The sequence below is a fragment of the Melospiza melodia genome, chromosome 5 (assembly GCF_035770615.1).
Source record: "Melospiza melodia melodia isolate bMelMel2 chromosome 5, bMelMel2.pri, whole genome shotgun sequence".
NCBI classification, from domain to species: Eukaryota; Metazoa; Chordata; class Aves; order Passeriformes; family Passerellidae; genus Melospiza; species Melospiza melodia.
The window spans coordinates 80,633,687-80,705,721 of record NC_086198.1 but is presented as its reverse complement, the minus strand read 5'-3'; the positions used below and the strand labels follow the sequence as shown (position 1 = coordinate 80,705,721).

At 40.5% G+C, this 72,035-nt stretch overlaps 1 protein-coding gene across 1 annotated transcript; it reads left to right on the top strand.

Moving 5' to 3' along the window:
• Nucleotides 1–45,400: 45,400 nt before the first annotated feature.
• Nucleotides 45,401–64,712, top strand: WDR1 (WD repeat domain 1). The gene is made up of 15 exons (XM_063157641.1): nucleotides 45,401–45,504; nucleotides 45,773–45,894; nucleotides 49,745–49,835; nucleotides 52,633–52,780; nucleotides 54,184–54,364; nucleotides 56,200–56,277; nucleotides 56,959–57,039; nucleotides 57,158–57,391; nucleotides 58,211–58,300; nucleotides 59,169–59,323; nucleotides 59,942–60,029; nucleotides 61,022–61,132; nucleotides 61,625–61,798; nucleotides 62,892–63,036; nucleotides 63,325–64,712. Exons 1-15 carry the CDS (start codon nucleotides 45,489–45,491, stop codon nucleotides 63,432–63,434), a joined length of 1,824 nt encoding a protein of 607 aa, XP_063013711.1. The 5' UTR covers nucleotides 45,401–45,488; the 3' UTR covers nucleotides 63,435–64,712.
• Nucleotides 64,713–72,035: the final 7,323 nt, after the last annotated feature.

Here is a 72,035-nt window from a genome sequence, read left to right as displayed (position 1 = left end):
TACAAGATAGGGTCTGCTGATTTTAACAACTGAGTGCTTGGATGCAAAATGAGCAGACTCACTGAAGCAGATGAATAAGCCTCTACAGAACACCCACAACATTACAATATTTTCCTCCATGCTACTGCAAGAATACAAAGAAGAAAAACAAATTCAAATAGAATATTTGACAGTATTAAACAATATTCATTCTCTTGGGATTGTCTGAATCAGAATTCTAAGTAGCCTGAAACCCTGAAAACAGTTAAATGGAAAAAATATACTCGTTTAATAGTGCTGTGCACCTCCACTGGAGTACTGCAAGTAGAGGAATTATATATGGTCATAAAAAATTAAATCAGTTCAAAAGCCTTTTTGCTACCTCTTTAGCATATAATTTCACAGACAATATGAATCAGGTATAATATTGTTTCAGTCTGTTGACTCTTATCCACAACCTCAGGACAGGAAATATCTGCTTTTTTCTTCTCTTCTCCCTGTTGAAATACCATGTGTTGTGCCTTCAAAATTGTTGATAGCCCTTTTCCCCAGAGCAGTTTCTTTAATGAATGTTTAGTTCTATCACTAAGCAGTTAATGGTGAATTTTTGGTCAGAACAGAAGGTGCTCTTCATGGAAGAAGACAGGGCAAAAAGGGAAAAAGCCTTTGTTGCAGTTTCCAGCTCTGTGGCACTGAGAGAAGAGTCTTTGCACATCCATATGCTTAAGGCATTAATGCACAAGATAGGCAATGACAGCAGAATTAGTGTCAATATAGCATATTATACAGGTCTGTGAACCCTGCATTGCCCCAGATTCCTGAATCTAAAAAAAATATTGCAGCATGACCAAGTGCAGGTTGTCAAATGACAATGTAAGTTTTGTAAAAAGCAAGAATCTAGAAAATATGGACATGTCCTACCTAGTAGATTCCACATGGAATATGCATGCTACTGAAGGAAAAGTAGACAGTTATGAAGCATTTTCAATCACAAAAGCAAAGTGGAAACAGAATAAATTATGATAGACCTAAATTTACAAAAAAAAAAAAAAAAAAAAGATACTGATGGAAATCTCTTTAAGGGAAAAAGTATAGGACATTTTATTTTTTAAAAATAACTACATATCGTCTAAGGTAGAAATCTTAGGACTGTCTTGTGTGATGAAAACTTGGTTGAATTAAAATATGTCCCTGCATAAAAAGAGGGGATATTAACCTTTCCTATTCAAATTAGGCATGCCTTTGAAAGAGAATTTAAATTGAGTAGTAGCCTGGAAGCTTTGATTTACATCAAATAATTGGATATATATTTCTAACATGTAAAGCAGGCAGCAACTGAAAATTATCTGAATCAAAACAAGATTTTCAAAATCATCACTGAATTATTTGGAACAAAGGCCATGAGTATTGGGAACAAAACCAAGAGTGAGAAAAATATTAAAGCACAGATGATTCACGTAGGAAAATCTTCTATGTAAAATAATAGCCTCTCTGACTGCTACTGGAATTGAAAATTATATTGCAATATCAACTAGACAGTCAAGTGCTCAGGTCAGAAAAACAAATCAAATGCTAGAAATGACAAAGGAAGGAACAGAGGACACAATAGGAAACTTTTGTATTTTTCCCCATGTGAACCCTATGTGCCTGCACCTTGGCTATTCTGGGATGTAACTCAGAAACTAGAATGGGTTCAGAGAAGGACAGCAGGGATGATAAAAGTCTGGACCAGCTCTGTGAGGAGCAAGTGCCAGCACGAGAAAGAAACTGCTGAGGAGGGAATACAGTGGAGGCCTCTGCAGCCATTAGCAACAGAGAGAATAAAGGGAGACCAATTGTGTTTTACAGTTCAAGAGACAGCAGTATTACTCTCAAATAAAGCAAGCAGGCAGCAGGTGCAGAAAAAATAACAGGAGGTGACCTTCCACACAATGAGTGAATAAGATATAAAAACTCTTGAGATAGTGTTGTTCAATGCAAAAGAGTATTTGGATTCAATAAGTGGTTGGGCAAATGCAAGAAGAAATATCCACAGGTAACTAAGTTAAGGGGCATCACTCTCTGAAAACACCACTACGTGATCACTGGGCTTTGTATTGTGCACCAGACATCTGCTGGTTTTTGCTAGATTTGTGGGTTAGAAGGACCACTGGCTTAATGTGTCATTTTTATACTCTTAGGTTGCTGCAGTTTTGTGCTTCTGTCTTAATAGATTTTATTTGTATTGTGCATTAGGTTGATACACAATGCAAATTATCTTTTACCTCTCAAAAAAGACAGGAGCATCAGAGAGCTGTTGCTAGGGATCTGTAAACTAGAATTAAATAGTAAGTTAGTGATAGTGATTTTACCATCAAAAACAGCAATAAGCATTTCTTACATAAAGCCAAGTTTGTTGCCACACAAGCAGAAGGAATATTAAAAAGTGATATAACAAGATTGCTACTTAGAAATCTAAAGGCATTTGCGGTGCTTTAGCATATGGGAATTTAAGTTACCCATTGATACTTGGCTCAGATTTCAGAAAACAGCATAACTACTTTTTAAATGTTACATAATATGAATATTTAGCATATCTTTTTTCATATTATCCCTTTTAAGAAAAATTATAATCCATGAGAACTGATCAAAACCTTGGAACACTTTCGATGTAAGATAAGGTAGAAGCTTAGAGACGAGTTCATTAACTAAGCACAGAAAGGAGCAGCAGTGTAAGTACCCTAGGAAAGAAAGCTATGAATAAGGTGAGAAAAGCTCAGTGAGGTCTGTCCAAAACCATCTTTCAGCAGTAGCAGCAGAATGACCAATGACTGAAAACAGTTAATCCAAACCTCTCTGTCCTTTAAAGGTGCTTCAAGAACCCCTACAAAACTGTTGTGAAACTGCAGCATGACCAGCCCAGAAAACTCACTCCTTTGGTTTTACTGGGATTAAAGTGTGTCCTTCAAGTATTAGTGTTTCTCTGTATCTTCAATAATTGCATTCAATTTCTTGGCTAAACTAGGGGAGAATTTACTGCCATAGAGCCTGTCAGTGCTGCTCAGCAATCCTGCAGTGATTGCTCCTCAGGACACTTACACTGCCTGTGCAGGGCGGTGGAGGCAGTAGCTGGGGGATGATGGATGTGGGCTGCATGTTCAAAGGCTGATATTACCTACTGAGACTCAACATCTTGGGCTTCTTCTAATATTAACAGTCAGAGCTGGGGTCCTTCAGAAAGAGATTCAGGATGAAATTCTGATTTCACCACTTTGAATTTCTCTCTGGAGTGCTTATCTCTCTGCACTGATGTGCAGGGAGCTAGGGCACTGGGCTTGCTATGCTAATATTGAGCTTTGGGACACTCTTGCCCTTTGAAGATCTGTCACTGCATGCCAGAAGCCTGTTGGATTTTGCAGTAACATCACAAAGCCCCTGAGGGTGCCAGGGAGGCCGAGAGCAGAGGCTCCAGCTTGGCTGGAAACACAAACCACAGAAGGTCAATGACTGACGGGTGCAGGAATGCAGCCTTGGGAGCTGGGAAGAGCTGGTTTGGGGAGCTGGGCATGGCTGTCTGGGGAGCAGGGAATTGCAAAGAGAGCAGAGATGTCATTTATGTATGTAAATCATCCTGCACATAGTGAAAACACAAGATAACAGGCAAGCGTAGATAACAGACACAGTCCCTACTAGGGGACGAAGGAAGAGCAGAAATTGCTCCAGCACCATCTCTTCCAGTCACAGAAGAGTAATGTCTGAGCAATGTCACTGCTCCATCATTGCTACCACCTCCCTCACTTTCTGTAATGAGGGAACACTTTCTGATTTGCCACCCCCTTCCTTTTGCTCCCATGATCCAGCAGTTCAATGTAAAGATTTTTCCTTTATCAAATCCTCAGGTTAAGTAAATAAGTACATTGAAGAGCAGCTTGAAAATCTCTGTTTTCTGCTTCTACTTTCCCACAGGACAGTGTGATTTATTACCCCAGTGATTTATTATCAAACCAATGTGAAATTGGGTTCAGGAGTTGTGATAATGTGCATGCATTGGAAATGTTTAACAGTTTAGAAGTGAAATTAAAATTATGAGATGGCAAAGTGAACTGTGAAGATAGCTGTTATATGAGAGAGACTAAGAACCAATGGCTCAATGAATGTCACTAGTTTTTCCATAATGTTTAAAAATGACACTTGAATACACACAAAAAGTTATTTCCAGAGTAGATAACTGAATCCTACCTATTTAATTTACAACACTTAGCAATGACTGCTGACCTGAAGAACTGTCTCTTTATTCCTTCATAGATGGAATAAGACATCCCATCACTAAGTGGACTAGGTTTGATTTGTCTCCCTAAAAGGCTTTATATGTTTCAGGAAAAGTCCTCCAGATGAAGTAAAGTAAATCTTATTTCCTCCTGTGTGACTATTCTGACATTAGAGCAAAATAGTCACTAGAACAATGACACACTTCAAGAGCTTTAGTAGCTAAAGTCACAGAAATTCATGCACTACCTCCTTTGTAGCTGCCATCATAATTTCTCTAGTTACCTTCTTCATCAGGCACTCTGCCCGATTTACACCTTGGAGCTTGGTGCATTTGAAATTGCATTGTTATTGCCACACCTTTGAAAGATAGAATCTGGAGTTCAGTCACCACAATGCAAATATCACCCCCAAGTAGGAGCCTCCCACACTGTTTGTTCTCAGCCAGGTGCCAGTGATGCAGTGCCTGTGTGAATCTCATTTGCATCTTTGTATTAAGGATGCCTGTCAAACACACAAATTTCATAGCTCTCCAGGTACAGACTGGGGAATGTTTACTTTTTATTAATAATCAACATAATAGAACAATAAAGTGCAGGATGAATAAATGGGCTCTGTTGAAAGGGGTGAGAAAGTCCTTAGTTTAGGGGAGAAGTGTCACACCAATCTCCAAGGATGTCAGAGATGGAGAACTTCCAGAAAGGGACCAATAAGGATTTTTTTTTTCTGATAAATGTAATCTCTGACATAAAACCTGGGTGAAGAGAGGGGTTCCTGATTGTATGGGCCAGCTTAGAGACTTTATGGGGGTTTTTTGTTTTTACTTTTTGGTATGAAAATATAAAAGAACAATTTTTAAAATTTTTTTCACTGATGTCATTTATGAGACTACTCTTAACTGTGTAGCTGTCCTGGGTGTTTGTGAAGTTGTAAACAAATACTTTCCACACCATCTATCTTAATCTAAATCAAGTGAAACAGGATATCAGCCTTTGGATAGTATTACACAACTTTTGGCGTTAAAAGTAGGAAACTGAAATTTTCAATGAGGACATTTTGTCCCAGCAAGCTGTTTTGGGATATTCAGCTGGTAATATGTTTTTCCACAAAGGCTGCTCAAATCAGTTTGAGATGTAGAATCATATGAGTCAAGAAAGATGTAACACACTGAGGGCTGTGCCTCACACCCAGCAGTCCCCAGGGTATATTAAGCAATTGTCACTTCTTCATACAGCTTAGCACACTTTTTTCATTAATTGTTAGAAAGCATTAGGAATTCCTCTCATGCCTTCTATCCAGTAATCATTATTACAGTCATTACCAAATTAATTGCACTAAGCAGTCATGATTTTAATACTTTTCTTGTCACCTGTTTAAAAGGAGTGTATATAAGCATTATATAATGCAGCTACTTAGTGACGGCATTGGAAATGGAATTCAGACATCCAATGGAATTATACTACTCTCTAAGCTCACAATGTTAAAACAACAAAAACCAAAATAGGAAATTGGAATGAAGGCAAAAAACTTGTTCTGTTTTAATTAAGGAACAGTTCTTACAACTTAAGTTAGACTAAAGGCATGCAAAAATATAAACCAAGATAAAACTTCCCATTACATCTTATTTTAGCTGGAACTGCAAACTGAACTAAGAATATGAACAAAAGATCAGAACATGTGCCTCAAAGAGGGGTATATAAAAGAAAGATAATGGGCCAAAGAGAAAAGAACTGTGTTAAATTGAACTGGCAGTTGTTTTACATTTCTTAATGTTGAATGAACTACCTCAGAACAGAAACAAAATCTAAGAAACATTACTGTTCAGGTGCTTTTATCATGTTTAACCCTTTTTGCATAGATGAGAGAAATGGCTTCTTGAAAAGAGACAGTTAAATAGTACAAAATCCTTCATATGCTTTATATTGAAGAAAAATCACCAAAGTTCCAATAGTTCATAAGAAGAATACAGTAATACATTATAAACTGCATACTAATCATAGGAAAAATATTTGAAAGTATGAAGGTCATATCCAGTCAATCCACAGCCCAATCCCCCTGGGCTTTACCTTGTATTTATATAATAAAGTTACGCAAATATTTTCATTTGAAAAACAGCAGGAGAAATGGTGCAGAGTGGTAGTGGGCCAGGAGGACGCTCCGTGCCTGCACCTCTACCTGTGTCCTCCTTCCACTCCAGGCTGTTTGGAGGACAGTGGCACTCTGAACCCATACCTTTTGTTCTCTGTCTTCTCCTGTTTGCCTGGTTCTCCTGATGCTCTGATGATGCTGCCCAGCCCTACTCCATCAGCTCCAAGTGCAGGGCTGAACATTGTGGGGTGAGATGCATTGCACAGTGTTAACAGAGTCACTGAACCATGGAGTTCAGTGAGATGCAGTGCACTGAGTGTTAACAGAGCCACTGAACCATTGAATTCAGTGAGATGCATTGCACAGTGTTAACAGAGTCACTGAACCATGGAGTTCAGTGAGATGCAGTGCACTGAGTGTTAACAGAGCCACTGAACCATGGAGTTCAGTGAGATGCAGTGCACAGTGTTAACAGAGTCACTGAACCATGGAGTTCAGTGAGATGCAGTGCACTGAGTGTTAACAGAGTCACTGAACCATGGAGTTCAGTGAGATGCAGTGCACTGAGTGTTAACAGAGTCACTGAACCATGGAGTTCAGTGAGATGCAGTGCACTGAGTGTTAACAGAGTCACTGAACCATTGAATTCAGTGAGATGCAGTGCACAGTGTTAACAGAGTCACTGAACCATGGAGTTCAGTGAGATGCAGTGCACAGAGTGTTAACAGAGTCACTGAACCATGGAGTTCAGTGAGATGCATTGCACAGTGTTAACAGAGTCACTGAACCATGGAATTCAGTGAGATGCAGGGCACAGAGTGTTAACAGAACCACTGAACCATTGAGTTCAGTGAGATGCAGTGCACTGAGTGTTAACAGAGTCACTGAACCATTGAGTTCAGTGAGATGCAGTGCACTGAGTGTTAACAGAGCCACTGAACCATTGAATTCTGTGAGATGCAGTGCACAGAGTGTTAATAGAACCACTGAACCATTTTGTTATGGCTCCAGCTGTAGTCCTTGCTGAGAGTTTCCTGCCAGCAATACACTGCAATAGTGAAGGCTACAAATGTATTGCAGCTGTCAGCCAGCTGTAAATAACAACCAGTTGCATTCAACGTGTCAGACCAATGCAAGAATAGAGCCTGAGGAATCTATTTTGTTTGTAAGAGAACCAAACCTTAGCCATAGTTCTGTCCAAATGATTAAACTGAAGCTGCAATGCATTGAAAAAGAATTTAGGATTGCTATTAAATAAAGATGGAGTACTGAAAATCTTCTTGATGAGGACAAAATGTCAAATTAATGTACTTTTGCAGTCAGGACACAGCTGTGGAAAGTTACCTCAATTTAAGTCACTGATTGAGGTGTGGGAAGTAAAACAGTGATTTCAGTTACTTCCTCAAAGAGGAAACTGGAATGAGAAGTCAGTATAACAAGTCATTTGTTTACTCCCCAGCTCCACCAAACATGGCTCAAGCATGAGGCAAAATTTGCAGTTAATTACAGATGATTGAAACAGTGAAAAACAAATCTAGAAGTAATGCCAAATGAAGCAGAAACAGAACACAGCATTTGGGGAGGTGGCCAAGAAGATCCAGTTAAGCATCACAGCTCAAGTGAGTGGCAGCTGTAGCAGAGATCAGTAGGTCTGTGGAGGCCACAGATGTCACACTGAAGGGAGGTTGTTCCTTTGCCCAGAGACCTGCAGGTACTTCATATTGGTAACAGTTCCTGACAAAGCAACACAACTTTTAAGACACTGAATGATGTTTATAGTGATTATAAAATGTAAATTGTATAGGATGATATTAGATTATTCTAACATTTATAAGATTTATATCATGCCTGAGCTACTTCTCTGTTACTTCTGGCACGAAATGGCCTTGTCCTGGCAGCAGCAGGATGTGATGCATTAACAGCTGTACTGGAGCCTGCTAAAATAACAGCAAAGATTTTCAGATGCAATAGCTGTCCTTCAGTTACTCTAATAATGCTTTATTAAAATGTCAGCTGGAGATAGCAACCATCTCTTCTGTTGCCAAATAATTACCAGCTTTAATAACGATGGCAAGTTAAAAACTTGAATGGGCATTTCTGGCTAATGTCTATACCTAAATATCAATTTCTTCTATCAAAAGAGGACAAAGTCAAGGCAGAAGTTAGAGTAACATGGCCGTCATGTTTTATAGATGAAGTTCTTCATGAATTTGTCTACACTATAGTTTAATTTTTCATTTGATAAATACTGAATTCCTTCTCTTGCTGGCACATTTGAACTTTGATGAAATGCAGATTTTGTGTAGAAATAACTAAATTACTTAGCAGAGGTGCCATTTTAATCTTAGTGGAAAACAGAAAGTTAAATGGGGTCCATTTTACTGGGTTCTGAGTTTTGACAAGTATTAAAATAAATGTTCTTTCTTTCTGTAAAACTTGCTTGGAGAAGTGCCATCAAATCAAATCTTTCTACATCATTCTTTTATCAAGAAATAAACATTTTCAGCATTTAATGCAGTTGACAAACAAGACCAGTTCCTCCAAACTGGGATTCTTTTAAGGTGTGTTTTATTTTCCCACACCAGCTACTCCCAGCCCATCTGGAACCCATTCTGGTTCTGTCTTCAGGGAGTTAATACAGCTATTGATTAGCCATTTCTTCAAACAGCATCATTTACAAGACAGTAATGAGCATCATTTCACATAAGGTTAAATGTTTACATGAACTGATTTTTCAGAGTTATCCAGGATAAATTTATCCTTATTTTCTTGGGTATGGCTGTTAGCTTAATTTTTTTCTATAATGCCCCAATTCTTCTACAATCAACAACACTCAGAGGACTTGTTACACCGCAATACTCAGCAAAAATGCTGTAAAATTGTCCAGGATTTCAATTTCTTCAAGGACAGTATTTTAGTTCACAGTTATGCCTATGAATCTGACATTCACTAAACACAAATGGTGAGATTAAGTCAAAGATAATCTCTGTCTGACCTAAATCACTTCAGAATAGTAGAAGTTATTAGTACAATGTGAGTCTTTCCTTCTACATGACTTACATCCCGTTTTAAAGTCCAGACTAGTCAGGGTGTCTCTATAGCTTTGAAATCTAATCCCTGTCTTTTCATAGGACTGTGGGTGGGTTTGGCTAGAAAACTTCTCAGTGATAAGATATTGTTGTAATGAAATTTTATTCTGAAAACACCAAAATTTTTGGCTTAGTATTCCTCCTCTTGTGGATCCTGTTTGACAGCCAAAATTTATGAATTACAATGAGCCTTGTCAATATTGTGTTTTATTCAAATATTTCATCAATTAATTTGAATTTTATTCAGATAATGTGAGGGATGTGAAAGCTAGATCTCCTGTTAGACTGCTTTTTAAACTATTTTCTTGCAAGTCCCAAGGCAATGAACTGATGCCTCCTGGATGTCATTTCAATATCTATTTTCAGCATAGAAATGAAACCTGAATTGCATATATTAGTATCAGGAAGAATCATAAATGTTGAAGCTGTGGGAAACAAAAATACCAAATTTGAGACCCACCAGCTGGTTTTTCTACAGACAATGATGCAGCCTGGTTCAGAGCTATTTTCTAAAAGCCCAGCCTGCTATTCCTGTAAATGAAAATAATTTACACACTGAACTTCATAGCAGATTTCTTGTAAATTGTCTGAATAATAATCACTCTTGGGACAATATTTCTGCTGTTATTATCCTTGTGTGCCATGGGTGGATTTCTCAGCATTTCAGTTCTCATATTTCTGTGGTTGTTTACTTACCTTCCCTTTAGCAGAAAGGGAGTGATCATATGCTGTGGCCTCAATATGACACAGACAGAGCATGTTTCAAAAACCACACACATAATCTTTGCGGAGAGCTCACACATGTTGCTACAAGGCACAGAAAGCTGGTTTGTTGCTAAATGTCATTTACTTCTTCCACAGGACAGAAATAGAGTGGCAGACGAACAGAAAAGAATCACAAGCATCTCAGCCCTCTCCTGCATCCTCCTGCATTATTTTGCCATGCCAGAGGCAGGTAGCTGACCCACCTGGGTAGCTCTGGATGACTAATGGGCAGGAGGACTTTCACAGGCCTTGACTGTGCAGATGTTGCAATCAGCTGGAAGAACATCTGAAATTCTTGAACATTTGAGTGCAGATGAGATATCATTGTAGTGCAACAATCAATCTTAAGTCAATCTTGATTGACTGCCCTGTGAGGAGGTCTCCTCTTTCCATTGCATCTCCTGAGGTGAAACCAATTCCATGCAGGGCAGCCCCCCTTGCCAGGGCCTGCAGTCCCACCCTCCTGGTCAGCATTTGCACCCCTTGGCGGCCACTGCCTCTGCATCAAGAGTGAGCTGCCCTGTGTGTCCCTTGGCTGTGTTATGTGTGACCATGGTTTGGCTGGTAAAACCTGATCGGGGGGGATTGCTGGCTGGTGAAGGCATGTAAACAACTGCTGAAATGCCATCTCGGTGCACCTTGTGCCTCTGTTCAAAATGGCCCTCGTTTTAGTGTCAGTATTGCATAAAGGATGTGGCTTAGAGCAGAGTGCTGAGCTCCCCAAAATGTGGGGTGTAAAAGCACAAGTGGAAACAACGCTTTATCAAGTTACTCTAGCTTTTTCAGATAATAATTAAAGTTTTTATTGATCCTCCATCCTTGTGAGACCCCTGAGCACGGACTACAATTTCTTAAAATTATGTATTTGTCTTTTTGCAGCCTTTTTAAACTTCACAAGTATCTGTCAGTCCCTCCATGAGCCTCAGATCATCAGGACTTGCCATTTAAGAAGTACTGCTGTCCAGAGAACACAGAGGAAAATGTGCCCCAGGTGTGCCCAGCACTGGCAATGAGCAGCTCAGAGCAGTGCAGGTAGCTCACACACATGGATGGCAACACTGGGCAAGCAGTGTGTGAAAAATGAGCTCTTCTCTCTGCAGCAGGGCATTGTCAGCCTGGTGCAAGGGGCTTGGGCACCGTGGTTGCTGATGCTTGGTACCAGAGTGAAACCCTGAAACTGGGCTCGTGTGTTGTGAGGTGATTATTCACTTTATCTCCCAGGACACTTAGGGCTGAGACAGCATCAGACATTTAGTATAGACAGCTGTGAGCCTGCGTTCTGTGTGCTATACAAAATTATAAGTTTCTTTTGCCATTTCTCTGGCAACTACTTCAATTATGCAGGGAAAACTGCCTTGGCATCTTGAGTGTGAGGGTTGTTAATTTTACAGAACAATCCCTTAAATGGGCAGAAACTCAAATATAAATGCATAATGCTGGATCAACTGCACCTACCTGAAAATGTACACTAACATCCATGGCAATTGTTCTTGAAAAAACAATTGGTTAGTTTCAGGGTTTAAAATATTTATAGTAACACATGCAAATGTAAAGCAGGCTGTGCAATCGAGTCATTGGGACTCTATGCACAGGCATCCTGGCAATTGTTTACCTCTCTTATGGCCTTGTTGATGTACTTGAGCAAATCACTTCATTGTTGGTCCTATGTCACACCCAAGAATGTCTGAACTGTTGTTAGATACTACCAGAAAAAGGAACAATGTGTGAGAGGTATCTTAATGCAAAAAAAACTGCATCAAGAAACTTTATATCCTTCTAGGAATTACTGATTAGAGTGCCTCATAGATAACTAATCCTATGCACTAAAACAAAATCTCAAGTTGAAAGTCTCAAAGATAACTCATGCAGGTAATAATTATTCTGCATATGGTGGAGATTTGACCAACTAAAACAATTCAGTGAAAAAAGCCCCATCAAAATACAGAAAATACTATGTAGGAAAATTTCTTTTGTATAATTTCTATTCTCTTCATGACAGAAACATATTGTACCACCAAGTGTCAAATGGGGATAAAAAGACTGAACTCCTCCAAATTGCTTTAGGGTATCTTTCAAAAATTAAACACGCATGGAATTTTGTCATTTCTGATCACACCACAATATACAGGGAGGTACAGACATGAATTAATCTACCCATGAAATTCAATAACACATGTTTACATGGTCAAGAATGAGACTCATGGAAACAAACAGTAAATATATGCTTAGAAAATAATTATAGCTACTGTTGTTTTGAATGACAATGAAATCAGTCTTGCAGTCACCTACTGTTCTTACTCAAGCAGGAAAAAGTAAAATTGCAGACAAACTGGCTTACACAGAGTAGTGTTAGAAACAGTAGTAAATAGGCAAATGGGAGAAAATACTGACACAATTTTTTGACACAAAATTGCATAGAGATGAAAACCCTCAACAGATATTACAGAGAGAGATATATGCATACAGTTATTATATTGAAAGATATTGATGAACAGATATATCACTTTATGGGTATGGAGAGATATATATGCACTTAAATAAGCCACCCTCCCCAACTGGTGACTGTTTAAAATAAATGTGTAAAATTGTTAAGAAATCAGTGTTCTTAGAAAACTGAAAGTACTAAAAATGTGAGACAGGGAAAATTAAGATAAGTGTGAAAATATTTCTAGGGCTGTATGAAGAAAGTTTATAGAATGAGTTTAAAAGTTTAACATAATAACTGTGGGTGGGGTTTTTATATCTCTCTGAGAAATTATACTACTGTGATACTTGTGCCAAATTCAAGTGCAAGATTGACAGCTATAATGCTAATCATTAAAAAAGTTAAGCTTCTGGTTTGTACATTTCAAGAATATTAAATATCATGACCAATAAAGACATGAAAGAGGATTGTTATTTAAAGGCTGAGATTCAGAAAAATAAATTAGTCTGGAAAAAAAATTGAATCAAATCAAACCTCTTTAGCAAATAAAGAATTCATACATAATCACATCTACACTCTCAGATAAAATCCATAGGAAAGGGGTTTTCTTATAAAGAGTATCACATTTTGCAACTTATTCATAGTTGGAACAGAGGATGAATAAAATGGAGTGTGACACAATGCCAGAATGTGTCACAATAATGGCAAACCTGCAGTTAGACCTTCAAGCCTGCTTGAGACAGGCATAGAGACAGGCACGTGTGAGCCAACACTAACCTTGGAGCTCTGTGGTTCTCTAATCTAACAGCTGCCCATAACAAAAAGGACATGACATAACTCTGCTACTTTGGCACCGCAATAATTCAACTTGCTCCTAAAGTTAGATTTTTAATGATTAACAATATTTTTTGGCACTTCTGGTCCCTAAAATACCATTCTTGTTTTGCTGAACTAACAAAACAGGGGCTACCCAATAAATCAGACCAGTGACATGCAGTATTGCTCTATAAATCAGCAGTTTTGCTCCTGGATTATCCTGTAGGCATCTGCAAAAGACACTAAAGAGAAAATAAACACATTTTCAGGCTTAAATCGCCTTCAAATAATTCTCAGGTCCTGGAAGAAAATATTTATAGGCTTGTTAACTGAAAATGGTGCTGATGTTAGAAGGAAGTTTCATCATAAGACTTATCTCTGAAGGACTGAATGAAAAGTGGAAAGAGGGATTGCAATGTTCTAGATACTTAGAGACATTACACTAGTTTGATGTTAGAGTTGTCATGGGCTACACTGCAGGGTACCACATCTCCAAAACAGGCAATAGATTGTTCTTGGACACCATCTGTAATTGTCCTGAATACAACCATTGACTGCAGTAAGCAGGTGGCAATTATAGCTGTGGGATTAATGACTGTGACAGCTGTGGCCATATTCCTCTTCCAGTTAATACCATTTTATACAGGAAAGATACATTTTTTACATGCTATAATGTTTAATATGAGGGATGCCTGGGGAGTCCAAACACATATGCTTTGAATTCAGTCATTTTTGAACCTGAGGCTACTAGCTAAATTGTATCCTACTCCACATTGCTCCTAGATAATAATGTGAATTGGGAGTCTGGACAACTCATTAGGGCACAGATGAGCTACATTTAAAGTATTGAAGAAAGAACTTGTATTACTTCCTACTCTTTGCTTAGAAATATTTGGATTTTTCCATGTATGCAGTTAGGGCTACTTAGGAAGACAAGAGCTGCTGTTGCAGCAATATCTCTTTCTGCTCATCTGTTATGACAGAAACTGTCTCGGTGACTGTTTATTATCTCAGGATGGGTCCTGATCATGATTTACAAGCCAGTGCCTTATTCTATCTCTTAAATTTGGGTTTTTACAACCCAAAGGCTGGAAGCTGCAGCCACACTGTAGTGTTTGCAAAATGCCCTGCTCCAAGCAAGCATAAACTGGCCTTCAGTTCTTCACTTTGTATCTCACACTTGTCATCTGTGTGCCACCACCAGCTGAGATTTTGTTAGCTGGTATTGGGAAGGAAAAGTATTGTGGGCAACCCAAGTGACTACAATGGCTGGATGAGTTCCCTTCCATTTTTGCGTGGGAGGTACCTGGGATCTCCAGAGATGAAAAATTACAACATGAGAAAGATACAGTCAGAAACTCTGAGCCTTTTGAAGAACACATATCTCCACTGAAGTTGTCTTTTGCCAGTCCAGAGCTGTGCTCTAAACATGAAACTCAGATGATGGTGTCATGAAAGAAAGAAGTGGCAGTGGTTTATTTCAGTTATGGAATATTCTCCAGTGAAAATATACACACCCTTCTTGTGCAGCTTTTATCTTAGACTTATCAACCCTAGTATAATTAATTCTCAAAGCACTAATTAATCTGTCATACCTATTTTGTATGGCAATGCAAAACCCCATTTCCCAGTGGGTCAGTATGCAGGATTCTTGCCACAAAACCATTTTTTCCCCATGTAAAACAAAAGCATTTTCCTCCTAGTGTTGATCACTGATTTCATATCAAATAAATCATTATGTCCACTGTAGCAGTGGGTTTCTGGACAGGCACTAAAAAAGGGCACAAAGGAATGACTGTGCTTGTGACTGGCCAACTGCTCCTTTGCTAAGCATTAGGTCCACCTAGTTTATTATTTTCAGGAGCAGAGAGGAATTATTCTCATCCACTCCATTCCTGCTCTAGCAGACTGGCCAAAAATGAAATCAATATTTCATCTCCCAGGAAGAAAGCAGGGATAGAAAGGTGATGTTTGTTCTTGTTACTGCAGTGCTACTACAATGCTGATGCTTTGCAGAAGGTAAAAGAGCCCTCAAGGCTGTGACTGACTTCATGAGATACTTGGAAATTCCACTGTAATTCCACTGTGAAATTCATTGCATTGTAGGATTTCAGGCCTTTCTGCTGTCTGTCACTAGTCTGCTATAGCAGTGGTCTCTGTAGGGCTAATTTTATGGACAGTTTGTTCTACCTCTTCACTATTTGTCTCCACCTATAAGCATCATACAAATGATAGTTTCAAAGCCACAAAAACAGACAATCTTTAATTTCACACTGTGTACCAGTTTATATAATCTAGCAAATCTTCCATGTCTATAAATAAAAATGCTCTGAAAAGGTAAGGAAGGGAAGACCATGTTTTCCTTGCATCATTCTGGGAAGGTTTGGCACTGGAGACCTTTTGTTTGTCCTTTTCTCAAAACAGAATTTTTTCTTTTCCAAATAGTTAATGACTGTTTACATGGTTCAGAGAATTTGTAATTATCATGACAGAAAAAGACAATAATCTGGTGCAAGAATGAGGGGATGTGTGAAGGTGTTAGCATGCAATTCAGACATTTCATTACACTCATTCTTGTATAAGTAGCCAAAAACCTATTGTACATCTTTAAGGAGAAAAATAATTACAACTATATGTCCAATGTTAAAAAAAGCAGTCATATCTCTGAAAGAGATTATACTATTTTGATCAGAAATCTGTATTTAATAAAAAGAGATATTTTTCTTTTCTATCCAACTTTCCTTCTATTATTGACAGCATTTTCAAAAATCAGGATTATTTTAAGATGCTTCAAAAGCCTAATGGTTAAATCTTCTTACCCACCCTAACAGATTAATGTCAGCTAATGGGACTAGCATGATACAAGTATTGATTCAAAAGCCACTCTTTTCCTTGGGTAGACTCTCCTGGCTGAAGCATCCTGACAGACAGCCATGAACCTGCTTCCTTTCTCTCCTTTCAGGCAAGGCACAGAGGGACCCAGCACAGAAACTAAAGAGAATCTTTCTGGAGTGTCTTCATGACAAGGAAATGGGCCTCTGCTTTTGTGCCACCTTCCTTCTTATTTTAAATACTTCCTCTCTTCACCTGGGGAGTTTCTACAAGAGTTCACAGGCAGAAAACAGATCTCCTTTTAACCTTCCCCTCTCCAGCTCTCTCAGTAGCCTCTCTCTTTTTCTGGTCCTTTTGGAACATCAGTGGTGCTGCCAAGACAATCTTTGGGGAATCTCTCCAAGCCCTCTCACTGAGATCCATACCATTCTCACTGCTGGAAATGCTTGTCCTGGTATGTTCTGGAGTTACAGTCACCTTTTCCATGGCAATTTAAAATTATATCCTTCTCCTTCTTCCTCTTCTTCTTCTTCTTTCTTCTTCTTTCTTCTTCTTTCTTCTTCTTTCTTCTTCTTTCTTCTTCCTTCTTCTTCTTCTTTCTTCTTTCTTCTTCTTTCTTCTTCTTGTGTCCTTGTTTGTGTTTGCTTTGCAATGGGACACTGACCTTCCGGGAAGACTTGCATCTGCCAGACCCTGAGTATAAAACTTTCATTGTGTGCTCTGAATTTCATGCCAGCCCTAGCTGTACAGTGGGCAAGGTTGTTTAGTTCTTCCTTTATGTAATTCTGGCCCTCTTCTGTTTTCGCAAAGCATCCAAGTTCTATGCAATCAGGAATTTTCATTTTTAAGCTCTTACTGAGTCAGAGTCATGAGAGAAGATTTCAAACATGAGCAGTCCTAGGAATGATGCTCAAGGAGCTCCCTTGGCCAGTGTTCCATGTCCTGGTACATTCCTTTGCAACACAGCCCACTGTTCTCTCCTTCCTCACCAGTTCCCCATCCATTCTCACACCAGTTCCCATCTGTGATGACCCATCCACAAGGGGAAGGAAGCACCTGATCCACCCTGTGACTTAAAGCCAACTTCTCTGGGTCTCTACACCATCTTCTATGCCTTAGTTCTTCTCCATAATATTTCTCCACAGCCTTTGGGCTACAGAAAGGCTACTAGGAGAGCTCTTGATTAATGAAACCTGACAGCATCAATCCATCTAAAATTTAAGGACTTCTACAGAAATGTCAAGCACATTTCACAAAAGAATGATAATGTAGTGTTTCCAGAAAGCCATGTGAGATTCATATCTCATTCTCTAGAAAACTGGGAAGAGCTATCAGGACAGCCTGGTGCCATCTATTCTGGTATATCTATATTGCATTTTACCCTAATTTCCAGGTAGTTTTATGTCCTCATAATTATTCTTAAAATAGGCACAAATTATTTATGTCCTCCATGTGCTTCAAAATTTATGCACTTACTCCTGTTGCAGTAATTGTCCTAATTTGTTTGTTTTGTCAGGCTTCAAACCAAGGATGGCTTTCTGAATTAGTAGACATTTTAGCGTTTCAAGAAATCTCCTCAACACAAGCACAGCAGAGCAGGCAAACAAAAATTATCAGCTAAATTTTAGTATATTTGTTTTAGCATCCTTCAGGTCAATTAAGGAATAAAACTGATTAGGCTTGAAAGGATTTCTTTTGATCCACATTCATCATGGCTGGTGCACACCATCCACCAGGCTGAGGGGAGGCAATATCGAATGTGACATGCAAAAGCAAAAGAAAACATTCATTGTACAGATAGATAACAGGCAATAAAGCAGACATTTGATTTTCTTTGCCCCTTTGAGTATGCCAAAACCTGCCTTTTTGCTTCTCAACATGGAATAAAGGCCCAAGAGATTCAGGAGAGATTCCAGGCTGCAGGGCACTGAGTTGACTCTCTGTTCTTCTCTGCAAGATCCAGTCAGGGCTGTATGAATCTCAGGAAGGACTCTAACATTTTCTCTTGACATCATCAAAGACCCTACTCATTCCGTGGCCAAGAGGAAATCCAGATTTGAACCCTAGGACTCCTCAGGGCCAGAGTTGTGGTAGTGTGCGGGTTCTGGCTGAGATGGATGGCCTGTACAGCACAAGGCCTTCTCTCTCTCACACTCCCCCCACCAAGGAGGCTGGGGATGGGCAAGGGTTTGGGAGGGGATACAGCCAGGACCCCAGCTCACCCCAACTGATCCCAGGAACATTCCAGAACATCTGATGCCGTGCTCAGCAATATGAGGTGGTGAATTTTCTGTCTGAGGGGTTGTTGCTCAGGGGCTGCATCAGCAGCAGTCAGTTGGTGGGAAGTGATTCCTTTTGCATCACTTTGGGTTATTTGGTTTGGTTTTGCTTTTTTTTTTTAATTCTTTCCTTTTTTTTTAACCCTTTACTTATTATACTGTAGTTTATCTCAAAGTATGACTTTCCTCATTTCTGCCATGCCAGTTCTTTCTTCTATTCCACTGGGAGCTGTGAGCAAGCAGCTCTGTGAGGCTGAGCTGACATTCAGGGTGAGCCCATCACAGTCTTTCCTGGCACCCAACACAGGGCACTAAGTGTTCATGAGAATAACAGATTCGATCCTAGAATGGTAGAGGAAACTAATTCTGTATCTATTTAGCAGTTGCTGGTTACAATATTTAGTAGATTGTTCTTGACACTGATTTGTTTGTTCCCTTATCTGCTCCATACCACATTCCACATCTTGCTGTACATCATATTAGAGAGTGTGTGGAGGGCTGGTTTTGGCTTTTGCAGTTTGCTGTGCTGTGTATCATTTGTTTACTGGCTATGAGAGTAATCTGGTATTTGGGCCTAGCCCTGCAGTCACCCCTATACCTCGGGCATTGTCATGGAAACAATAACAACTAAACCTTTTCCCTTTTTTAATTTGAGAGTTAATTTATGGTCAAGATGAAGAATGGCACCTTCCCCATCTGCAGTGAGATGCTTTCTGCCTTGTTACAATGGCTCCTCAGTCCCTCCAGCATCCTTGGGTAATCAGAATGCACATACTGCTGTGTCTCAAGAACCTGTTCTGACTTTTCCAAGATACACCTACTCAGGAATTTCACACAGGAACACATCCTGAAGCAGGATGGTTATGGGTGTATGGGAGAATGTGGGTAAGTGCCTGGAACAGTTTTCATCTTTGAGAATGTGGCACTTCTCCTCAAGGCAGAAGGATGGAGAAGTCTGATGTGCACACTGAGGAGAATTAATCTTGGGTGAGATAAGCCATGATTTGAATTACATGGTGCCATTGCTGTATGATGCCCCTGCTGTATGAGACTGTACATCACCATTAACAGCAAAATACCTTCATGTTAAAAAGGCTGGTTTGGTCTAAAATGAGCAGTGAGCAAACAGTGCATCAAAGAGTGGAGTCTACCTGCAGGACCTGGCTTTTGATGAACACTCTTTAAGCCAAACTGACTCCATGTCTGAGCCATCAGAGCAGTGTTGTGTTTGGGGTGTCCCACCCGTGCCACAGTAAGAGCTCAGTGCAGTGGTGGGAGCAGGCTGGCACCAGTGCGGAGCGAGGCAGGGCTGCTGGGGCTCATCAGTCTCTGTGTGCACACTCCTCTGAGAACAGACAGCAAACCCAGACAAATAAAAGAACACAGTTATAAACCTAATTCTCACATTTTCAAAAACCAGATCAGCCTGATGACCCCATGTGCCCAAAAGGAAGTCCATGCCACCACCTGTCCATAAGAAAAACCCATCTGGATCAAGAAGATATGGTTGTTTATATGATAAATGTGTTTACATTGATTGCACAGCTCTGTCCTTCTGCCCCTCTGTCCCACTTTTGCTCACAAGCCCATGCTATAATCCCACACAGAGCACTGTCTGTCTGATCAGACCAAACTAATGACACTCTGGGCTGGCAGGAGAAGCACAATACATATTCTCTCATACACACAGAGTTTAACTCCATGTTTACAGATGGGTTGATTTTTCACAGCAGTAAGAGCATGCACTAAGTACCTTATGTTTTCTGCATTTGTATAATGAGAAAAAAAGTCCATGCCACCACCATTGTTTAAAAACAATTCTGGAATGGAGAAAAGAGAAGATCCCTTTTCATCCCAGTTCACACAATTGTTTTGAATTGAAGCTGCATACTCCTAACTGAGAGTGAGCTCCCTATTTTACCCGGTATAAAGTCAGACCTATTGTTCACAATTACTGTCATGTAGCAAACAACACATACTGCTCTGGGAATGCCACTCATCAGGCTGGGAAAGACAGGATTTTATAATTATGTTACAGCAACTAGCAAAGAAAATATTTCATTGTATGTTTACTTCTTTAATAGACATAACTCTCATATACTATAAATTATTTATAATCAATTTATTATATGTACATATACATATACATATACATATACATATACATATACATATACATATACATATACATATACATATACATATACATATACATATACATATACATATACATATACGTATACGTATTAGATTTGGGCTCTTCCACATTCATAGCTGTGCACAATGTTGACTTTCACATCTGTTGATAAAATTCCTATTTATTTCTAAATAAAACATAAATAAAATAGTGTTCATCCAATTTAATTTTCATTTTGTGCTGATTTATGAGGCAACTTGCAGGTACAGGCATGGTAACGTGGGAATGCTGCAGCTAAATCAGAGTGCATTATTTCAGTTTGTGATGGCAAAGTAAGAACCATGTGCAAGTCTGTTTGAACATGATAAGAACAGGAACAAACATTCCTGTTCTGGGGAACAGGAATGTTTTTTTGCTGGGGATTATCAGAATTTTAATATTATGTGGTAGGCAAACCACTACAATGTAAAAAGTGAGAACAGATGGGGGGAACACTAATGCTTTCCTAGACTGCAGAACACAACTGGATATTGTACTTCAGTTGTCACCAGACTCCAACATCCATGTACAATCTCACATTCAGCTGATAGGAAAAGTGATGAAAGACAATATTTTAATAAATTAAACTGACATCATTCATGCTGCAAGTGAGGACCATCATCCCTCTTAATAAGTCTATGTCATCAGCTATGAAATTCAGGTACAATGGAAACAATGGACAAGAAACACAAAGGAACTTCACACAAACTTGGAGGTATGTTAAATACAGGGGAGAAAAAGATCTCTCAGCTCCTTTTCTGGAACACTAATGGAAAAAAAATCAAACTTTTGATTAAAAAATATTACCGAAGCAACAGCTGTGCTGTAGGATATTTATTCTGCAATTTGTTCTTAACATCTGCACTTGCATTCCCAACTGCTATCTCAACAGAGCAAGATATGTCACCCTATACATTAAAAGGGTTGCTTGAGTATACAGTGTAATAAAAAAAATATATCTTGTGTCTTTAAAATTATAGCAATATGTAACCAGGTTTCTCAGAAAGTATCTTGCCAAGCCTGGCAGTTAGGCTCATAAAAAATACCAGAGTCAGAGTCGGAGCCAGCCCTGACAAGCTTGCAGTCCTGCAGGTGGCCATAGGTCATACAGGGAGATGCCAGTCAGAGATTCAAGCCTTTATACTAGCCCCTTAGCTAAAGAAGTGGTCGTGTATGAAGTTATACAGGGTCTGACAGCTTCCCAGAAATATGTCATGAAAGTATGATACCCTTTATGAAAGCTTTGAACCTCTGATGGCAGGTCTGGCTCTAAAAATACAGTGTGGGAAAAGTCCTGCAGAGAGGAATAAAGGAAGAAAACAATCTGAAGAAAAGACTGAAGCCATTACTGGAGCAAGGAGAGCAAGGTAAGAGAGGAGATCGCTGCTGAACGAGATGGAGCAACAAAGACCTTCAAGACAGAGATGAGGCTTTTAAAGTGATTGAGGAAACAGGGGAAAGGAGAAACAGCGGCAGATGCTGGAGAGTGTTGTGTTTTGAGTGGGGGGAGTGAAGAGAGACAGTTCCCAGTGAGACTGCAAGGACAGAAGTTATATCACAGGAAAGATGCCCAAAGGACTGTGGGTATAGTTAAAATGTACTTAACTGAGAGGAGGGGAGGAACAGAAAGGCTTTCCCAGCCAAGCCGGGATGTAGAGGAGGGAGGAGCTTCCTGGAGCCTGGAGTCCGAGTGACGGCGCGGAGCAGTGCTCAATAGCGACAGATTAAAGGCAGCAGCGAGAGGATTAAGGGCACGAAATAAGAAGCTGGGTGGCACCAGTGTGTTGCACCAGAGCTGCCAGGGAGCCATTCACTGCCGTGCCAGGGATGTTCTGCATCGCAGCACAGGACACACAGCACAAGGACAGGAGTGGATTCATTATTCCCCTGTGAAAAACTAATGACTGGAATAGCTTGAGAAGCTCTCCAGGATTAGCAGATAAAGTTCTGTACCACAAACTCTTTCCTTCAGAACATTTGCTCTCTCTGGCCCATGCTGTGGACCAGCTCTGTAGACTGCCTGGATTCTTCCCAGGTACCTTCAGTTTTCTATCAGCTCTGGCAAGCATCCTTTTTAGAGTGTAAAACACTTTCTGCAGTTTATGTTTAAAGCGTGCACATGTGTGCAAGATCTTCACTATTGACCAGGAAAATGGAGACTGGTCTCTGTTAGACTCCTGTATCTGAGATTTTTGAGCCTTTAAAGTCTTGTCACTCCATACAGCTTCAGCATATTTGATCTAGCAGTTTCTTCTCTTATAGTTTTTGATTTTGCAAAATTAACATGAATATTTTCACCTCAAGACTTTTTTGACTTGTGTTTTTGTATTAATTGAATTTCAGTCTAAGGAACACAAAAGCTTTTTTCGAAAAATATACCAAGAATAATGTTAATAATTTTGCTGTGATCCAACTCCCTCTTTTCCTGGTTTATTTTCACCTAGGGTCTCCAACATAAGCAAGACAGATTTTGTTTCCTAATATGAGTATTTTATTTTCCTTATAATTGAAAATGGATCAGACACTCCACAGTTATATAGGAAGAAAAGTTACCTGCACCACATCTTTTATATTAAATACTAAGAAAATGTGAGTTACAACAAAGTTCATGAACGATTTTAAAAATTTGAATGCATATAGTAGGAAATCTTATTATAGGATATTCCAATAAGGCATGTTTTATTAGCTAATAACTAAAAAGAAATAATTTGTTAAAAATAGATAAATGAACAGAATCAAAAAGTCAGAAAGAGAATTAAGCAAACTTATTCCTTGTTCAGAGAAATACAATTAGCAATATTTCCATGTCCTAATCTGCCCTGTGGAGAGGGTGCTTTTAAGACATGCAACATATAACGAAGCATTAGTCAATATAATCCTAATATTTGTACCGACAATCAGGCTTAAAAAATAAAATAGTCCCATTCTTTTCAGAATAACTGGGAAACCTGAATTAATTTATAATTAGCAAGCAGTGCAATATAGGGAAACACACTTGATATAGCTGTCATTATTCTCTTCATTATGAACAAAGGCTAAACTGACACTTCTCCCATTCCACTCTCCAAATCTCAGCCACCCACAGGTTAATGGCTGGCAACAACAGCCCTGGTTGAGGGGAGCAATCTCACACCTACCTGCAAACAGCACCCAATATAAGAGTTCTCATGACCTTCTGATTGCATTAGGAGTTAAAATGTTTGTGTCAGCAATTTACATAAAAGTATAGCAGATTTTAATTCCTGTGCCAGAAAGAGAGATGGGTTGGAAGTGAGGATAGTGACAGACAGGGAGAATAACGTCAGATGAATACCTGCGTCCTTTTTGTCCTACTAGAAAGAGTGGAACACCAGCTACCAGGCAGTGTCCCTCCCCAGCATGGACCAGGCAGCTTCACACTTTGCATTTAGATTAGCAGCTGCAACAAAAACCTCTTCAAGCAAATCTGGAGCTGCCATTTCCACAAAGGGTGCAAAAAGCCCACTAACCAATAATAGAATATAATATCATTCTAATAACAGAAATTTTAAAATGCAGCCAGCTTAGTAGAGAAGGCCAACTACTTACAAACACAGTAAAAATTGTCTGTATTGCCTGTATGTTCTGTAAGGAAGAACAATTAACAGCAGTTATTGAGAAATTGTTTCAGAGTACGTCTCTGCTGCTTCTTGACTCCTGGAAACCAGGTGTACACTCCTGGGGATACCAGGAATACCCCTGGGAACAGTGTCACAGACATACAAACTCACCAGTTTTGCTTGGTAAGAAGGACAAAAAATCCTAAAACTCAGCCTAGGATCCCAGGAGGCAACACAAGCAGGGATGAGATTGGCAAGTGAATGAGCATCAGTTTTAAAAAAGAATCAAATCTACTGGAATGTCTCCATGTCTCAGTAAAAAGGGATACAGACAAAGACTATAAATATTTTATATGTAATTGGCTCTACATTTTAACAGTGACTGCAGTGATTGCTGAATCTTGTCATTCTGAACAAGGACTGTCCCTGCAGACAGGCACTGATTAATGATACATCCTCTGAAATTTGAGGCACAGAGACCTTCAGACTTCAAGAACATTTTAAACTGAATTTATATGTCCTTCCTAGTTCATTGAGTTCACTGTTCCATTGTGTACATTTGCTTACAAGAGAAGACTTGAGACCATAACTGGCTGACATTTTTCCTGTTTTCTTGTGGCACATTGACATAACATTTGGAAAAAATTATGATTTTGAGAAAAAAAATTATTAAATGGAAGTGGTCACTCTGATCATACATGAAGAAAAAGTCTATGCCCCCTGGAGAACTGTATGTCTTTGCCATTGCCATTTATGCTTCTATTTACAGTCCCCATTTTTTACCTGATCTCATTATCAGTGTATCACAGTGGTGCTCTATTAATGAGACTAAAATATATCCTCATCAAGAGGCTGAGTCAGATTTTAATGTGTTTTTGAGTGAGATCCCCACAGCCAGATAATTTCCATTGTTTAGGAATGTTAATAAATGACTGACAAACTCCTTCCATGTCTTCACTGACTTAACATGGTCCAAAGCACAGATAATGGTGAGTTCTGAAATCCTGACCTTCTCAAAAAGCCTTCAAGGTCACTGTTAGGGATGAGCATTGGAAATTAGGGTCTCTGACAGAGGGTCACAGATAACATGACTCAAGCCTATTAAATGTGTGTCAAGTAGATATAAACAGAAGTATAATATGTTGTCCAACTGCTATTTTCACTTCTTTAAAGTTTTCCTTTTTACTATTTTTAGGCATAGTCCCTGTAAAGTACAACTCCCAAGAAATCCATGTACTTTTGTTACCAGATCGAGTCAGTCTGACTGGACACTCTGCCCATCTCCAGGAGCAAAGGAAGCAAAGTTATGATACATCAAGCAGAAACTCTTGTACTGGAGACATTTCTTCCCTTGGCAAGCAAGATAAGCATAGAATCCCACAGGAGGTATCAGGTTTCTGCTGAGCACACAGTAAAAAGACTTTACTGCTTAGACATTTTAAGGTAGATATATCAGGTTACAGAAGCTATGGGTTCCCAGCCCTCTCTTGTCTTGTGTGGTAGCTCTGCCACTGGAAAATCCCCTTCTTCAGTTCTAGAGACAAAGCTCTCCTTCCTCATCCTGCATGTGGTCAACCTCGACACTCTAAATGATGGGAAACATGAGTCTTATCTCCCTAGCTTGTGACAGATTAAATAGATAAAAACAACAATAAAATAGGTGGCAGAGACCAGCAAGATTGTCAGCAGGTCATAATTTCTATAACCAAGTAAAAGAGAGAATATGTCATCAACAAGATGATTACTGAACAAGCATGACTCTTCTTTGTAATTTCAGCTGGGGATGTGCTGCATGTCCCACCTCTGTCCCAGGCACTCCCAGGCAGGTGATTAATGAACAGAGCTGAAGGATAAGTTAAGAGCTTTGCCATGGACTGTGGAGGCTGCAACCACAAATCCAACATCCGATAGAAAATGATAGAAAAAATATCCCATAGAAAAATCTTTCAAAAGAATTATGACAAGGAGTAGAGGGAGGGTGATACCATTTAGAGAACAAGACTAAATACAATAAACGGGCTTCGTGCAGAAAGCCGAGTGGAGCAGCTCCTGCTCTGGAGGCTCTATCCGGGCTCCTGACACTAGGTGTCATTGGCACTGCACCTCCTGGGCCCCGGGGCCAGCTCCGCGGCACGGCTGCCCTGCTGCCTTGCTGGCAGCGGCCTCTCACTCGCCATGCTTGGGAATAGAAACCTTCCGTTCTTGTTGCTGGAAATAGGTTTGCTCTTTTCTTCAGCCTGTTTTTAGTATTATTGTTCCAGACGCAGACTGATGCATAAAGAGAGAGGGTCATGGAGGGAGGCTCAGTTCCTTGAGCCAGAAGGGATAACATGCTGCAATGCTGCCCTTACATTATTTTGAGATATACATATACATATACATATACATATACATATACATATACATATACATATACATATACATATACATATACATATACATATACATATACATATACATATACATATACCCCTTGCATTATGTTGAGATATATATGTGGTGGTGTTCACAGGGGTCCCAGGACAAGGGAAGAGATGAGAATCCTGACTCCATGTTTCAGAAGGCTGATTTATTATTTTATTATTTATATTATATTAAAACTATACTAAAAGAATAGAAGAAAGGATTTCATCAGAAGGCTAGCAAGGAATAGAAAGGAATGGAATGATGATAAAATCTTATGACTGACCAGAGAGTCCTAGACAGCAGGACTGTGACTGGCCATTAATTGAAAGCAACCACATGAGACCAATCAAAGATGCACCTGTTGCATTCCACAGCAGCAGATAATTATTGTTTACATTTTGTTTCTGAGGCCTCTCAGCTTCTCAGGAGAAAAATCCTAGCAAAAGGATTTTTCGTAAAATAAAATATGTCTGTGACATATATACATTCATATACATATGCATATGCCCCTTGTATACATATATGTGTGTATATATATATATATATATGTATGCATGTATATATGTACACACATACACAAGGTGCATGTGGGCAGGTATCTCTGCCTGTTCACATCACAGGCAGGAAGGCTGGAAGGGCCTCCTATGGCTCCAGTTCCACTTGTGCTGCTGTTGGTGCTGCTGGAGAAGCACAGAGCAGCATCCCCTCACACTCAGCATGCTTTGCATTTTTCTCTGAGAGTGATGAAAGGCTTTCTTCAGTCACAGCAGCATTTTGGTCATAGGCAAGGTTGCACCTTTATCTTCCTCCAGCAAGGTGCAAAGGAAATTCTCCTGTCTTCTCTCATACTGTCCCAGATGTAGCCAGAGGGGTTGGAAATAGTGTATTAAGGTTACATCATCAAAAGCACTGGTGAATTAAAAATAAAAAACAGTCCTACACAGCTGGAAGGTGGGTGAATTTTAAAGAGAGGAAAAAAATTAAATTAATGAGTATCCAATTTACCTGGTACCTTCTCAATAATGTGTTTTCTAAGAAGGTAGAAAAAAGTGATGTGTAGATGAATAGAGGACTACTATCTCCAGGAAACATTTGCATTGAATTCTCAAGGACCAGAGGTTGTCATCTACTCCAATATGGAGAATTTATATATTTAGAAAATCTGGTGTTACAAACCATAGAAGGGGAGGGGAGGGGGATGTTGAGAGCAGCTTTCAATTCACAAGCTGCTCTGAGATCCAGCTCCATGCTCGTGTTTTTGCCTTAGTTTTGAATAGCCTGCCACACACTTCTGCCAGCACAAGAATAGAGTGCCACAAGTCCTTAGTTCCCCTGTGTGTGAATCAGGTTGAACACAGCTCCCTTTTCACCTTTGTCTCTGTCTCCATCTGTCTGAGCCTCTCACTGTCGGTGTGTGGTGTCCAGAGCTGCTGATCAGGGTTTCTCCTCACAGCGATGACACACATAGATAGTCAAAATCATTAGAGTGCTCAGTTAAATCTCCATGAGTGGTTTCAGAGGTTCAGGACTGCCATCTGCAGTTTTTAGCTGCAGTTTTAGCTGTTTTCAAGGATTAGGTTTTTCATAAATCAGATGTCACCAGAAGCTATTGTTCTCAGGGACCACTGAACCACTTGTAAGAAAAATTCCAAGTTGTCTATCATCTGCTTAATGGGCACAACCTGCCACATATCTCCATTTTCAAATAAGTTGTATTGAGACATAAAGAAGACATTCTTCAGCTGTAACAGTGGATTTTTCCATTTTGCCTCTGGATAGTTTTCCCTAAAATTGTGACAATCTCATTATGCTCTTGCTGATTTTTCAGAAGGACTCATTCTTTTACTAATTTATTAATGTTCCTTGATCTACAAGCATAACGGCAGAACAGTATTTTGGCAGCATCTCAAACTATATCTTTAGTTTCATCATGTTTATTTTTATTCTCAAAATAATCCTTATGCCATAGTGTACCTTTTTGTGTAACATTAAATATTTCCTAAAAAGGATTTTTTTTCCTTTTGGTTCAATGATGCAAACCCATGATGTTGACCCATATAAGGATGGACTATATTAACTGTGCCAGATCTGAAGTGCTGGCAGTCTTCTTCACTCATTTCTGTAGCTAAGTGAAGGGATCTAGTAAACTTCCCCTCTCCAGCCTCACTACCTATTCCCAGAAAGGTACAAGAGCAGTCATCTTGGGGACTTCTTTCTTCACAGGAATGAATCAGCTTAACCAACAGGGTTTGTTTTCATGTACTCTATCTGATTTGCTGTAGAGGCTCTGGTTTGCTAGAACAAAATGTCATGGTAACACAGTTGAACAAACACTCATATTTCCCCCAGCCTTAAACAAGAACCGTTGTGAGCTTTCTTCTGCTTCCTTCAGAGAGGCCAAATAATTCACCTTCCATGCAAGCCAACAGGCTGCATTTCCTGCATTTCCTGCATTTCCTGCATTTCCTGCACTTCAGGTGTTGTTCCTGAGAGTGGAACACTCAGCCCCTGCAGTGCTGCAGGGAACGTGACTGACCTGACCTGAACACCAGGAAGAAATCTCGTGTTTCCGTCCTGCTGTGCTTTGCTGCCAGGAGTACAAGATAGCTACATGCCTACTCAGGAGTCCCTACAGAAGCTATGGCTCCTGCAGAAAATCCCTAGCCCAGAACACTGAGGGAAAACCTGTTCCCTCAAATTTACACTGACCTCGTGGCAGAATTGCTGCTTCCCAAACTGCTCACTCAGTTCTGTGCTCTGGGCACTTGCCTGCTTCAGACACACTTCATGTTCTTGAATCATCTGCATCTCTCAGCACCCTTGCTCACAGGCAGACAGTTCTGCTGGGCTGAAGTTAATATTGCATGACTCCTTTCTGAAGGGAAAAAAAAAAAAAGAGAGAGAAAAAACTCTCCTTTCTCCATTTATTTTTAGACTATTGGCACAGTTTCAGATAATCCTGGACTCATTTCTGCATCAACTGACACTTGCCATTAATCTCACAGATCTGTGAGGGAAACAGTTCTTAAAAATTAAAAGAATTTTGTATCTCTGGTAGAAATGCCCAGGAAGTAAGATGAAACCAAAGTCACAAGCAAGAGCTGCTTCTCCCTGGTGCCTGCTTGCCTGTCAGCATCGCCTCTGCCCACTCCTGCAGAAAAGTCAGGATTTCTGATATGTGGGAGGTTTCTCAGATGGTGTCTGTCTAAATGAAAGACCAAATAATGCTGTTACAGACCATGTAGAGGTATTTTGTTTTGATCCTTTTCCAATAATTCTGCCTTCACAGTCAGAATATACCTTAAATAAACGCTCCTTTAACAATGACTCATCTTTCTTTGAAAATATAAAACCTGCTGTTTGCCTTCACTTAGGAAACTAAACATGCATGCCATCAAGTACAGGGAGAGTCACCAAAGGTTGCTTTATTAGTCCCCATTGAAATCAAAAGATCCCTTTCAGAAAAGGGAAACAGAATCTCGCGAACCCAAAAAGAAAACCTTACAAACACATTGGAAAGAAGATATGATCAAATGAAATGATATTGAAAATAACCCAGAAACTCGGGAGATTTACTGCCTTCAGAAAAAGGTCTGTGAAGAAATGAACTGCAATGTAAAGGACCAAAACAGGCCAAAACTAAGCTGAGAGATGTTGCAAAAGCAGGGGAAGAAGCCAAGGAGGAAGACACAACTTGGAGGGGAAGATATGAGGGACATGGCATGGATACTTAAAAAAAAAAAAAGAAAAAAATTTTCCCCAAAGTCAAAGTCAAAAGGCATGGCATGCCATGAAGGGCAGGGACATGCACCAAAGATTCCCCTATTGGTCCCCATTGAAACCGCAGGATTCCGTTTCCCTTCTCGAAAGGAAACGAAAATGAAATTGAAATTTCAATTGATATTGAAAATTAAATTTCCTTTCGGGAAGGCAAACGGAATCTTGTGAACCCAAAAAGAAAGGCTTACAAACGCATTGGAAAGGAGATAGGATCAAATGAAATGCAATTGAAAAAAACCCAAAAAAACCCAGAAAATCGGGAGAATTACTGCCTTCAAAAAGAGGAAATGAGCTGCAGTGCAAAGGACCAAAACATGCCAAACATGCAGGGGAAAATGTCAAGGAGGAAGACACAACTTGGAGGGGAAGATATGAGGGACATGGCATGGATACTTCAAAAAAAATGAAAAAAATCTTCCTCAAAGTCAAAGCCATCAAAAGGCAGGCCATATGCCATCAAGTGTGGGCACACACACCAAAGCTGGCCGAAATTGATCCCCTTGAAGGCCAAAACACAAAAGAAGGACTTACAAACATTCTGGAAGGGATATACCATCAAAGGAATTGCAATTGTAGGAGAAAAAAATATTTGGGAAATTTAGTGACTGCAAGAAAATGGACCAGAATTATATCAGGTGCAGTGCAAAGGAACAAACCATGCCAAAACTAAGCTGACAGATGCTGCAAAAGCAGGGGAAAACTCAAGGAAGACACAACTTGGAGGGGAAGATTTGAGGGACATGGCATGGATACTTAAAAAAAAATTCCCAAAGTCAAAGCCATCAAATAAAGTTCTTTATGCTTAGAATGTTTTCAAGGTGCTGATGCAATGCTCCAACATACCCAGTTTTCAGTGTATTTCACCAGGTTCAGGCCAGCTCTCTCGTTTGGAAGCACTACCATCAGTATTGTAAGGATCACTGTTAGAGGGCAGTATTCCACGATGGATCTAACAGCCCAGGAGGGGAGGCTGCACATCTGCGTCTCCTGCCCAACCAGGAGTGAGGCTGAGATGTGTTCCCAGTATGTGCAGGGCACACATCTGTGATATATTTCCTTATATTCATGCCCAGATGCACAGATGGCAAATACACAGAGCACTCACATGAACACTGGGAGCCCACAGGAAATCTGTTTCTTCCCCCTTTCTTTTCAAGACTCTCTCTTCTTCTCTCAAGGCTCTTCCTCCTCTGGCAAACCACAGCACTGGCAACTGTCACAACTACACAGTGTCCATGCACAATTTGAAAAGCAACCAAAATGAGTGTCCCTCAAGGAAAGCTCCCAGGATAAACTCAACAGCCTTCTGTTGGCCTGCCAAAACCAAACAGCATCAGCACAGCTCCATACTGCAGGCTGCTTTCTTAGGCACTGTGAAGGAAAATTGGTGTGAAAGTGATGGTTAGCTATTAAGTGAGGGTTACTGGAGGAATTACAGGTGCAAAGAGTGTTACAGAGGACAGGAATGCTGACAAAATGTAGTGAGAAGAGTATAGAAAGAGTACACCAGGCTTTAGCACTCAGGTGTTATTAGTTCCATCATTAGAGTAATAAACTTTTTCTGCCAAGACTTTAGTGTAGAAAGTATGTCTTCTTTTCCCTAAAGAGACTAGGACCTCAATATTGCCATTTAAGGAAACTTCTAATGTCAGAATTTCCACTTCAGTATTAAAAAGCGATCTGTACTTGTGTTGTCTGAGCTGGAATGCCTCAGGTAAAAAGCAGATAAAAAGAGCATGATGGATGGACAAGCTTGTCTAAAGTGAGCCTTGCTTTGTTGCTTGTAATATTCAAATACTGAACTCTGTACTGAAGTTACTAATGGGCACAGGAGTGTTGCTGTAGAACTTCTGGCAAACAATTGCAAATCCAAATTTCAAAGGTCCTTTGGTACATACAAAGAAAAAGGATACTTTAATATGAGTTTATCTAAAGTATTTCTTATGTGTGCACATAAAGTATTCTGTACTAAGATCAAAGTTGTGTGCTGTGTCATGATTACAAGTTCCTGCTTCTGCACTGCTGCGAAAGAGCAGCAGCAATCCTGTACACAGAGTTTTGCTGGGAACAGTTAGGATGGTTTTTGAAATTGCTAAGATGCCAGTTATGAAACTACATTTATGGAAAAAAAAAAAAAAAGAAACAAATAGAAGGCTTGCAAAGCTCAGGAAGATGTGCTTATTAGTCAGTGCTTATTCATGCACTGACTAATGTGAAATGTCATTTGTACAGAAATCAGTGTGTCTCCACAGCCTGCAGCAGAGGCCCACAGGTGGTCTCCAGACAGTTTCAGACTTCCCTGAGATCAGAAACATTCTGTTTATCTATCTTGATATTTTTTACAAAGCACAGTTCAAAATTATAGCTCAGCTTTCCCTAGGGTGTTGTGTCACTTTCCTGAACTCTTTGGGAATTTGCTGTCTGTGCTCCTTGCTTTCTTCCTTGTCCCATTTCTTGCCGCATGAGGGAGCAGAGGAGACAACAGATACAAAACAGACAATTGTGTCCTTGGGCTCCTACAGCACTGACTGGTGTTTAAGCTGGAATCTCATGGTTTGGAGGCAAGAGGACCCAGATGTGCAAAATAACAAGATACCTCAGACTGATAATGAAACTTTGAAAAAGGCAAAGATGATTCTTGGAAATTTTAACTGCAGTATTACAAGCAGAAACAGGAAAATATCAATGTTCTGGTGTGAAGCATTTCTTCTCTGGGGTAATGCATCTCATTCCAATCACTCGCACTTGAGACATAAACTGAAAAATGGCCAGGATGACCCTGAATTTGGAGACTCCATCACATATGGGTGGCTTGACTTATTTAATCCATCCAAGCAGGACTGAGAATTTTATATGATCATTGATTACAAATCCATCATTGCATTGTTATGAAAAGAAAATTCTGCCAAAGTGAGAGAATAATTTGTCACTAATTATAGGCACATAATAAACAGCTCTAGGGTAGAAAATTAGAGGGGGAAAAGGCTCTGAATAAGAGTAAACTGAGCTTGTGAAAGACTCTTCCAGATGCAATAGAGGATACAAAAATGATGTGAGGGCACAGTGAGGCCAGGTGAGAGATCCCCAGGGGGTTCATCAGGGCTCCCTGAGCAGCTGGGGACACCAGGCCAGCCTCAGCCCTGGGCATCTGTCACCTCCCTGGGGATGGGAATAGCCCAAGACCAGGCCAAGCCTTCAGCCCATGGTGGGGCCTCACTCAGGGGTCCTGTGCCTGGACAAAGAACACTGGACCCAGCATCACTGGGGCTGGGACGGGCATTCCTAAATAAGGGCTGAAATGGCACCCTGGGCAGTGTGGGGACGGTCCCCAAGGGGCTGAGAAGGGACTGTCAGCCCTCCCAGGGCTCCTGTGAAAAGAAAAGCCACAATGTAGCTGTTATTAAAGTGGAGCACTCATTGTACCGTGTCTGTAACAGTAAAGGACCATAACTGATACAGGATCACTTCCAGTCCTATAGTCCCATATTGTAGGGCAGAAAAAAGGACTCCCATAATCAATTCTTCCGAAAATCAATAGAATGTAGTCACTGGATCAGACACCTTAGAAAAGGCAGTCTAAAAGATGGTGCCCAAATGGCATCATTCTGTTTTCTGCTGTCAGAATGAGTCACTCAGATGAAAAAGGCAGACTGTAAGCCTTTGTTGGTGCTGGGTACGGTTCTAGACTACACCTCCAAGACACAGAGCACAATCAGAGATGAGGTGTAACATCTGCAGCCTCTCCCTAGAGCTTTCAAATTCTGCTGATCTCCTTGATGCAGCAGAGCAGTCATCGTCTCTTGACTCAACTCTAAACCTGCCTCTGGACATTAAGGTATTAGCGCTCAGTCAATAAATTTCTCAAGAGCACAAATGATGCTTCATCAGTTTTAGCACAGCCCCTGTGTGGAAGACATCCAGACATCCATTATCACCAGAAAGCCTTCCTTGGCAGAGTTCACTCACCCACTGGAACAGGAGGGCCCTTGCTACTCCTGATGTGCTTGTTTTTGACCATATTCTTCAGGTAAATAATAGGTATCAGAAAGGGGGCAGGAAATCTACAGGCTAGTGAAATCCTGTGAAAATATTAATGAAAAATTAATGAGCTGAGCATCCTGAAGAGGCCACATGGTGGCTCAAAGAACTGTTTGCTCAATATTACATATATTCTACAGCTCTACTCTGCAAATTTTAACAAGAGACTCAAAAATATTGGTCATTGTGACTCTAAAGGTTCACAAAACATGTGAAAGCTGTGGCTAGCAAACCCCCCTCTATTAAGCACACTTTTACTCTCTTGTGACAGTATCTGGCTCTTTAAAGACACAGTACAGCCGCACATTTGGCTGTGGCAGGGTTGTCACTGTCTCCCTGATCTGAGTGCTGCAAAGCTTGATGCGCTAAATAATGGCTTTTATGCACTGGAAGTCATGGCTGTTCTTATATTAAGAGAACCAGAATCTGAATGATTTAACAATTTCATCTGCCAGAAATGTTTTTAGACCATAAAACCTCAACATTCCTGAAATAGCAACAGAAAAACAGACAAACAAACAAACACCACAAACCCAAAGCTTTTAGCACATAACTTGCTGTGGTATCTTGGGGCTCATAAAGTGAGTGATTTTAAAAGCTTTTTAAATGAGGACTGGTTGCCCTAGATTAAGAGTGTTACATTAAATTTGGATGTGCTGCCAGAGTAATTTGGATTGAAGAGGAGGGGGAATAATGCACTTTTAACTTTATGCGTGTATAATGCACTTTCCTTTATGTGTGTAAAAGCTGGGTAGCACATAAGGATGCAAGAACACAGGTTTCCAGAAAAAAACAACAGTGATGCAAAACAAGGTGAAAATTCATCCTCTGAACAATTTAGTCTTGCTATTAAAGCAACAAGAGTGAATTTACTCTAAAACCCTGAAATGTTTTTGGTGTGATCCTGTATCACAAGTCTCTGGGTTAAGTGCCCTCTGGACATCCTCCATTAAAGCAAGTTCACTGAAACTAGGCTTTGACAGTTCAAAACTGGGTGCAATATTACATAGGTATTAATAAACATTTATTTATAACTCAGATGTGACGATCAGCCTTTCAAGAACATCCGGTGTTATTTACAATACCTTTTTGAATAAAATAGCCTGAATGAATAAGGTATGTACCTCTGCATGTTTTTGTCTCTGCATGCAATTAATGCATGGTTTGCTGAAGAGTAAATAGTGTTCTGGTAGAATCTGGGATCTGTTTGGATTAACTAGAGTTGTACTCTCTGGGCCTGTACTGCCCAGGGAGGATGGGACCAGACCATCTCCAAAGGTCACTCAATCATGTTTTTATCCAACATGCAAACCTTTTTTATTATCAAATAGCTATTGTGAGTCAGAGAAGGATACAGATCAGGCCCTCAGTCAGCACCATGGAAATCTTTGATGCAGTTGTGTGTTTGGGGCAATGGCAGCCCACTGCTGACACTCTCTGCCAGCCCAGCAAGAGTCACTCCATGTTCACAAAGGCCTCTGAATGACATGTGACATGAAGCCTTCTTTCACAGGTCGCTTGTGATCTCTACAGCATGACAATATTTCTTGACAGCTTACTTTATATTATAATTCTCTGCATTTAGGAAAAGGCTTTCATCAGTGGATCTCACAGAGCTGTGCAAGCGATAGATTTTTTTTTACAGTCTGCTTATATAAAAACAGATTTCATGTTCTGACTCCCCTATTTTACTTGGTAGTCAAAGCTATTCCTTTTTTAATAAGTGTGTCTCACTTAACTGCCTCTCATCAGCAGGATTTTAAATGGAGTGAATGTGTGAATTTCTGTCTGCTTTTTCTCTAGAGGAAGATGTCAGGAGCAGAGTAAATGATGTTCATATGGGCCAAGAAACAACACAGGATCACTCACCACACAGATTTTCTAAGCAGGGATCAGGCAAGAACCAAAGGGTAAAACCCAAAACTTTTTTTCTCTGAAGAAGAATTAATTAAACCTGTTGGGAAAAAAAGAAACCAACTCCCTACAAAGGAACTACAGTTCAATCTACTGTGGGTTTTAGAGGATACTGAAGCATAAACATGTGAGAAGGCATTATTGGCAGTTCTACATCCTTTGTTAATATATTTAATTCCATTGAGCTAACTCTTGAAATCAGCAGACCAATTTTTTATTAATTCTGGCTTAAAACAATTGTTATCATTATTATAGAGCATTTCTCTCCGCAACAAGTGATTCTGCATGGTTCTTTTATGACAGAAGTGAAGAACTGACTGAGAACAGGAAGACCTCTATGTCACAAATTCAAGTATTTTTAGAATTTTGCCTTTTTAATAAGGACTGTCACTTAATTGTTATCTATCAAACATGCCCCCAGGACAATCTAATGTCCCCACCAGTAAATGCTGTTAAGGCTCCTTTCTAAGGACAGGCCTGACAACCTGTTAACATTAACAATCATGCCAAAATCATCAGCAAAATCAGGAAGTTCTCTTACTAAAAACTAAAAATTCTTTTTTGTATGCTAACATGAGTAATACAAAAAATGTGTACACCTACAGTAATTCAAAGATATGTTACCTCACAAGTAAACAGTTTCAAAAGTTATTTTCCTCCACTTAAATTTATTATGTAGCCCAAAGAAGTCCACAGATTGTACAACAGTCAATAGATGACTTGATAAAAGTCCAATATCTCCTTATGGTGTTTCCATTATATAGACAGATATTGCAGATGATGACATTGGTGCAACACCACAGAAATTTAGGTTTTAAGTTCTATTTAAAGGCCTGATTCTCTGTTGTTTCAGTGGAAAGAAGGCAATTTAAACAGGATTTAGACATTTAATTCCCTTAAGGATGGAAGCCTTTGTTTTCTATAGTAAGATAGATCACCATCATTTTCCTGACAGTTCAGTGCTGATGATTTTAGCTTTTGGTTCTTTAGGCTCTGTAAAAGCTAGTCATTATATATGATGCAGAAATTGTAGGATAAATTTGGATCATTATCAGCTATATTTAGCAATCCACTTCCAAAGCATAAATAACTTCGCAATTGGAAAAATAATTCCATCATATTGTCTGCAGACAGAACAAATAGAGCTAAGAAGGCCATATGAAATTTCCTGTCAGGATTTTATTTTTCTTCTGCCACTTTGTATTGCATTTTTTACATGGGCATTAAAGCATTCTGAAATAGGGAAAAAAGAAGTGTTCTTTTTGTCCTGCCTGGAAACTATTAAATTGGTAGATATTTGAACTTCATGGACCTAAAGTTGTGGAAAATGGGCTTTAGAACCACTGAAATTAGAAGGATATCCTATTCAATGGGAAGAATTTCTTGACACTTAACACATTGAATAGCCTGACTGTAGTAATTTAATAAATTGGTTACAAATGGAGTTAATCTAATCTCACTTAAGGAGCTTCTCTGTTAAGAAGCTCTGATTCCCCTTTCAGTGGGGTCATTTTGGCAGACTCTACTTAAAATCAAGCTCAGAGAAGCATGGAGAACAAAGGTCTCTGAAGGCTACTTAAATAGTTCGGAATCAGATTTTCACTACGTGGAAAATGATACTAACCTGTCTACAGCTCAATTCAAGTCTGTCCTCATAAATGTTGCACAACTGAGAGCTCCCTTTGCTAGACTGAGCAATCTCCCATGTAAATGAACATTGTGGTGGTTTACACAGTGGAGATGAGACAGTGCCTCTTCCAGAGTAAAGCTTTGGGATTACAACTTTTTGTGGACACAGTCGCATCTTCTGATGCAATCCTTCTTCACCATTTCAGAAGTTCCCTGGAGTCTGATGAATTATTCTCTGACACTACTGCTTTTTTGAAGTCTTTTGCCTCTTTTTTGTTCCTCTTGCCTACCAGGCTTCTTTTTAATTTGCATATGTTAGTCTTTGTCTGCCTCATTTGCTTAATTAAGAGTATGGTTCTGCTCTACTAATGAGAACAAAATCTAACTTCTAAAGAGCTTGTTAATGTAGAATGGAGAAACTGTGTTATGATTTTATTCTTGAAAAGTAATATATTCTCCAGCACAGGATTAATATTAATGTAAGAAGGAAGAAACTTCTCATGCCCCAAGACATAAGAAATATTCCCTGTGCTCTTAACTATGTTATAGGAACCTTAACTGTACATAAGCTGCCATTAGAAGGCAGAAGATCAACACTTTCACATGTGGATGCCTCGAGGTAATTACTCTAAGCTGTTTCTATTGTAGGTCTGATTTTTATGGTGGAGCCACATGCACACCATACCCTCCCTTAATGGGGGTGAGGAAATGTGAGTGTGTTCACAGCAGCTGAAAATGAGGCAGCCTTGTTTTGAGGCCTAAATGGCATTCAGCTTTGACAAGTTTAGTTTGGATTCAAGCTGTTAGAAACCAGAGCACAGCGAATCCAAGCAAGTCCAGGAATGGCATGGGAAAGCCACTGCATCCCGAGAGCTGTGTCCTCCCGTGGGCAGTCACATGCAGACAGAATTATTCTGCCTCTTGCCAGTGGCATCAGTGGTATGCTACAGGGGGCAGAGGCTGGGGCACCAGCAAAACGTGACAGCTATAAATGGAGTGGGTGAATATCAGCTGCACAAGCAGCATGTAGGAAAGAGCACCAGGACCCAAAATAAAATGCTGATGTGAAAAATCAGCATCTCCCGTATAAGGCATCAAGAGCTTCATTAAATGAAGGATAATGTCTAACCCTTAGGGGTATCCCAGGTACATAAGTGAGAGCTGGAAGTCATTGAAGGTTTTAAAAGTTTGTTTGGTCATAATGCTGTTAATTTTATTTTTTTTTTAGTAGCTAAAATCTTTGTATGATGAGAAACTTCGTTTTTATCTGTCTCCAGTATACTCTCACATTTCTCTTCGTGTTGATAACAGCACTGTAACCAAATAGTACAGCCTTTCTTGACAGATCAAATCAACGATAAGCATTTAGAAAAGAATAGGTTTTGTTTGTAGCTGCGTCTCACTAAAAGACAGTCTATAATCTGCCTCTGGGAAGAACAAAAGCTTTCCTGGTTTAGAAGCTTTGTATTCCTTTTGTTGTTTGGAGCGACACAGGTGTGGATTCTGTGCACGGCAGCAGACGTGGGAACACTGCTGACAGCAGAGTCTCTACAGCACAGCAGTCCTTGTGACAAATGTAGGTGTTCCTTACCTGACAACGGTTGTTTTGTAATCCCAAATAGGGAAAAGATCCTTTTAGAAGCCCCCTAAGCTTTAACTGGTCGACACTTTTGGCAATTGCAAATTGCCTCGTTTAATTTGGTTTAGGCTGTTGTGAAATAGGCAGGTATAAGTATATATGGCTTCCCAAGGCTCCATTACACCTGTTTCAGGCAGGATCATTTTCAATAGAGTAAAACAGAGTAATCCACAACCCAGATAACGCTGCAGACAGCAGTGAAAGCTTTGTGCTCAAAGACACACCATGTTCAGGTAATGTTTCTCATGGGGAAGTTTGCATGTCCTCCCAGGTGGTGAGTACCTTATGTCTTTAACCAGGAAAACAATTGCTTTTCTTCTTACTTAAGGCAATTATACAGAGTATTCTAATGTAATAACATCTTAAGTGTTATCATTGTAAGTGACTGAATTCAGCAAAGGAATTCGACTGGAAGTTAGCCTGAGGCAAAGAATTCCATGGGTTAATTATGCAACATTCCTTCTATCTCTTCTGAATCAATTGCCTCTTGATTTCAATGTCTGCCCCCTTAAGAGGGTGAGAAGGATCTAATTACCTCCCTCTGGACCACTTGTTACTGCCTATCCCTGTGAAATTCACTTTTATGAGCCTGTGCTGTATTTGCAATTTAACTGGATCAAAACTGCTTCCTTCCCCCACTTGTTAATTATTTTGTCATCGCCTCAGATTATTTCTTATACGTTTCCTGACAAGATGTCCTAAACAGAATGCTGTATTACTGGTAAAAGTGCAGAATGGGCTGATATAACAGGGCTTTGTGTTTGTGGGTTCCCCCCACCCCCACAAATTTACATATAATTTTCCTTTCGTCCTTGATGTTACTAGAAAAACGATTTTTTTCAATGGTACTGACAAGAACTACCTTTGCCAAAGCAGGATTTATTTTAAGAACATCATATCCTTGTATTACTAGTTCCAGCTAAAGATGAATTGATTCAAACATAAAAAGGGATGTAGTTTCTGGAGAAGAGGGACTAACAACAGCATTTTGACATCTGTTAAACGCAGTGTTTCAGCCCATCTGAGAATAACATTATACATCTTGGAGAGGAGCACAGAAATTAAAGGTCCGTAGATGCTCCTCAGCCCAAAGTGCCAACAGCCTTTACTTGGTATTGGCTTTTGAAGGCTCCCACAGCTCTTTCCAAAACACAGAGGTCAAAGAGAGGGTGTTTCTTCTGCAACCATTCCTTATTGCTGGGGCATGTGAAGTGCACGTGTGGTTACTATTCCAATTGTCTTATATCCAAGCTTTGCCTCAGATTTTCCCTTGTCTCTGACAAAGCTAAGAACCTGTAAAAATGAGAATTAACCAAGGTTTACCTCTGTAACAGCTGAAGCTGATCTAAAACTGTACTGCTGATTTTGCAATATTCTTGCACTCATTTAACAGTCCTGTGAAGCAGGCCAATACTCATTTAATTGAAAACCACCCTGGCAACTCTTCCATTTGGTTTGGCCCAGTTCGGGTCTCAGATCTAGGAACGGGAACACAGGAATGCCAGTATCTGGGCAAGGGACCGTGGAATAAGGGGTAGCCTGGGGAAATGAGTGCAGGATTGCAGCAGCCCAGAATTACATTATTTTAAATGAGAGGGAATTTGATCTTCACCATCTGGAACAAATTCTGATCCTACAAATGTCAGTGGAAACAGAATTTTGTACCAAATCTTAGTATGTTTGCATTTTTGTATATTGAATTATCATGTTGTCATAGTATTTTTATAAAGAGAGTAACTCAAGCTATTGTATTTTTTAGCTTTCAGTGTATTTCAGTATACCAGGTTCAGAAAATATTTATCACAGTTTGTCTTTTTCATTGAATTGATGATCAGCATCCTGACACTGACTCCGCACAAATCTGGTTAGAATTAAAAATAAGCATTAGGTTTTAAAAAAGAGTATTTATATTCTTGATATTTGCAATAAATAGTAATAAATATTTATTAAATATATTTAATTCCTAAATAACCTTCATATTCACAATTGGTGCATTATCAAATGCCATAATAGCAGCATCTATGGATGTGGAAGATTAATTCTCATTTCAAACTCTTTGTACCATTTCTGTTTGATATCTGGGGGCAGATTTCACCATTTAGACTGCAAAAAAGAGAGAAACAAAAGCTGCAGCCTTGGAGAAAAAAAATTTAAAAAAACAAAAAACAAACAAAAAACAAGAAACCACAGCATAAAGAGTATTTTACCTAAATTCCTTTTAGAAAAGCTGATGGCTACTCGGCATCAGACAAAACTTGTATATAAATGCAATGCTATGCTAAGTGATGTGGAAATACCAAAAGACTGTGAAATACTTTCTAAGGAGCTGTTCACACGTGCCTCAGGCTATACTGCTGAGTTGCAAATTTAAGGGGCGTGTTTTCATCAGTATTCAAGTCACCTCTTGGTCAGCAAAGAAGAAGGGTAAAAGCTAAAAAAAATATGAAAAGTTGCTAAGAATTTTAGAAATTCGACGTGCGGAGCAGTGCAACAGCATAAACTTTGATTTTTCATCACTTTCTTAGCTACTGCTCTGAAATGCAGCTGTAAGTACATACACATCCATCGCAGACATTTCCATTTTTTCTGGCCCAGAGCCTTTGGAATAACATTGGGATTCAACTCTCAATATGTGAACATCTTTGATATCACTGCCTAATGGTCAATACCTACAGGCCTGGAGAACGGAGCCTTCAGGAATAGAAATCAATCACTACATGTTTCAAAAGCCATGCATGTATCTGCTATCCACTAGGTAAATAATAAATAAAAAATAACATTTGAGCATTCTCTGAAGCAACCTCTGTATGATGTCCAGGACATCACTATGTAATTACAGCTATGAAGATGAAGCACTCTTGAAAAAGATGCAGAGAAACCAGGTTTTCCAAATAACAGATAAATGCCTTCATTCATGCCCAGTGCCAGGCCAAGAATTGCAGGTTTTTTACATCTCCTCAGGTACATCAATGCCAAGTGGCACAGCAGAGACATCCCAATTCAGTCACTCAAGAGAAGAGCTGTAGGACATCTGGGACCAGAAAGTTCTTCAAGTATTACTAATAAATATGCATCCAAGTACGAGCTGGCTGTGGTTCCCCAGGAGGGCGAGCACTTGAACTTGAGCTTGCTGAAGATCTCTGTTCCAAAAACCTCAAGACCTAAAGTACAAGGATAACTGTGGAAACAAGAAAAAACTGCTAAGACTTGCTAAGCAAGTAATTAAAAACTAAATAAAGTATTTACAAAGGGCAAAGTAACAATTCATTGATTCAATTCCCTTCTATGGTCTGAAGAGTGGGCACTTCAAGAGTACCACCAGTTTTATTGGGAAGATCCAGATTTGGATTTCTCATCTCTTAAATACTTGAGGCACCTATAAAAAAGGAAAAAAAAAAATCTTCTGAAACTGACTTTGGATTTTTTACAGGAGTTTCTACAGGCACACTTGCTACTTCCAAGCCACAGCCATTATTTGGCTATTTATGAGAACCTAGTGAATATGATATTTATAATGCATCAGCTACATAATTTCAAGTAAATATCAAATCTATATTGAAAATCTTAAAATGTGAGCAGAAGTCAGTGCTTTAAAAAACAACAAAGGCAACCCTTACAAGGAGGGAAAGTATCTTCAATGAACTAATGTAGTTGCAAAAATGTAAACATGATTCTGGGTATGTAAGAAGATGTAATACAGCTTTGGGGCACAAAAAACCCCAAACTTATGGGCAGTGTCGACTGCTTTGTCTTTAGCATGAAATATTGACATAATAAATACATAAAGATTCATGTATTTCTAAAAAGATCCTAGGAGGTGAAGAAAAAAAAACAAGCCAGGTTTCATATGGATGACTTGATTTTTATTTGGCATATGGTAATTATTCAAGGAAAATACAGCTCTTTGAACACCAAATAAGGGAAAATCTAAATACATTTAGCACAGAAGTGAAAAATACAGAAATGTCTTGCAACAATCCCACTGTAGTTAAGTGCAGCCTTCACTGCCCGTTGAGTAGAATGGCTGCATAAACCAACTCAGGACAGGCTCTTGAGAAATTTCAGCATCCTTACACCTTGAAATGCTTACCCCTCTCTGCATGAAAGGCTTTACACCCCTGCACTGCAGTACTGATTCTTCCTGCATTTGAGAACCCAAAGCTTTTCCACCCCAACCTGCTCTCCCAGCCCCCAAAGGAGAATCCCACAGGGCTCCCCATGCCTGTTTTACAGGTCAGTGGGCCAAGAGCACACCAAAAACTTGGCTCTTTTTATATTCTGTATTCACATGCTGGGCAAGGCAGTCCTGTCATACCAGCTATCCTGATGCTTTTGTCCTGTCCCATAGGAAAGATTTGTTCACTTACAAATTAGTTGATTGTACACGTGATTAATATAAATAGATATATTGGAGGGATAGAAGAATTCAATTTATCCAAAGTTATATAGGAAATATGAATGGCTGTACGTGGTTCAGCTCAATTTAAACAGTCATCCAACCTGGCCTCAGGGGACGACTCAGGTGACAAATTAGCAGTTTGTGAAGCACCTCAGCAGCATCTGGAGTACAATGGCATAAAACTATAGGATATTATAATCGTAAATATAAAAGCAATGAAGATAAGACTGATCTTAAAGGAAATACTGACTGTGGACAAGAATTGCCTTCCCAAGAGCTCTGTAAGAGGAGGAACTCGGGGACCCACACAGCCTCTCCCGCAGGAGGTGAGTTTGGCGAGCCAGTCTGCTGACAAGGACGATGGTTCCCCTCCAAAACCAAAGCCCTGCTGTCGCGATAGCTCAAGGCACACTCCCGGTATCCCGACAGCGACCGCTGCGCCAGAGCCCGCACTGAGCCGCCCCAAGGGACGCCGCGGGGGCTGCCACGGTTCGGGGCGAAGAGCGGCGCCGGGAGAGTGCCGGCAGCGGGGGCGGAGGGCTCGCCCCGGACTGTTCCTCCGGAGACCGCGGAGCCCCCGAGCCTGCCCCCGCCGCCGGGCTCCCGCGGATGTGCCCCGTGCGCGCCGGTGGTTTCCCTGATCCCGGCGGATGTGCCCCCTGCCCGCCGCTGGTTCCCGTGATCCTCGCGGATATTCCCCCGTGCCCGCCGGTGTCCCTCCGATCCCCGCGGATGTCCCCCCGTGCCCGCCGGTGTTCCCGTGATCCCTGCGGATGTTCCCCCGTTCCCGCCAGTGTTCCCCCGTTCCCGCCGGTGTCCCCCCGTGATCCCCGCGGACGTTCCCCCGTTCCCGCCGGTGTCCCCCCGTGATCCCCGCGGACGTTCCCCCGATCCCGCCGGGCGTTCCCGGGACAGGGCGGTGCCGGCGCGCGCAACCCCGCCCTCAGCGGCCCCGCCGCCGCGCACGCGCGCGCACCGCCCGGGAGCTCCGCGGCGGGGAGCGGCCCCCGCGCACGCGCGGCGCGGCCGAGGCCGGTCAGAGCCACCGAGTGGCGCCCGCCCGGCCCCGGCCTTGGCCCCGGCCCGGCCCGGCCCGCCCTCCGCGCAGCTCCCCGCGGGGCGGGGCCGCCTCCGAGGCCGCCCCAGCGCGGCCCCGCCGGGCCCGGCCGAGCCCACGGCATTTCCGGGGGAGGGCGCGCGGCGCGGGCTGGCGGGGAGCGGCGCGGCGCGAGCAGAGTTGACTATATATGGTCAAAGGCAGCGGAGAGCGGCGCGGGCGCTTCCTGGTTCGCGCCGCGGGGCCGAGCGGGGCTGAGCGGCGGCAGCGGAGCCTCAGAGCCCGGCCCGGCCGCGCCCGCCGCCCTTCCCTGCCCGAGCCTGCCGCCGCTGCCGCCGCCACCCGTGGGCGAAGATGCCGTACGAGATCAGTAAGCTGCGGGGGCGCCGGGCGGCGAGGCGCCGGGCGGGCGCGGTGACGGGCACGGGGAGCCCCGCGGGCTGCGGAGCCTGGCGCGGCCCCGCGGGATGGCGCGGAGCCGGCGGTGCCTCGCTGCCCGCTGGCAGCAACAAGTGACGGCGGCTGCCGGCACGGCAGGGCGTGTGCCGGTGGCGGGGAGGCATTAAGCGCCTTCCTTTTATTTTGATTTTTTAAAAATTAATTTTTTTAATTACCTTTTTCCTTTTATTTTCCCGTAGAAAAAGTGTTCGCCAGCCTTCCACAGGTTGAACGAGGCGTTTCCAAAATTATTGGAGGTGATCCTAAGGGCAACAATTTTCTTTACACCAATGGAAAATGTGTCGTCATCAGGAACATTGATGTAATGTATCTTGATTTATTTTGTTTTCTAGTTTGGAGCTTTCTCTAAGTTTCATTTTGTCTCCCTGCCCCTCCTTTAACAGCCTGTGCTTCATTCAGTCTTGGCGATTTCAATCGAGGTCACAGATCCGTGATCAGCAGCGGGGGAATGAGTGCATGACTCAGGCATAAAACCATAGGCAGCGACTGTAAAAACATGTAGAAAATCTCTGCAAAATGTGCAGTTCTTTCCCTCTTCCCGTAGGACTTAAGAGATGAGAGACTGGTATGTTCTGGTTGGCCCTGTTTATCTTCTTAGGTATCGTTATTATGAAGTTGAGTGTTGTGTTTGCCTAAGAAATTGAACTCTTCCCTCTTTGCTGTTCGGGGCCCTTATGCTGTCAGAGAAGCGTGTACATACTTGCAAACCTGTATCTTTAAACGTGTTATTCTTCAGCTTCTTCCCCCCGCCCAGCCCCAACTCCAGGAATCCAAACAGTTATGACTTGCTGGACTCCATGACAAGCTGGGGGCAAGTTCTCAGCCGTGCTCACAGGGGATTTTGCTCATCGATTATATGTTAGAATGCCCCAGTTAATGTTTTCGGTAGTGTGGAAGTTTGGGTTTGTTTTTTTTTTCTGTGATGCTAACTAGAGGAATGTTTAGAGAGTTATTTGAATGATTTCTTTTCAAAGATGGCATCCCTTTGAAAAGCATGGAGGAATTGTTGCTTGTTTAGGCCACTGTCTTGCTACTGGTTTTTAAACATAAATATTTCAAAGAGATTGCTTGTTCTTTAGAAATCAAATTCTCCCCTAGTTTTGCTTTCCTATTGCAGATTTGGCCTGCAGCAGGAAGGGCTGCAGGGGGAGGGGCAGGACATACCTCTGGAATTTCTAGGTCTCCACAACAATGGATTTGTTTATGGCTGCTCCTGTAAATCACCTTTGTAAACTGAGCTGTTTCCCTGTTTTGTCTCATCATCCCCACTAAATTCAGACATTTCTTCATTGTCATGCCCTAATAGATAAGTGCTGCTAATAGCTTAATTCCTTACAGATTTCTTGATTGCTATCAGTTTAAAATTCATCCACTTAAAACCAAAAGTAAGCTTGCACTCTGGTTTCAGTGTGTCGCTGTAATGTCTTTGTAATCGTGTTTTGCTCTCGGTATCAAGAAAAGTTCGAGTTTCTGAAACCAGAAGCCCCAGTTAAACCCTGTAATGGCACACAGTGTGATGAGAGAAGAGGGAAGAGCCACTCTGCTTACGTTACAGTTTCTGACCAAGTCGTGAATGCTGACCTTCTCCCTTGTACTGTCATTAATGCTCTCCTGACCCTGCTTTGGAGGTTAAATCGGAAGAAAGCAATTTGCTTTACCTGAATCAGCTCACTGAGGATTAGCCCAGTCCAAATGTGAGCTGGGGGGTGTAGGGGACACGGTGACCTGAGAACAGGCAAGGTGGGATTGTGGGAATTCAAATTCAAGCTGTTTAAACCCTCAAGGGAAGGTGGGAATGGAAGTCACGAATCCTTGGTTTTATGGTGCAGTTCATGCTGATAGGCACATTTACCCAACTGACAAGGGGAGTTTGCTACTGTTAATAATTGACTACAGAATATATTGTAGCAGTAACACAAAAACTGACCAACCCTTGTTACACGGCTTTTGTGCTGGAGAATGTTGCAGATTGTAACCTGACTTGCAAGTGTGTCCGCACTCAGTTGAGAGCTGCACCTTCTTTGCACCATATAGAAGCCTCTAATAGTTTGACTACGAAATTATGTGCTGGGAGAAGTCTGTGTGTAGTCCCTCCATGAGCAGTTCTCCAGTAGAATGGTTGTGCTCTAATTAAAAAAAAAAAACAAACGGGTCATCAAAATGCAGTGATCACCTTTCTCCTTAAGTCTAAAGCTATCTAGCATTAGCTAATCAGATGAATATAGCATTCAGGGTTAATGCTTGATCTCTTGAGCATGATCTAGAGACTTCCTTTAACAAGTAGTTCTGGAGCAGTGCTGGAAAAGCTCTGTGAGAAAGAGTAGTGATATTTTTTTTAAGGTTTCATACTTCATTAATATTTTATCTTCATGAGTCTAACACTACTTTGAAGCTTGGAACTGAAACTGCTCACTTTCATATGTGGCTCTGGTTTCAGTGTTTGACATAAGCCACATAAGCTTGCTGCTGGTTTAATCTAGGTACTACATTTGTCTCAGCTCACACTATAATTTTCTCCTTAAATATCTTTTTAGAAGTGTTTTTTTGAGGGTTGGGCCTGATACAAAAAACATGCAAGTTAGAAAACTGACTTTACAAGCAGAAATAATACTATTGAATAAATAATGTTCAATTTGACAGCCCTGACTTACTGCCTGGTTTCTGGAATCTTATCTACCATAACTTAAATTTGGATCTTTATCTTTCATGTAACCCTTTAAGTTAGTCTCTCAGCTTAGTTTCCTGGGCTCTTGGAGAATCTTGCTGTAAAATAGCACCTACCATGCCATTAATAACAACATGCAGTGGGATTTGAGCTCCCTGACCATGTAGTGATGCAGATATAGAATAGGGAAAACATTATCTTGTCTTGCTCAGACGAAATCCAGTTGGACACAGAATGAAGAGAGATGTGCATGCTGTAAGCGCAGATGGTTGTGACTTAAGTAGAGCTGTAATGCACTCAAGCAATGCATAAAAGCAGGAATGAAAAAGAGTTCCTTTTTGCATGAGCAAGCTGAATTCTGTCTCCTGAGATGTAACAGTACTGCAGCAGCAAGAACTCTTGTGAGCAGGAGGCTGCTTTCTAACACAGAGCGGGTGTTTTAGTTTTTCCTGATTGGATGGCTGAGTCATACCATAACATCAGGTGGTTTTCTGGTTCAATTGAATAAATCTGTATTAATTATAGCAGTTAAAGTGGAATTTTGTTTTGATCATATGAGTCAAGTTTCTGGAGCTGGAGCAAGCCTGTTAAATGGTAGAAAAATATTTCTAAAGAGTAGTGTATTACTATTGTAGTGTGTATACACTGTAATTGAGAGGAGTGCAGGATGACTTTTTTATACAACTAATATGAAAGCAGTTTTTTGCCTTGATGTCATTCTGTTTTTGGTTTGTTTGGTGCCTCTGTTGTATAACACTACTGATTTGCTGAGGCACAGAGTTCATTTTGTTGTCCATCCTGAAATATCTGAAATATTATGTCTGAAAACATAATTTAGACTGGAAAGATAAAATTATGATGGAGTCACAGTGAATTTCTTTCAAGATTCCTGTACAACTCTTGATACCAGGTCTTCTGGCTTTTAAGCAGGTTATAGTTATCAAGCAAGAGCAAGCCTAGCACATCTCATTGGTTAGTGAGTGATTTTGGGTACATGGTGATGATTAACAGCCATGTGTTGTGGTTGACTGCAGGCTTAAGTTTCATGCTTGACTACAGTAGAATTTTAGATGTGTCTTGCAAAGCACAGCTCGTATTTAGTATTCTACTTGACTAACTGCTTTATCCCTGGGCTAGCTCTAAAAAAAGAGCCTGATGCTTGGCCTGTTATTTTGGAGAGTGTTTTTCTACTGTTTGGCAGGTATTTGAGAAGAAAGGGTCCCAGCACTTCAAACTTCCCTAAGAGGAAATCCTTTTTTGTGTCAGTTGCTAGAAAGTAGTGTGTTGCTTCAGTGGTACCAGCAGTGTTCTGCAATGTGTACTGCACTTCTCACTTTTAAACAGTTACTCAATTTAATCTGGAAGGCAGAGTTTGAGAGAAAGGAGTGCAGGGAGGAATTTTGAGTTTATTGTTGAATTTCTGACTTTATTCCTTTGAAAATGAGAAGTACAACTTTGTAACTTTTGTTTTTTTCCTTTGAAATAGAATCCTGCAATTGCTGATATCTACACTGAGCATGCCCACCAGGTTGTAGTTGCCAAGTATGCTCCTAGTGGATTCTACATAGCATCTGGAGGTAAAGTATCCATGTGCATGAGATGTGTGTGGACAGAGCTGTTAAAGTCACTGGCAAAACCACAGTAGCACTTCATGTGTGTTTGTGGAAAATACAGTCAAGGGGATGTGCTTTGGTGGACTTAGGTGCATGTCTTTGGAGGAGGAATGATTTCTGTCCTTGTTCCTCTAACCTCTTTCTCAGTGAGCTAAATTACATTCTTGGTCTTTTTAAAATGTGGTATTTCAATAAAGAACCTGGAAATGAACCCTAAATACCTAGTGTGATGAAGACTTGGGTAAATGCAACAGAGTGAAAAGTTATTTCTGAAATACAGGATTATTGTTTGTGATGTTAATAAACTTTGATACTTTCTAGGCAGGAGAGGGATTCTAAAACAGTGTGTACTCAGTTTTTTTCCCTTCTCCCTGACCAAACTTGGCAACGTTTATGACTTTTACTTTTTAGCATGATCTAAAAAAGCTTTCCTTGGCAAGTTAGCAGTGAAAGAGGCAGAGTCTCAGTTTTCATGTAATGTATATGAATCAATAGTCTGAGGATGTGTAACATGAATTTTTCCAGTGTGAATTTCCTGTATTATAGGAGTTTTTGACTACCTAAGAACTGAACAAACCTTTAATAGAAGCTTGCATCAAATAATTGATATCTTTTTCAGGAGGAGTGGTATACAGTGAAGAATATTGATAAATACAATACTGTAACTTGTATTTCTTTCAAAGACTTGCAGCTAAAATATAGATTTTTAGTGCTTACCATAGTCAATTAAAAGTGCTTCGGAAGCGAGTAATGTGCTATATTTTTAAAGTGATATCTCTGAAAAGAAAAGATTCAGAATATGAGCCTCTTGGAAATGAAGCACAGATTCCTGCTAAGGTCTTAGAATGGAAGTTTCACTTTCAGCAATTTCAAGGGAACTGTATTTTTTTAAGTGTAAAATGTCCTGTCCTTCTTGGTTTCAGAAATTCTAATATAGCTTTCTGATATTTTCTAAGTATGTTTGGAATACTGGGGAACCTTTAAGAATACTGATAGAGGAGTTGGGTTTTTTTCCCTTTTTCTCACATTCTTGTCTGAAAGGGACCACAGCCAGGATTTTCTTGGCTTAGTCATGTGTATGGACCATGTGTCAAATTGAATACCCTCTTAAAATCCAGTTTGCATTCTGTATTCTACAAACTTGGTGCTCTAGGTTTGTGCAGCACTTAATACTCAGAATAACTATCTAATTTTTTCTTGTAGTCTTTTAGATTTCCAGTCCTTTGTAAAAGAACAGTAATAGATACTGTGCTAGGGAAGTATTTGGTTAATTTTTGTCCTACCCAAGTGAAAGAGTTTAGGTTGCAGTATTTCCCTTAAAAAGCATCTTCTGTGTGTCATTTATAAATAGTTTTGTGATACTGCTGAGCATGGGGTCTGAAGATAGATGACCAGGCTGTTTAAGCTGTTTCTAAGTATAACATGTAAGATTCATTTCTCTGTCTATAAATCTGCATTAGCCATGCAGCCTGCATTAATGCTTCATGAGACAGACCTTTGGCATTATGCTTTTGGCTTTTATGGTAATTTCTCTTATTGCAGTCATAGCAGATGTAATAATGGGATATACTGCAAAGTTAAAGCTCTGTGTCTTATCTGTTTATCGATGGAGAAAATAATTAGATTGTAAAGTCCACATTGAAGTTCTGCTTCAATAACAAATTCTCTTTATAAGGTTCTGAGTCTGTCCTTTTAGCAGAAGTGAAGATAAGTCTATGACCAGGTCTGAAAGATATGCAGGGTGATTGTATGTTTAAATTGAATTGTAAGGATGCACCACTAAATGGTGAACAGAATTGAAGCATTCTGCTGAGGTGAAAGATGCATATTTTAGCACGTGGTTTATTCTGAAACAGTGGCTTTTTCGAAGGGTACAATACACACAGACTTTGCTGTGTGGGTTTCATTAGAGATGTGTGAATTTGTCTGTGTATAGAACAATTCCTCCGGTTACAATCCTGGCAATCCTGCACCACAGTAATTGCTCTGAATAGCTCTTGGGTTTTACAATACTCAGTGGAAACAGTGACCTAGGGAGCTTTCATTATCTCAAGTCTTAAATTGTTAACTGCTTGTGCCATGTCTGCTGCTTTTGACATTACTGTTCCTGAATATTCTGTTGCATTCCTGTCTAGTATTCCAGATAGTGCAGGCATCCACACCATTAAGTGTGTACATGCTTCTGTACAGGAAAAGTACGCTGATGTGCATGAATTGAGTTCTGTGGGCAGAAATCTCTTTGTACATTACATATGCCTGGTATTTGTATGCAAAACAGGTCTCCTTTGAAGGTACAAATTGTAGTGCATCAACCACTGTCCACTGTACTTATCCCTTGTAGGTGTAGGGTGGCTTACTTCCCAGTGAAGGGTCACTGAGCTGTGTTGTGGCTGCTGGGCAGGGGGCTGGGCTGGCTTCTTCTTTGTGTAACAGATACTTATCACATACCAGCTGATAATATTAAAGTTCCTGCTCTCTTACTGTGCAGTTTTTTCATGTGTTTGCAAATGCTTTCTGAGTCTGTTGTATTTGGTGCTGTGTGGCTTGAATCGTAATACCTGCTTAAAAACCTAATTTATTGAAATGGATATAGTCTTCAGCATTCCTAAATAAAGAGATTTGTAGTAGTTGTAATGGGGTAAGGTAGTAGGTCTCTAGTACAAGTCTTCAGTGTAGCTGAAAATCTCTACTCTGGCAGATTGATGAGTCATGTGACTGAGTCATGCTGGAACAATAGTTATATTCTGTTTTATTATGGCAGATGTCTCTGGAAAGCTGAGAATCTGGGATACTACACAGAAGGAACACCTACTGAAGTATGAGTATCAGCCATTTGCAGGAAAAATAAAGGACCTTGCATGGACTGAAGATAGCAAGAGAATTGCTGTGGTTGGAGAAGGAAGGGAAAAGTGAGTAGTTCTTTTGTGTTAGTGTGTTTTTATACATACATATACGAATTTACTGTAAACCTCTGCATCCTAATATCCTTGCAGAAAACTTTTAATTCTTCAATGGAATGAAGTCAATGCTTTTTCCCTGTCTTGACTTCAAGTTGTGCTGTTCTGCAATGATATTTTCTTTCTCTAGTTTTTGACAGCTTTAAATTAGTTGAAAAATACAATTCTGTTACAATTGATTAGTTTAAAAATTGTATGGGACTTGTTTCTTAGAGGTGGGTGGGTATTACTTTCAAGGATAGCTGTTTGGTGGATTTTTTTTGTCAAATTCTGATAGAGCGGGAATGGGAAAACAATATTATTCCCTCTTCCTTCACTTATTGGACTCATAGTCTTATTCAATTGATTGAATAAGAGTTAAAAAGTATCTGAATTTTCTACTTTGGTAACATGTCTGTATTTTTAGGTTTTATTGTGGTAGTTTAATGAAAGGACAACAAGCAGTTGTCCTTTACCTGACTAAATTAGATGCTGATTTAGGTTTGAGTCCTCCATTTAATGTTCAAAGACTGTCAGAACTTTTAAAGCAGAATCCAGACCAGGTAGTCTTATGCCTAAAGGGCTGAGAAATATCTTGTGGTGCTGTTCCCTAGTCTCCTGCACCATTCTTTAATCCCTGTCATGTACTGTGTCCTTGAAAGAGACTCTTTGTCCTCCATTGCTCCCTCTGCCTCGTTGCCCTGTGGGTAGATACAATGTGAGTTTGCTCTCCTTCTTCAAAAACATGGCCAGCTTCCTATTAGGTGAATGCACTTTCAATCTAGAATATTGTTGACGGGATTCTAAAGAAGGCCTTTCAAATAGCAATGCTCTGGTGCTTTAGTGCCTCAGTATTGATTATACTGGGTTTTTTTTTTTTTTTTTGAAGTGATTTAAGGCAAGAACTGTCAAAAAGGCTTTTACAAATATTATAGCTTAAAGGTTTAAGGAAGAAGAGTTTTAAAAGTGATGGTACCCAGTCTAGGCTAAATAGTCAGATAACTGTGATCCAATGTCATTGTTATCCCAGCTTTCTGCAGTCTGTGTTGTGGCTAGGCAGATGGAATAATTTACTGCTTTCTTTTATAAACCAACAGTCTTAGTGAGGAATATACATTTGACCTCCCAATTTTAGAAGCTTTCTATGCAAAACCTGATTGTCCCCTTCAACAAATGTCTCCTATTGAAGATTAGAATCTCTTACCAGCAAGATCTCAAATAGCCTTCAGGGAACTATGATGCGCTTGCATGAGATTAATGAGATGACCTAATTTCTTTTCTTTGAGTGCACTCAAATCTGCAGCTTGCAGATGTTCAAGGAGTTAATCTACGTGTAACTTTTATGAATTGTATTTATTATGTGCTTTTCTCACTAGATTTGGAGCAGTGTTCCTGTGGGATAGTGGCTCTTCTGTTGGTGAGATTACTGGGCATAATAAAGTGATCAACAGTGTGGACATGAAGCAAACGAGACCATATCGGCTGGCAACGGGCAGCGATGACAACTGCGCTGCCTTCTTCGAGGGACCGCCTTTCAAGTTCAAGTTTACACTGAGTGTGAGTTGAAGTTTAGATGTCTCTCCCTTAAACTGTGCAGTTTCCACCAAGTTTGCAGTTAGTATCACAGCTAGCTGTTATAACAGAAGTTCTTAGTTCCCCACTTTGAAGCATAGCTGATGTCAAGTGGCTTTCTTAAAACCACGTATAACTAAATATTACATGCTTCGTAAAATAGTACGTCTCAGGCCAAGAAAACCAAAATAAATGGTTGGTTGAAAAGAGAACCTGCAACAGTTTTTCCAGTATTCTTTTTTAATTGTCACTAAACTATGGAAGAGGTGAAGTAGGCTGTTTCATAGGCTCTGTTGATGCTTTCAGGGCTCTGTTTCCCAGTGCAGATGTGTAGAATTTCTTGAAGCTTTCCAAGGTGCAGGATTCAAGAAATGTGGTGATTTGAATGTAATTTTCCAATCTGATAGAGTGCTCAAATCTGAAATCCCAGGGCCACTTAGAAAGGGTGAATGTAGATGTTTGAAAGCATAACTTCATTTCTGATTCATGGAATGGATATGTAACTTCTGTGGTCAGTTTTGTGTTTCCACGTTCCTTTTAACTTTGTTTCTTATTCTATTTGTTACAATCTCTTACATGAAACAAAGGCTGGAACGATTGCGGTGAAGGTATTCATTGTTGCTTAAGGCCTAGGAAAATAAAAAGCCACAAGCTTCTGCAGCTGTTTGGATGTCAGGAGACCTCTTGCTGCAAAAAAAAACTGTTGTAAAGATGTTGGATGTTATTGCAGTAGTCGATTGATAATGTTTAGTTTGTATTTTAGTTTTAAAAACGGTGTAGTAGGCCTTTTATTTTCTTACACATGAGCCTTGAGTAGTCTTCATATGCTGACTTTAGTAAGGATTCCATTCCAGTTCTAGAAAAGGAATTGTTTTGAGCTCTACGATCCAATGAAATGATGTAGTTGCCTAATATATTTCTGAACTTAAGCTGATACTTGCATTTTGCTAAGCTGGTTCTTTTAGAACTCTGAAGTCCAAATTGCTTACCAGTGCTGCTTAGACTGGTATGTGATGCAGTCTTCCTTTTAAAGTGATATTTGGTTTGATATATGGGATTCTGGTATGGGCTGTTATATGGTTTAAATTAGCCTGCAGTATCATCGGGGGAAAAAAGGTATAGTTGGTGAAAGTAGGTTAGAACCTGCCTTCCATATTACTAAAAATAGTCTCCCAAATCTCTCTGCATGGGAGCTTTGGCCTCATTGTGGTGCTTCCCTATTTAACATGTGTTTTTTAGTTTGCGTGGTTTGAATAGTCTCCTACTTGTAAATAGTCTATTTGGGGAGCATACATCAGTCTTGCCTTATTACTTCACAGAACTACCACTAATGCAATCTTCCAGGAATGGAATTTTAGTAAAATAGTAACTTATTCCTCATGCCTGTGCTTTTTTTTCTTTTGCAATAAGAAGGATATAGTACTTTTGTGTGTATAAAATCACTGCAATGAAGCGAGAGTTGAAATCTGAGGAATGTTGCAGAAGAAATCAGTCACCACTGGGGAAGAATCTCATGTTTGTAGGCTGCATCTGACTTTTTTCACTGCTTATCCCTGAAACTGGGTAATCATTCTTCTGGTATGCACTGAGTTGTGTTAACTACAGCAGTGATGATGTCACAGTCTTTCCTGGACTGTTCTTGGCCCCATGATTCTCTTCAAATAGAGCCTAAACTTGCCTCGTGGCAATTCTCTACAGCAAACATTTCCTACACAGCTAATTTATGCTTCACATGTAAGAGAACTTCATTGTTAGTAGATTGTCTTCTATTTAAAAATGGTCTCTTTTTTTGTTTGCTGATTCTTACTTTTTTTCTACAGGACCATACACGGTTTGTGAACTGTGTGAGATTTTCTCCTGATGGGAACAGATTTGCTACAGCTAGTGCAGATGGGCAGGTAAAACACAAGGAACTCCATTAGAACTGATTTTAGCATGAGAAGATTTTCTTGTGCATTTTGGAAATAAGATTAGTATTGTAAAACCCATGTTGCTTCTTTTTTATGCCACAAGTTGAAACTTTTAACTATCCTCCTGTAAATCTGTAATAACTGATAAATGGTAATAACCAGACTATTCTTACTTGGGTTTTTTTTCCCAATCCATCTCCCTAGCATCCTCTTACAAGTTATTTTGGCAGGAATATGTTGGACTTTTGGAATAGGTATGTTATGATCCTGAGAGGTCTAGCTGAAATGGTGAATTCATAGATAGCAGCCTAGCTCCATGTGTACTCCCTACTGATAAGGGCTGGTTGACAATGACTCTTTTACCATAGGTAGCTTGTCCTTCTCAGAGGATGGACTCCCATGACAGAAGTGCTAAGCAGCTGCCATCACAGTAGGAGTCAAAACTGTAACATTTTCCAGAATTTCAAATGTCTGGATCCAAAGTATAGGGGACTTGCTGTGATTATTTACAATTTTCATCTCAATTATTTAGTCTTAATTATTCAGTGCAGCATAGCTTTTGCCTCTCCTTAAGAAGGACTCTTGTGTATCAAAATATCAGATACTATTTTGGAGTTTTATCTATTACTGCTTTTCCCTTTAAGTTGTATGTCTTTGTGCTCTTTTAAGATTTTCGTCTATGATGGGAAGACTGGAGAGAAAGTGTGTGCTCTTGGTGGAGGCAAAGCACATGATGGAGGTATTTATGCTGTAAGTATCACTTCATTTGTGCAGATGATGCATAGTGTTTCATTACCCAGTTAATGAACTGCAAAGTCTTGGATTAAGAAATGCATTTACTGTCTTGTGGTGACATTTGTTTTTACAGATTAGTTGGAGCCCTGACAGCAGTCAGTTGCTTTCTGCTTCTGGAGATAAAACTGCTAAAATCTGGGATGTTGGTGCTAATTCTATTGTAAATACTTTTAACATGGGATCAAACGTGTTGGATCAGCAGCTGGGTTGCTTGTGGCAGAAAGACCATTTACTGACTATCTCCCTGTCCGGCTATATCAATTATTTGGACAAGAACAATCCAAATAAGCCTTTACGTGTCATAAAGGTAGGTTAAAGTTCTCTTTTACTGCATGAGTTTCTGCAATAAATGACTCAGTGATTGAAGTTGTAAAGATGGAATTGTAAGCTATGTAAAGTAACTATTGAAAAGTAGCTTTGTTTAATTAGCATTGCCAAATGAGCTGTATGGGACTGTTTCTTGAATCAAGAAGTTACTCTTTACATGGGTGGCTCTGTGCTTTATGCACATACCCAGACTGATTATTTAATTTTAATTAATGTTATTGACTTACCTTTTGTTGCAGCTTTTAAGCATTCTTGAGATGAGAAAAGAAATGCAGCATAGATAGAAAACTACCAGAGATGTCTTATTCTCCCAGAACTAGTGTATTGTGGACAAGGTGATTAGGGTTACCATGCAATTGAACTTTAATTTTAGGATTTAAAGAGTTCACTGACACTAGACTCTCTCTCATGGGAACTTACATTTTTACATGAACTAGAAACAATGTCCCAGATTTTTGCCATCACTGCTATAATTCTGGAAGTTGGTGTGGGTACATGACCATATTTAGTCCTCTTCCCTGAATCATAAAGTGCCTGAAAAGCAGTGATGAAAAGGCTATGAAAGTATTTTGGCTCATCAGGCTAATAAGGACATCCATGGTGCTTATTGTTTCTCATCAAGGACGTAGCAATAGCAGTTCTAGAACAGTTAAATGACTGTGGAATAGTGGTTTTTATACTGGGTGACTTTTTATGCTTGTCAGTAGCATGTTTTCTGAATAACCTGTCATTCTTCTCGAATAGGTGTATGTATGTGTTAAAAATTGCTCATCAGTAATAATTTATATTCCATTCACAGGGTCATAGTAAATCAATTCAGTGTCTTACGGTGCACAAAAATGGTGGAAAGTCCTATATTTACTCTGGAAGTAATGATGGTCATATTAATATCCTTTGAATGATACTGGTACTTTTTTCTAGTCTTAGTCTGAGAGCTCATTAGGAGAGGTGAAAAAAAAAAAGCTTTGCCTAAGACAAAGTTTATTGGACGCAAGTGAATACTTTGTCTAAAGTTTATTTTGCTTTCCCCTAATACCCATTTTAATAACTGCCTTCATGCTTTCCTGCTAAATATAAGCCAGCTCTTAATTTTCAGTTGTTGCTTCTTCATGATAGGTAGCTTGATAGTATGGAGAAGCAAGTAAATATATAAATTAGCCTCTTGAACATCAAGAAACAGCAATACATATTTTCCACTTATGACAAAATATGCAGAAAGTTATATTTCCAGCATTTGGAAGCTTATAGTTAAAGCTGCAGTCCTTTTTCCTGCCTTTAAAATGGTGTCATGTTGGGATAAGCTCCTATAAATATACGTCCTGTTTCTTTTCAGACTTGTAATACAGTGTGACTAGTTCACATGATGTTACCATATAACATGAGGGAAAGCCAGTGTTACAAGGGCTTCTATCTAAAATTCTGTAAAAAGTATTTTCTAGTCTGAGAACTAATGCTAATTACTCCAGTATTTGCTGCCATCTGTGGCAGGTCATTTAGCTTGCTACAGAACATCAGAGTTTCACTTAATAAATATTATAAGGTTGCCCATGGAGCTTATAGAGTCTCCATCCTTAGAGATCCCAAAACCTTACAGAGTCCTGCAGCCTATTGTAGCTGACACCAATTAGAGCAGCAGGCTGGACTAAATCTCAAGAGGTCCCTTTTAACCTTAGCTGTTCTCTCAATTATGTAACTTTATGGTGTGGAATCTGACTGCACCAGTATCTTCAAATGTTCCTTAATTCCATTATGCACATTATTGGGATTCTGAAACTGGAGAGAATGATGGCTTTTCTGGGAAAGGCCACACAAATCAGGTTTCTAGAATGGCAGTGGATGAAATGGACCAGCTGGTCACCTGCAGTATGGATGACACTGTGCGCTACACCAACCTTAGCAAGAGAGATTACAGGTTAGTTAAAGCGTGGCCTTTTATTGCACTAGAATTGTTTTACAGCAAGAGTGCTGTTGATTTTATATGGTAAATAGAAATGCTGAAGTTTATTTAGGTTTTATGTTACCATGGAAACTTGTAGAAATGATTACTGTACCAACCTTGTGCTTTTTTCTGACAATGAGAAATGCATCCTAGGCTTTTCAATTTGTTTTATCCCTTCCATGGGTTAAATGGAGACTTGTCTTGTATTGGGTGACGTAAGGGCTTTGGAAGGGTATTTGCTTTGGGGTAGTGGAGATAAATGTGTTTAGGAGGAGTGGGACCCTGTTTCTTCATTGAAACCAGAATATAAAGAATCCTGTTAAGATAACTTAGTTAGTTTAAAAATTAAACTGTAGTATAGTAACATTGACTTTCGTTTCAAAGGTGTACTACCTGATCAAGATAGTAAAGTTTCAAACACAAAGCAATAGGAAACTTTGCTGATTAGTAGATAAGAAAATTAAGTTATGCATGTTCTTGATGATTAGTGGATGATTATTTGAATGGGCAATTTAAAATAATGGTAGACATATAATAATTTCTTCCTGCTCTGTCTTTTCTGCTTCTTCACCTTGGCACATCCTTATCCAGTGGCCAGGATGCTGTGAAAATGGATGTTCAACCAAAATGTTTAGCTGTGGGTCCTGGTGGCTATACTGTAGTTTTATGCATTGGACAAGTGAGTATTAACATTTGGATTATGAGCTATTGCTGTGTTAATAATGCCGTGTATGCTTACACTTAACTATTTCACGTGGGATTACCTTGCACATCTGCAGAATTTCCTAATAGGACCTATAGGGAACATAATTCAGCAGGATACTTGATAACCTTTGTCTCTGCATCCTGGCCTATTTCATATTTAAATTTCAGAAAGTGTGGATGCATCTGTGGATGCATTATCAATACAGCTTTGTGCTGGAAGGTTAAACCTCAGAATCACACTCATGCCAGATCTGTTCAGTGACACAGTTTTGGCAAAAGGATGTTTTTATCCTGCATTTTATTTTTTTGCAATTAATCCAATTAACTAGTGTTGTTGTACAGCATAAGCAGCTTTAGCTCATGTGCCACTAGTATGCAGATCACAGTAAACTGAGACATTGCACTGAGGCTCTCTTGTATCAAAACATTATTAACTTCTAATAATTTATGCTTTCTGCATGGGTCCTGGTTTTGTGTTTGTAACATTTGATGGTGTTGTCCAAACCTGTTTTCATGTGAGTTAATACCATAGCATAGAACTGGATAGGAAATAGCCTTTAAGGTTTAAGACTGCAGCATTAACTTGCTACTAATTTGGTCCTGCCTCCCTCCCTTTAACAATGAACAAGGAAGGGAGTAAGCATTGCTAAAAATACTGGTTTGTCCATGCTTATTTCACATTCAAACTAAGTGAAGCAAAGCTGAAGGCAGTGGAGAATGCCCTACGCTAAATTACACTTGTGTGTAGTTTAGAACACACAAGTACTGCAGTACAGCAGATTAGTTAGTCACCACGTGTAGGCATTTCTCCAATTTTTTTTAAGAACGAAACTGTTCCCTTAAGATGAGACTACAATAAACATCTGAGTAACTAGAGGGAATTTGTGTCACTTACTATTACTAAAGTAATAGTTTTATATTAGGTACTTTGAAAAGGGGTCTTATTTTCTGGTTTTCTGCTTGCAGATTGTCTTGATGAAAGATAAGAAAAAATGCTTTGCAATTGATGACCTGGGCTATGAGCCAGAAGCTGTAGCCATTCACCCCACAGGAAGTACAGCAGCAGTGGGAGGAGCGGTAAGGTTGCATTTCCTAAATCTGTACTACTTTGAACACTGGAGCCAGTAACAGAAGCATTTAATAATAGTAGGTGTGTTGTGTTGAGAAATGGTAGGTGACAATTTGTAACAACATCAGTATTGTTTATATGTGTGTATTTGGTGTTCCTGGGCTTTCATACCCTAGGTTCTGCCACAATTGTGACTTAATCTGCCTAATTTTTACCTAAAGTCTATTTCACTTTTTCATGAATTAAGTCTTCTTTCCTTTATTTGCTGTTTTGAAATTGCCAGACTGTTTTTATCCAGTGTGTTCTTGAAGTTGGCAAATTATAGAAAATGGGTTAATTTCCGCACTTTGGATTGTAGCCAGCATAAATGACAGGTTATCTAAACCTTTTCTTAAAATAAGCACTTCCAGACAGAATTAATGCAAAAAATTTCAGGAACTCCTCTTTCTATTGTAAAATGATTCTTCTACCTTTTCTCCTTCTTTGCTGTTGATTTGCAGGATGGGAATGTCCATTTGTATTCAATCCAAGGAACCTCTTTAAAAAGTGATGATAAGACTTTGGAAGCGAAAGGTCCTGTTACTGACCTGGCATATTCTCACGATGGTGCCTTTCTTGCAGTCTGTGATGCAAACAAAGTTGTCACTGTCTTTAGTGTTGCTGATGGCTACGCGGTAAGAACTGTTGTGGAGAGTTGTCTTTGTTCAAAAACAAATAGACTGACAGCCCATGTCTAAGTCTGTTGTAGCTGCTTAATTGTAAATCATTGATGGAAATTTGATGTTTCTGTGACTGTCTGTTTACCTGCTATTTTGGGCTAGTACTGGTATTTAGAGCAGCCTATGTGAACCCTCCAGATGTAAGAACAGTTGAGGAAATGTGCAGCATGGGTTGGCTGCTGGGAAAGCACTGAAATCCATCTAATAACAAATGCATAGTTAAGATAGGGAAGGAGCTGGATTTCCACAGGCTAGCCATAGTTAAATACAAAAAGTACCTTTGGATCTGCTGAACCATAGTTGGTTAGTTTGGGATTTTTAAAGGAAATAACAAAATATATCTGCTAGAGAATTTGTGTGCATTTTTGTAAAATGGACAAGAATGTAGGTTCAGTTTGATAAGAATCATGCAATACAATCAAATTCAATTACATAAATAAAGCAGATTTGGCAATGAAATTCTGCTAGCTCAGGCACACAGTTCCATGGTAAGGACTAAGATATGAAAGGGATATGCTAGGACAGGGAATCTTGCTTTATCTGCCAATCTACTGTCTTTTAACTAAAAACGAAAAAATGGGCAATTTCCACTTTTCAGCCCAAACAGTCAATGCATATCAGCCTGTAAACTCCTTAAATTTTGACTAAAACAACACTGAAGTAAAAACCCAGGATAGCGTTCCACAAAACCATTTCATTTTCCAAGTAAAAATTAAAATAATTTTTCCTTGTGAAACATCTATGGGATTACTTTAGAAGTCTGTAAATTGCATTTGCCCTTAACATATCATGCTTTCGTAGAAAAATGTCTTAGTGGTTTGTTTTTTTAACAAAGGGGGTTGGTATTTTATTTGCCTACTAAGTATTTAAATAAATCACATAAAATGAAGTCACCACTTGGTTTACTTAGTGCATCCATCTGCATCTGAGATGTACATTGTCTGGAGTCTTGCAGTAGCTTGTTCTGATGCTACACATTGAAAGCTAGTGATTTCCTGAAGCAGATTTAACTATTGGAATAACCCTTGTCTCTCTGATTTTCAAATAGGAGCATAATGTCTTTTATGGACACCATGCAAAAGTTGTTTGCATTGCGTGGTCACCAGACAATGAACACTTTGCTTCTGGAGGCATGGACATGATGGTGTATGTTTGGACTGTGAGTGATCCAGAGACCAGAGTCAAGATACCAGGTATGTTTACTTCAACTTGCTACTTTGGACAGTTGTTAGTAGTTCTTGAGATCCAGCACCGTTTTGTAGACTAACGGTAAGCAGGCTTTGAATGTTCCAAATGTAATTTAGCCTTTGTTAATCTCTATCTAGCCACACTAGCTGGAGTTCTTCTGTTGTTTTTGTAGTTACTTTTAAAATCCAGCAGTAGTATTTGATCCAGCTAAAAATAATATTTGCAATGTGCTGAAGTTACCTTATCAAGCCAGCCTTCCTAACTCTTTTCTGTTACTTTGCACTGTGATACAGATGCTCACAGACTACATCATGTCAGCGGCTTGGCGTGGCTGGATGAACATACTCTGGTAACAACATCCCACGATGCTTCTGTTAAAGAGTGGTCTATCTCCTACAATTGAAATAAGCCCCCTCTTTGGAAGGACCTAATCAGGGACTAGAACTACTGCAGTGGAACATAGCATTTCTTTTAAAAAATCTGTATTGGCCTCTGGGTCTGCTGTCATATCCTCATATCTTTACAGGGTGTTCATATCTGTAATTAAATGTACTTTGAAAGCTTTAGCGAATAACGGTTTGCACATGAAAAGCACTTAAATTATGTCTGGAGCTTAACCTTTGTGCTGAACATTCCAGAGGCAACAGCCAAACAAGTTGGTGTGCAAGGTTCAGGCGCGAAAGATTCAAACTCAATCAGTTGTTCTTTTCTAACCAAGAAACGTAAGACTGTACAGCATGAGAGTAATACTTCTCATTTTTTCTAATTACAGAACATTTCTGTACTAACAGTCGTAGTAAGAGTATTTAGTTGTGGTCTGAAACCAATCAAGCTGTGTGCAGCTACTGTATATTGCTTTGCTTCTCTATACTGCACCAAACTGTTGCCTCAGATTTTCTCCTCCAGATAAGAAGATGGGGTACATACATAATAAACTTTTTATGTATTTCATGTCAAATCTTTGTGGTTTATTTTAAGGTGGAAGTGTGGGATTTTAATGTACTTACTGTTGTGGGTATAATGTTTACAAATAATCATTGTGGCAACTTGTTGCTTCAGAAACACAATTGTTACTTCCATGAATTAAGACTGTCGTCATTTCAGTGTCAGAGAAAAGAAATCATTCTGTTTTAAAGATTAAAGATATTTTCTGTTTGAAGGAGACGCATGTTATTGTTTAAAAAATGCAGTACTTTTACCACCTTTTGGGAAATACAGGAATTAAACAAAGTGAAGTGTTGTTATGACTTGAAGTGATTTTTGAGAAGATGGTGTTTGCTCGGTGAGTTTTATGCCTTTGCATGTGCAGAACAGTTGCATGAAAGCATTACCTCATGCGAAGAGATCCTGATGTTGTGTTTAGTTCCCTTCTCACACTCCACAATAGGTTTAAGTGATTTGAAGCTAGCAGTCCAACAAGGGTGGAGGAGGACACTCTGATGCAAAGTAGGAGGAAGATTTGTTACCATCTCTGATGGCCAAAAAGAGTTGTTGCTGTCTAGAACCTTGGAAGACTTAAAAAATTTTCTCTGCTAAGTCTCTACCACCACCACCACCTTTCCAGTTGTCTTTGGATTTTATTAAGCTTTCCTTTCTGTGTGGACTCGTGTGTTTTTTTTTACCAATCATATTTCTAATGACACTAATTATACAGCAAATAAAATGCTTTTGCTGCTTCTCATACTGTGGCCTATTGCTCAATTGCTGAAAAAAAAATTGCCTTACAAAAATGAAATGTTGGTGAAACATCTTCTGAAAAGGAAAAAAAAAGTTGATTTCTTTTTAGGAGTGGTGATCAGAATGTCTCCTAGCCTGCAAACCAGCATCTACAGTCGAACAGTTGACATAGATTTTTTTTTTTTTTTTCTTCCAAGAAGTGGGATATTCTGCACCATAGTTTCTTTGTGGTTACTGTGTCTCTCTCTTAGCAGTTTGGCACATTATTCTTACTAACAATGCAAGGACAAGAGAAGTTTTGGAAAAGGATGTGTTTGATATTTGGTTTAAGATCCAAATGAGCAAGGTTTTCTCAGTGTTTAGCCCCTAAAACTTGTTCTGCTGTTGCATAGGGACTGGCACAGTAGGCAATTCTTCCATTGTTCCTGAGTCTGATCTGGAAGAGTTGCTATTGAACTGCTCAGTGGGTTCCTGTGTGGTTGAATCCCTGTCATTTGAGTAATTATAAGGGGGAAGGGAGGAGGAGTTAAGCGGTTACCAGAGCTTGTGCACTATGCCTGAAAGGTGCTGTGTAGGATGAGCTGTTTTTTTGATTCCTCGAAGACCTTGTACTACTGCTCCAGAAACTCTGCCTTGGATGGCAGTGAGGTGGCTGCTCGTGCTTCAGCTTCCACTGGATTTGTTTATTGGCATATGGCCTGAGCTTCTAATTCCATAAGAGCTAATATGGTCTTTGTAGTTGGCTAGCAAATCCTCGCTAGAAAACTGAAAATATATTCTGCTGTTGGACCAAATGTCTTAGCACAGGTTCATTGTTGCTCCAGTGTACACACACCACAAACTGATTTAAGGAGTCTGGCTGTACTGCTCTGAATCAGGCCCCTACATTATTTGTGTTTGCCCTGTACTGCAAATGTCTTGTGCTAAACTCAGACCCCTTGGCCTGCCCTCAAACAGAGAAGCAGGAAAAAAAGCCAGGATGGTCTGTACAGGTTGTAGTGACTTCAAAAGGAAATGGTTGTACTTGACATCAATATAAAATCAGGCTCAACAACCAACCCCACACCTTACAAAAACCTCAAAGCACCTTAAATGTTGCTGTCTTAAGAGTTGTATTTTAATGTTAGCTCAAGCCCTGTTCAAACATAGCTTCTCAATCTCCCTTACTCTTGAAGGTTTCTGTTTTAAACATGAACATGCTTTTGAGCTCCTCCTGGCAGTTGCTGGAAAGCTGGATTCACTTCACCATGGCTGGCAGTTTGCCTGCTTTACAGTGAAAATGCAGCTTAATTAGGGCAGGGGTAGATTTGGAGAACTAATGTGCCCAGTAATTCCTCACAAGGCTGTAGTGCAGGCATTCCTCTCCCCTCCCCCTTTACTGTGATTTAATCCTGGCTGCCTGTTCCATTTCTGCCATGCTTGTACAGCACATTGGCCTTCCAAGAAGCTGCTCTGTACAGTCAGCCAGAAACTTACCAGCAGCTGTTGTGTGGAGTATCAGCAAACCCTAAATGCAATTCTTTAATTGGAAATTGGTAGAGGGGAAAGACAAAGGGTATCACTGATCTATTTGGAGATGGAGGTTGGTTGTTTTGTTGCACACAATAGAATTATGAATAGATGCTCTGACACCTCTGTTCCTCTGCCAAATGCTTTTGCTCTTAACAATTAGAATTCCTCAGACCGAGGGTAGCAGCCTTAAAATCTTAATTACATTAATATTTTTCTGAAGCAAAATACCAAAAATGTAGAATCCTTTTACCTGGAACTGATGGTTTTTTTTTTTTTTTTTGAGGTACGTTTTTAAGCAGAGAACCCAGTATGTCACTGCAGATACTATTTTATGGTTGTGTCACAAGAAAGGATTTGCTGATACAAACTGTTCCCTACAGTAAATTTACCCATGCCTATCTCTGTGATGAAAGCATACAAAGGACAAATAGGTGCCTTTCAGTGGGCCTGGGAACAGAATTACGCAGTTAACTGGCTGGGCTGAGAACAAGTCACAAGTTCACATACACACAGCAGATGTTTGTTCTGGAGGTGCAAAGCTTCCCAGAGAGACTTGGGAATGAAGCTAAGCAGGGAAAGAATCACAGAATATCTCAGTTTGGAAGGGACCCATAACAATCATCAGACTGCAATGAATAAATGTGTGTGTTTTGCATACCAAAGGCAGTTTGTTTGAAGTACCAATATTTTCACTGACAGGAATGAAGTCTGTTACACCAATTAATAGACAGGGTGGAAGGACCCTAAAGGCCTCATCTCAAGTATGTTGTAAGGCTATACTAGACAGCAATGGGCAATGCTAGACAGCTTTGTTCTGTTTTCTAATCAAGTCTCAAGAAACTGAAAAGGATGGAGATCATGCAGCCTCTGAGTAATCTGTTCCATTTAAATTTCTCCTAATATCCAGCCTGAGACTCCAAGCTATATTGCATGACCACACATTTATATTATCAGTTACTAGCAGGAGAAGGTTGAACACTATGACCTTGTAATATTTTCTGTGTTACCTGCTGGCTCCTAGCTGGATTGTTAAATTGTTGGCTTCTTCCAGCCCACACACCTCAGCTCCTAAGGAAAGCTGTTGTGGGAGGCATTGTCTGAGGCCCAGATGTGCTGCATCACATCCCTCACCTCCTCAGCATTGCTGTCAGCAGTGAGATGCAGAATTATCAAGTGGTCAAGTCTCATTTGCCTGTGACAAGTCCATGTTGGTTATTCCTGTGTCCTGCAAATATTTAGGATTAAATTCCAAGGGGGAGCGTACATTCATTGTTCTGGAGACTGCAGTGGAAGCAAACAAGCCCCTGTTCCTTGGGTCTTCTTTTTATTCAGAATTGAGGTCTTTTTCCAGTGATCAGAGCCCTCTCATGATAAACTTGGTTTGTTTCATGTATGATATTTTAAGTATCTCATAATCATGTGGGCCAACCACTTCTACAGCTCTAGTCCCATCACCACCCTATGGACTTGAATACATCCAGTTTTTAGGTAAACCCACCCTAACATTGTTTTCTCCTGATGGTTGTGCCTCTCCAGGGCACACTGGCACATGCAGAGGTGTGGGAGCAGGCCTGTCTCTGAAAGCCAAAGTCAGAAAGTGTTGAGTACTTAAACTTTTTCTATCACCTTGTGCCAGTTTATTTCTTTTATTTAAGAACAGACCTCCATTTTTCCTTGAAAAATTCAAGCAAAAAAAGCTTGTATGTTCTAAATATCTACAGTATCTAAATCTGTAAATATCTGTAATTCTAAATATCTACAGCATTGCTCTGTTTCTCTGTTAAAACAGACAGCAGAAGAAACTTTATGTTTTGTTGCCTTGTGGCTTGAGACCTGCAGAAAGCACATCATGTCTGAGGAATAAGCTTCACTTTAAAATCATTCTGTAATGATTACAATTATTTCTGTGATGTTCAGTCCTGGAGCTGTAATAACAGTTACATCCTGATGAGAAGAGCTTCATAGATGGATGTATCTATATGAAGTTCTAGAGATCATGGTTCATTAGCTCTCTGAGCCAATCTGAGAGGAAATCAATCCAGAAGCCAGGCTTAGCTGTTCCCTGCTCCCACTCTGGAGGTGAGCTGGCAGCTGCTGTGCTGCCCATGGAGCTGGGAGCAGTGGGGCTGCTGGCCCAGACCAGCCAGCCTGTTCTGTGAGCAGTCAGCCTCTGCCCACCTCTGAGTTAGACCAGTCAGTTCTGACTTCCTGCAGAGAAACAGAGAAGTTTGAAGTCCAATTTACCCCTGACGCCAAAAGAGGCTTCTTCTATGATAGCCAGAATTGCTTGACATTCCCAATTGCCTGATGTGTGACTGCCAGCAAATCTGTCCCACATGAGCAAGGGAGTCACCTGTGTTTAGCAGCCCCTGAAAACATGGCTTATCAACATCATTCAGGCTGCATTGTCAGATGATGTGACTACCTGAGAGTTGTTTAACATGTCAGTCAGGCCTCAGTGTTTGCCTGTTAATTTGCTTTACTCTATAAAGCTTGCAGGCATTAAAATGGGAAGGAGGAATCTTCTCAGGGTAGCCAAATGTGAATATTACAATCAAATAAGTATTGATAAATGTCTATGCCAGGATTCTCATGCTCTGCAGGCAGGCCAGATTTCTGGGTGGGCATATTTAGCCTTTGTTTTCTGGACCTCATTGCCTGTATGCAGCTGCAGCCTGTGCATGACTTGTGCACGGGGCTTGCCCCGTGTGTTGCCTTTGAAGGCCCTTCAAATGCCCACTGACCTGCAGGGAAGCAGCACTGGCTTGCTGCTGATCTCCTCAAGGTTCTCAGAATCATTCTAGAGACTCTAGAAGTGCCCATTGCACCCAGGTGCAACCCACAAGGCAGGAACAGTGGTTCAAGGAATAGGAAACTGTGGGGAAGAAGCTGCAGCCAAATTAAAGCATAAGGTATTTAGACACAGTGGGAGCAACAGCATTTGTTTGGAGGTGGAAAAAAGTCCTTTCTGCTGAGTATTTTTAATAATCTTCATGGGCAATCCATTTCCAAGCAGTTGAAACGCAAATCTTTAATGCATGCTGCAGACTAAGCCGTGCCTCAGTTTACACCTACAGAAACACCTGCACTATATTAAAATGTTAAAGGGAAATGTTGGGTAAGGAAGGGGTTAAGAACACACCTAATCAGATAATAAATGTAAATATTTTGTACTTCTTAGAGTTGGACATTAAAAATGAAAATAGGGAATATAGTTGGAATTTCTGAGTTCAAAGACACCCACAAGTATCATCAAAGTCCAGCTCCCGGCCCTGCACAGGACAACAGGACAAGTACCACACGCCTGTAATTGATGGGTAAGTACCAGATACATCTTTGCAACCAGTAGTTATCACATTCTGGGACACAATTTAGTCACCAGGACAGCCCTGTGCAAAGGGGAATGATATTTATAAATCACCCAGGGCTAAAGAACGATGTCATAGTTCCGTGGTGCACCCGCATCGGTGGCGGGGGAGGCTCGGGCCGGGCGCTGCCCGGGGCTGGTGTCCGGCGGGACCGGCCGGGGCCGTGCTCCAGCGCCAGGTGGCAGAGCAGCGCTGCCGACAGCATCTCCGCTCCGCTTCCCGCTGCCGTCCTGCCCAGACCGACTCTTCCAAGCTATTTCTGTTTCGGGAATGATTCAGCTGTCCTTGCGTGGGACGGCAGCGTGCAGCCCGCCCGGGAAGGAGAGCAGCCCACGGCCCCGGCCAGCCCTGCTTGTGTATCGGTGCTCATATATCGGTGTGTCCCCGCATGGCAGCCCACAGCCCCAGCCAGCCCCGCTCACACACCGGTGTGTCCCCGCATGGCAGCCCACAGGCCCAGCCCTGCTCATATATCGGTGTGTCCCCTCATGGCAGCCCACAGCCCCGGCCCCGCTCATATACCGGTGTGTCCCCGCATGGCAGCCCACAGGCCCAGCCCTGCTCATATATCGGTGTATCCCCGCATGGCAGCCCACAGCCTCAGCCAGCCCCGCTCATATACCGGTGTATCCCCGCACGGCAGCCCACAGCCCCAGCCCCGCTCACACACCGGTGTGCCCCCACACGACCCCGGCCCCGCTCATATACCGGTGCGTCCCCACACGGCAGCCCACAGCCCCAGCCCTGCTCATATATCGGTGTATCCCCGCACGGCAGCCCACAGCCCCGGCCCCGCTCATACATCGGTGTGTCCCCACACGACCCCGGCCCCGCTCATATACCGGTGTGTCCCCACACGACCCCGTCCCCGCTCATACATCGGGGCGTCCCCACACGGCGCCCAGCCAGAGCTGCCAGGGAGGGAGGTGCCGCAGCAGAAGGCGGTGTCTCAAGGGAACAGGGCTGTTTGGCAAAGGCTTTACATCGTCCCAGATCAGCGTAGCACCATCATGATGAACACCGTTCTTTATTATTTACCATATAGAAAAGGGCCACTGAGAGGGATAGAACTTAAGCAGGCAAAAAGGATCATAAAATCCTAGAATGGTTTGGGTTGGGAGGGACTTAAAAAATCACCCTCGTTGTGGACAGGGACACCTTCTGTTAGACCACATTGAAATAAATAGATGAAAAGGCAAGCAGTGTCAAATATGCATTAATAAATGTTTATTATATTTATATGCCTATGTTTAAGGGCAATTTTGTGACAGTATTTCCTTACAAGAGTAGAGAAAGTGATGTCTGGTCTGATTTGAATCAAAGACAAGGTGATGAGTCCTCAATCTGCAAGGCAGGACAGAGAACCTGGTGGAAAAAGATGTGTGCACTGGAAGTTTGGCACTTGTAAAAGTGGTCACTGCAGGAGTTGAACAGTGCTAAGAGAATCATTTTGGTGCTTGATCAGTTAGGAAAACCTCACAGCTGAAAACAGTAGAGGTTTGTATAATGGTTTTGATACTGTAACAAAGTATGAACAAATGAGCCTTTGTCAGGTGACAAGATCATCTATGACTTACCAACAAAACAAGTTAAATCAACTCCCCTTTATGGTGGTCAGCACAACTTGATTTATTAATGTCTAGGTTAACAGCAGTTTATAACAAGGCAGCAAAATCAGTTGTATGAAGATCTGGAGCTGGAGCTTTGCTGCCTCTATTCTGATAACATTGAATGTACAGAAAATGTCACAGCTGGACAGCGCAAGGGTCAGTGACCGGCTGAGCCAACCAAGAACTCATATGAGGGGAAGGTCTTTCAAGGTGGGTACATTACACTGCTTGGCAGGGGAGTGCTGCTGGGTTTTGGGGCAGCCTAGTGCAGCTGACAGGTTTGAGCAAGCTGCAGAGCCAGCCCTGCACTGTCAATGTGGGCAGGGTCTCAAGGGCTGTGAGGGATGTGCCTTCAGTAGATACCCAAAAGACAGTGCCTGCCCTAACTTAGATCTCCCAGCAACATAGTTCTTGGTGATGCAGCTGTGCCTGAGGGTACATACACAGCAGTCTTCCTTGATAATAACATAATTTAATCCTCTCAGACGAGCTTTTCTGGAGGGCAGTGGAGAGAGGCTCACCACCCTTGATGATTCCAGTCACCATCTCTCCAGTCATTGTTTGCAGAGGAATCTGGATAGGCTGCATCAATGGGCCAAGACCAATGGTAAGAAATTCAACAAGACTAAATGCTGAGCCCTGCCCTTGGCTCTCAACACCCCCAGGAAGTGCTACAGGCTGAGGGTGGGGTGTCTGGAAACCTGCCCAGTGGAAAAGGACCTGGGAGTGTTGTTTGACAGCAGCTGAACATGAGCCAGAGTGTGCCCAGGTGGCCAAGTAGGCCAATGGCATATGGCATGGATCAGGAATATCGTGGCCAGCAAGAGCAGGAGAGTG

Bases quoted from the DNA above. Each gene is read 5' to 3' on its own strand.
- WDR1 (XM_063157641.1), top strand. The intron at 54,365-56,199 runs GTGAGTTGAAGT...TTTTTTCTACAG, and splicing joins AGTTCAAGTTTACACTGAGT to GACCATACACGGTTTGTGAA. The intron at 61,799-62,891 runs GTAAGAACTGTT...ATTTTCAAATAG, and splicing joins GTGTTGCTGATGGCTACGCG to GAGCATAATGTCTTTTATGG.